General features: G+C 34.1%; 3 protein-coding genes and 1 long non-coding RNA gene across 5 annotated transcripts; 2 read left to right on the top strand and 2 right to left on the bottom strand.

Annotated features, from left to right (window-relative positions):
* Nucleotides 1–2,134: 2,134 nt before the first annotated feature.
* On the top strand, nucleotides 2,135–21,807 carry LOC123656150 (PAN2-PAN3 deadenylation complex catalytic subunit PAN2). Its single transcript, XM_045591858.1, has 22 exons — nucleotides 2,135–2,183; nucleotides 3,012–3,172; nucleotides 4,380–4,549; nucleotides 5,026–5,146; nucleotides 6,353–6,552; nucleotides 7,142–7,358; nucleotides 8,424–8,677; nucleotides 8,970–9,122; nucleotides 9,610–9,706; nucleotides 9,953–10,039; nucleotides 10,130–10,246; nucleotides 10,741–10,822; nucleotides 11,082–11,236; nucleotides 11,609–11,843; nucleotides 11,929–12,092; nucleotides 14,607–14,773; nucleotides 15,671–15,752; nucleotides 16,258–16,349; nucleotides 16,529–16,649; nucleotides 19,973–20,166; nucleotides 20,573–20,701; nucleotides 21,354–21,807. Exons 1-21 carry the CDS (start codon nucleotides 2,135–2,137, stop codon nucleotides 20,667–20,669), a joined length of 3,015 nt encoding a protein of 1,004 aa, XP_045447814.1. The 3' UTR covers nucleotides 20,670–20,701; nucleotides 21,354–21,807.
* A 2,913-nt stretch (nucleotides 21,808–24,720) lies between these two features.
* On the bottom strand, nucleotides 24,721–43,469 carry LOC123656769 (leucine-rich repeat-containing protein 57-like). 2 transcript variants are annotated; one of them, XM_045592429.1, is made up of 4 exons: nucleotides 42,733–43,469; nucleotides 27,734–27,884; nucleotides 25,896–26,468; nucleotides 24,721–24,930 (listed from the first exon to the last, which is right to left on the bottom strand). In XM_045592429.1, exons 1-4 carry the CDS (start codon nucleotides 43,427–43,429, stop codon nucleotides 24,813–24,815), a joined length of 1,539 nt encoding a protein of 512 aa, XP_045448385.1. In that variant the 5' UTR covers nucleotides 43,430–43,469; the 3' UTR covers nucleotides 24,721–24,812. The 2 variants fall into 2 exon arrangements, with proteins under 2 accessions (XP_045448385.1, XP_045448384.1); XM_045592428.1 differs by lacking the exon at nucleotides 42,733–43,469 and adding an exon at nucleotides 29,103–29,811.
* On the top strand, nucleotides 40,019–44,602 carry LOC123656771. Its single transcript, XR_006743593.1, has 3 exons — nucleotides 40,019–40,185; nucleotides 43,930–43,935; nucleotides 44,591–44,602. It is a non-coding gene; the product is annotated as an uncharacterized LOC123656771 (long non-coding RNA).
* A 6,092-nt stretch (nucleotides 44,603–50,694) lies between these two features.
* Nucleotides 50,695–54,579, bottom strand: LOC123656149. Its single transcript, XM_045591857.1, has one exon. It carries the CDS (start codon nucleotides 54,577–54,579, stop codon nucleotides 50,695–50,697), a length of 3,885 nt encoding a protein of 1,294 aa, XP_045447813.1.
* Nucleotides 54,580–62,507: the final 7,928 nt, after the last annotated feature.

The raw sequence follows: 62,507 nt of genomic DNA, 5'->3' as shown, positions 1-62,507 counted from the left end.
TCTCAAAGAAGCTGCTCTCAGTGGCTAGGAGCGACTGCAACAAAAGGCCGAGGCAGAAAAGACCATGCAAGGGCGGCGCGACCCCGAAGAAAATACTCAAAAAGCGAAACCCCGACTGACGGCGATAGCAAAATACGTCCAGACTACCATCTCCCCCAAAAGAAGTAAACGATTGTTCCACCTTCCCCAAAATTGGCGAAACCGAGTGACCTACAAATGAAAGCAATAAGCAGATTTACCAAGGACGAAAGTCCGAGGTACTCTCAAGCACCATCAGTCACTCGGACGAGGACCGCCATTGGGTAAGTAACACCACCCAGACTTCGACCAGCGTCCACACCACTACAGCATGCGGAAAACGCGCTGATCGAGTTCCTGGCCACAACTAAGGCTAACCGCGAGGAAAGCCTGGCCATATGCAAGAAAATCATGCAGACCTACCAGTACAACCATGAAAAGAAGCCGAAGCAAGTCCTCAAGGGCAACATGTCAAAATAAGAACGAACTTATGTGACAACCCAATTGAAAAAAAACTAATTAATTCGGCATTTCATTTACTAAACATTTTTGAATATCATATCAAAAATTGACCGCTCCAGCGGGATTCGAACCCGCGTCTCCGACTGACCGTGTCGGCGCTCTAGCCAATTAAGCTATGGAACGATATACCCGCTAGAGCGAAATTTTTGATATGATGATTTTTATTTTCGGTTTAAGCGAACCGTGGCGCCGTCTATAGTGATATGATATTCAAAAATGTTTAGAATTCCTAATGTGGGGGTAACACAAAAATAAAATCGTAGGTTTTTCATTTACTGTTATTCAAGTAAAACTTTTTTACGCACGCTTTAATTTTGGAATCAGCTGGTAAATGCATGACGAGAGTGTAGTGAAAAGTGTGATCGGGCGGGGCGAACGGAAGTTGAGAGGGTGAGTTAGTGAAGATAGAAAGAGTTACGTTTCGTAAGTTTTACTTCAATCGTGTGGTCTAAGGCACATTCGTTTTTGAAGTAAAACTTCTTTACGCACGTTTGACTTGGGGATTAAGCTGGTGAATGCGTGACGAGAGCGTTATGAAAAGCCTGATAGGGCGAGGCGAATGGAAGTTGAAAGGGAGATATCCATTTATTTTTATATCGATTTATATGAGGTAGGGCACAGCAGGAATTTCCTGCTCAAAATCTGGAGCAGCCCGACTGGGGTAGTACCTCGACCTTAGGGGGCGTTCATAAAATACGTAAGATGTTTAGGGGGGGGGGGGTGTCGAGTCAAATCTCATCTAATCTTACGTTGGAGAGAGGGGGGCCTCGGCAAATATCACGCAATTTTTTTTCTGATTGAAACAAAAAATAATATATACTATTTTGGTCCATTTAATCCAGAGTGTACATTCTTTATCTTAAGCGTAATCGTAATACGATTAAGATCATTCACTAATTCGTTCGAAAGAAAATAATTTCATTCATACTTCGATGTTATAACATCTACTGACTGTCTGATTTGTTGATTGTGTCTGATTACTAGTCTTAACTAGTCGTAAATAAAAGCAAAAAGCATTTTTTTTTACATTATCAATCCAACGCGTTTACGTAAGAAACCCACATTTTGAAAAATCTCACGTATGATTGGGGGATGGGGGAGGGGTTGAATAAAATCTCACGACATCTCACCAGGGGAAGAGGGAGGAACAGAAAATTTAAAAAAAACACCTCACGTAATTTATGGACCTTACAGAAGATAACAGCTAAATAATACTGTTTTCCTGGGGGGATTGCGTCGGCAACGCACTTGCGATGCTTCTGATGTTGCAGGCGTCTATAAGCTACCGTACTCTCTTACCATCAGGTGAGCCGTACGCTTGTTTGCTGACCTAGTGATATAAAAAAAAGATATAAGTTAGATGGACCTAAAAAAGTTTTTCTTTAGTCGAGTGACCTAAAGCACACTCGTTTTTTATCTTTATTATTTATTTTATCTGTACGATGTCCTCGATCTGATGTGTCAAGAAAACAGTGCGAGTTTGTCAAGTTTGGTATTTTCTAAATGTATATTTAATTTTACTGTTTTGTTTAAAAATAATACCACATAAATGATTCTTATTCAAATGTTTTAAAAATATTTACAATTTAAAGCCATGGAGTTCCATTACACCGATCTCGGTGTGCAGGAACATTTAATGGATGGTGAGTGCTTTGTACCAATTATTGGAAAATTAATACGTAAATTTTTACTACTTAGATTTATTTAAATATTACAAAATTACAAAATTAAATAATTCGAAGTAAAAATTAAATATATACCCCAAAAGTGAAGACGTACCTCCTTCGACGTTATTCTTAATCGTTGCTATTATAAATCGTTTGATTCGTGTCAATATTCATAAATAATTTAAAAATCGTATAAATAAACGGAAAACAATAATAAGTGTACTATTTCGAATAATTTCGAGATATGTTTAAGTGATAAAAATGTTCTGATTCGCATTATAATTATTAAAAAGTTATGATTACATTTTTAAATTTAGTGCCTTTTAACTTAAGGAAAATACTAAAGTTTTAATTATTCTACTTTATACTTGCTAAAAACAAACAATTAGTGATATCTACATATGATATTGTTGTAACTAGTGAATATTTGTACATGACATATATTTAGGGAAAGCTTATTTTAAGGGTCACAAGAGAGCAATAGAAGTGAAAACAATTATTTTTGGATATGTGTCTCTGTTTGTATGTTGTGTTGTGTATTAGGGAAAATCTACTCCACAAAATATGGCATCAGATATTACAGTTGTACTCCTGGAATGTAACTTAAATGTTTTATGTAGATATTTTGTGTAGAAGCTAAGTTTAATATCGTCATTACTATGTGTTCACTTAATAATTTACTTAATTGATTACTACTATGTACTGCCAACCTAATTTAATGATGCAACAGGGTACAGGTAGTTTTTAATATAATCGTATAATGTATCTGAAATATAAGGTATAGCTCTTATTGGTAATTTACAGATCAATTTCAAGCAAAATATTCTCAACCATATATCCTAAGGAGTCAAGAGGCTGAATATGAGGTTCGGAGTACAGTGCTTGTTGATGGAGGTGATCGTTTTGGTGTCTCAGCCTCTGTGTTTGATAAGTATGAGGAATTGATATGGATGGGTAACCAAGGGGTAAGTGGGTGAAAATTTTGACTCGCTTCAGCCTGTATTATCCCACTACTGGGCATAGGCCTCTTTCCCCATATAGGAGAAGGATCAGAGCTTAATCCACCATGCCGCTCCAATGCGGGTTGGCAGATATATTCCCTACTATGAGTAACGATCGCTATCAGGTGTACATGATAACAACCGGTACCGACGGTTTAATGTGCTCTCCGAGGCATGGTGGGGAGATCCACAAGGACTGCACAAACACCCAGACCACGGCAAACACCTGTATGGCCAATATAAATGTTTGTCATGTGCGGAGATCAAACCGCAACCGCCAGCGTAACAGGTACGATCCATGGCTGTAACCGTTGCACCAAAGCGGCGCGGCGGAAAATTTTGACTACTGATATATAATTCTTTTTGCAAACAAAATGTAATTTTTTTATTTATAATTAAAGTGATGAATACTATATACATTTTTGAAAAGTTTAACAGAATTTTACAGTTGTGTTGTGAAATCCATATTTATTATTTTTAAATTATTAAATATAAAAGTACCCATTTTTAAATTTTTATACATGAATATTGATTTCCTTTAATTTAAAGACATACTGAAAGAAAAGAATTATAAAAAGAGAGAGAAAGTTTGTCAATGTTTAAAAAATTATAACACAAATTTTTAAGGAATTATTTTATGATTATATATACACTACTAATAATTTTATTGTTCTTGCTAGGTTTAAGGTTTAATGATAAAGCAAAACTTTTTGACATTGATATTCCATTATATTTAATAAAGAAAGCCAGTTGGTTTAACATTCCTCATCTTATATGTAACGGTGTTTTTTTTATACTGAAAAAATATGTTCTTATTTTGCATGCACAAAGCTTAAGAATTAAACTATGCTTTATGTAGTTATAATTATAAAAGATGTAGACAGTGATAAAATGAATACTTTGTAATATTTTAGGGTCACGTAATATCATAAATATGTTCTTATTTTGCATGCACAAAGCTTAAGAATTAAACTATGCTTTATGTAGTTATAATTATAAAAGATGTAGACAGTGATAAAATGAATACTTTGTAATATTTTAGGGTCACGTAATATCATAAATATGTTCTTATTTTGCATGCACAAAGCTTAAGAATTAAACTATGCTTTATGTAGTTATAATTATAAAAGATGTAGACAGTGACAAAATGAATACTTTTGTAATATTTTAGGGTCACGTAACATCATACTATGGACCAAACATGCAAAAATATACATCATTCCAAATTCACCACTCTGAGGAAGTCAGAGATATTCTGACATTGGATAATGGTATTTATTGTCTCACTAAAACATCTCTAAGACATCAAATACGTAGGGGCATACCCAAGCACACACATAAGTAAGTTTAGACACAAACATATATGCATATTAAAAATGCCTGAATATGCCTTTGAAAATTTAAAATACAATTCATATAATTTCAAAAGTCTAGCAGATTATGCCTTCAAAATAGCTTTCTGTTTAGCTATCTTACGGTCACCAACCCGCCGGCCCAGTGTGGTGACTGGGCAACACACATGAGTTCACGCCGTTTTTGGCGCGAAATTGTGGAGGCCTATGTTCAGCAGTGGTCTGTGATAGGCTGAAGTGACGATCTTACATAGCAATGTAAAGAATATACACAGGAAATATAGGTTTATTCTTCTTCTTTAAAAACTATGGCTCTATCAGCTTTTTGCCAATGATTGTAGATTTATTGAACTTCTATGTAAAATAAATTCTATAACTATTTTACAGTAAAAAACTTTTTTTCATTTAAAGACTAGATTTATTTTGAGGAGTATTAAATAAAATAATAACTTTTTCTTTTGACAGATCCTCTAACATGGTAGATATGCAGTGTCTATTTCAAGTAAACTCGCACAAGTTTTTAATAGGTGGACACCAAGACAAACTTTTAGAATTAGACATCAACAAGATGATTGAGACTGTGATAGTAAGCAAATTTTATTTTTTAAACTTATTTTTATTACTGACAAAGTAAATTGTTAAAAGTGTTAATCTATACTAATATTATAGGACTGAAGGGTTTGTTTGGTTGAACTCGTTAATCTTAGTAACTTCCGTTTCAAAGGGAAAACATTCAAATGTTTATTGAGAAATACTATTGTGTATCATATATAACATCAGCTAAGACCAATGGGTGTGGAGCATCAATAAAAATAAGTGTTGCTAAAGTGAGGCTAGCTAGTATAGCATAAATGTATATCTGTTCAAACAGTGTTTCTCCTAGTCTCTTGTGAATAAATCCATAGGTGGAATCTAATATTAAATATAATTATACCAATCTAAATTGAACTATGCATGTAATGTCGCATGACAAAAAATAGGTTACCTACAAAAACTAAACACAATTAAGTCCTAACATTAGAACATGCAACCGAAATAATACAATTGTAAGAACTACTCATACTTACTTTTACTTAAAGTTAAATACTGCAGTGGATTTAAAACCACTTATACAATTAAAGATTTTACAGTACTTAAAGCTTTATATTTATTTATTCAAAATCAAAAATTTCTTATTACAATTATATTAATCTTTAATAGATTACGGATAATGTGAAAATATCATCAATTAAGGATAAAGATTCTGCAGAGAAAATGACAAGAAACTCCACGGTTATTATTAAAAAAAGGGTTATAGTTTTGAAGATATGAAAATATGTGCATTTGAAAATTTCTACCAAAAGATAGGTACAGGGTAATGTGACTTCTGTCGTCGACGAATACGCGATAATTTTTAACTGTTTTACTTATTTGTTACATACTTAAAAAAAAATGTTAAATTATTTGTACAGAAATGTAATAATGTGTATAATAACTTTTGTAAAGAATTAGTGGCCTTATGTTGTTTTAGGTATTAAACTGTTTCATTAACTGTTAAAGGTTTTGCTAAGTTAGTTCGAGCGATTAGTCGGTTATTTTAGAAACCTAAAAGCTTTAATTGGATTTTAATTAATTTATTATTAATCAATTAAACAGATTTTTATGATATATCTGTGCTTTGATAATTTCAACATCATTATAGCGTCACTTTGCTTCTAAAACTCAGTCTTTTAGATGAAACAGAGAATTTTTTCCTTTCAAAGGCGCTTTTCTACCGAAAATCAAGGAAAATCTCTTGTTTTTTTCTCTCCAGAAAGTGCCGGAAGAGGGTTGTGCCGTAATACGAAGTGGGGGAGGATCGTTAGCCGCGTGTGGAAGCGCAAACGGCGTTGTTTCATTAAGAGATATACGGTGTCCTGGAAAAGCGGAACATACTTTCAGAGCACATACTGCTTGTCTGTCTGATTTAGACATGCAAGGCGATCATTTGATCACATGTGGATTTACTCAATCGCAAGTGTTAATCCTTTTTTTTCATATGAACAACACAGATAAATAATTCTCCTTTCAAGTATTATTATTGTAGTGTTACTGTGGTGAGTATAGTAGCCAAAGATCTTGTAAGGAGTTAAGATCTATTAATAAATAAGTAAATAAATATAGATCAACAATGCGCTTGTAATTTTGTGACTCATGGTAACTCTTTCCTAGTAAAATAACTAGTTACAATAATACTTGATAATATAAATTGATTAGATTGGGTTAGTGCGTAGTGGGTAGTTATTGTTTGCTTTTATATTGCAATTATAATTATGTATTATTTATTACAATAATAATAATAATAATAAATAACTTTATTGCACACAGTAACATATAACAAAAACATAAGAATAAAGCTTAAAAGGAAAAAAAATGTTTTATTTACAATTATAACTTTATAGTATAATATTATATTCCTAACTATTACTTTATTGCCCAGCCAAGTCCAATAAGCACCTGAAAGAAAAAGTATTTATTTGTAATTCAACATCATCATATACTATTTTGTGATTGACTAAAAACGTAAACTTTTTGTTTATCATATTATCCTGATAACTTCTAGGGCAACAGTTGCAGTACCAGAGCCATATGTACTGGTATGGGACGTCCGTAGAGTGAAAGGCAAAGCGGCTTGGTCTATACCCACAGTATCACCACCGTTGTTGTTGCATTTTGTACCGGCCGTTTCTGGTAGAGCCGTTGCTTTAGCTGGAGATGGTCATGTCACTTTGTTCCACGTTAATGGAGCCCATGAGTCTGAATATCAATCTGTTTTTCAGGTAAGTCTAGATCTCTGTACCAAAACTAGCAATGTCCCGCATAATCTGCCTTAAAATTTCAGTATATAGAGTAAATGAATGTTACTATCTATCTACAGTGTGTTCAACAAAAGGAGATACCAGATGTAAACAAACCAAATGTCAAGTCGAATGACTTGACATATTCGCATATGCAGGGTTTTGTAACCTTTTTTACTTGCACAAATTTTTAAAATGTTAAATAAATTTATATTTTGATAATTACTGTTTAAAAAGTATTAAATCTTATATAATTATATTATCTAAACGAGCAATTAGTTATTCTTGAATGTATATTTATTTATTCTATGTATTGCTTCAGGACACGGAAGGAAATAAAAATAAATAACTACAAAATCAAAGGGCCGTCCGAATGTTTTCAAACACATCTGTAGTCTCATTTGACCTTGCCTGTCCCTAGCCGAGAGCCGTGCAGCAGATAGCAAATAAACAAGATAGAAAGAGATAGACTATATTTTGTTTGTTTCGTCGTCGCTACGAGTAAATGATGGACATTGTTTACGTCTTGTATCTCCTTTCGTTGAACACACTATATAATACATTTTAATATAAAAGAATAACACACTTCTCTCGGCATTGATAATATCTTCGGAAAAAACAACCTAATGTACCTCTTTGCTGTGGCTTATCCGCTTCTTCATATTGGGATTAAATTAGACGAAAGTATGCTATATTGCCCAATTTGATATAGCGTTCTCTAAATTTAGATTTATGTGTATTTTGTATAACGCGCAAACATTTGGATGTTCGGGTCCAATAAAAAAAAATCGTAACAGCTTATTGATCAAAGAAAGTTATCCCTACTAATAATATTATAAATGTGAATGTAAGTTTGTTTGTTTGTTACGCTTTCACGCGAAAACTACTTAATTGATCATCATGAAACTTTGTACACATATTCTTAGAGTTATTAGAAGTAACATATGATACTTTTTATTTAAAAAAAATCAATGCGGGCGAAGCCGTGGGTAAAAGCTAGTAGGCTATAAAACGTTTAGTTCCATGATATATAATATAATTTTTCAGGTCGACACCCAAAATTCCCAATGCAGCGTCATGGACGTCTCTTCTACTAGTCAAGCTCTCGTGTTTGGTGATCAGTCGGGTCATCTACATTTATTCTCGGCTCAACATAATCACGAACCGCATTTTAACAATTTTTCTAGGTATAGAGTAATATTTGACGTTTATTTAATTTCTAATCAAAGGATAGTAAAGCCTATACGTAAAGTTAGAACAAAGTTGGGTCAACCTTTCCAGACTCTCGAGAAGAAAAAAATCTTCTAGAGGGGAAAGTTCATTGCATGCACTAAAATTTCTAAATGTCATCAGTTTTAGTAAGAATAATTGGGATATTGTTGACTGTTGATTGTTGCGTGGTGACTAAGGGCAAAACACTTGTGGAAGCCTAGGTCCAACAGTGGACTGTGATAGGCTGAAATAATGAATGAAATGATGAATTGGGATATTAAAGTCCTGTCTAGAATTTTATCAACCTTGGTATAATTTATGCCAATTATTCTTGAAAGTATGAATAAATATTTGTCAAAAAATAAAAATTTGTACTTTTAGGGCAACTGAATTTGCAGACCCAGTACCTGAACTGCCAGCTGTCAGTTTTAACGATACAACATTCCAATTCTCATCTGTACCTTTACCTCCCCTTGCGTCCGGTACGAGATGGTTCAACGAGTTACCACCTGAATTCTTTAAGAAAGTTTATAGGTAAGCTGCTGTTTAATTGAAGAACAAACATATCGAATTGGGAACCTCCTCCTTTTTGAAGTTAAAAGAAAATTGTTGATCATTATATTATTTATTTTTTGTATTATCAGTTTAGAGTTGGGATTGACAAGATTCTCCTAAGACCAAATATTTTAGTTAAGGATAAGCTTATTTAGTAGATGTAAAATCTTCGAAGTAAGTGATTAAAAAACTGATAAATTCTGTCATTTTTAGGGTATACCTAGAGGTTGCTCAGAGCAGCATTGATAGCTAGTTATTACAAATCATAACAGTAACTTAGTCACAACCATTATAAACCTTTTCGTTTAGTGTGAAATCAGATTGGACTAGTAGTAATTTAATAATTAGTGTTTGCTATTATTATCTAATGTATCTATTTTCTTTTCATTTTTTAAGAAAAAAAGTTTGGAAAATACACACTTAAGCAGTTTTATGTCTGTAATCAACGACTATTTTACAATTTCAGGAAACCAAAGCCAATTGATCCTGAAGTCTTAAAAACTATGAAGATGCAGGGTCCAATCGGTTACGCTCCAAATCCAAAGACTCATAGACGAAACGAGGTAAAATACTTTATATACTTCTAATATCACAATAGACGGGTTCAGTGTTTGATAAATTATTGCTGTAATATACTGAAATCACTATTATACATATCTAAACTGAGTTTCATACTTAAAGAACTATATGAATTCTTTAAGTATCAAGTTTGTTTAATAACCACTAAAAGACTTATTTTTTAAATTACGTTGTACTTTCTTAGAACACATTGTACTTATTTTTTGATAAACTTTCATACATAATTACAGATGCCCTACGTTGAAGACAATTTAGATGAATTGAAGAAGAACGATGCCAATATTAATGTCCAGCCAATTCCTAGACATTACTTGAAAGTAGGTGTTTTTATAATTAGCAGAAAAATACTTGGCTTGTAATATAAAAATGGAGACAGACATACATATATGTAATTTTTTTATTTTCAGTCTGAAATGCGTTTCAATAAATTAGTGCCAAGTGAAGACGAGGTAGTTATAAATAGGACGGGCTTGCCTGGTCTTGAATCGACAGTTCCGAATTCCTATTGCAACGCAATGTTACAGGTAATCTATTAAGTTGGGAATAATACTAACTTACATTGATAATCGCCTTACATAAATGTCACACACTCATCTATCATTGCGATTTATATTTTACATCGTCAAAATTAAAAATCAAAATCAAAAATAGCTTTATTCAAGTAAGCTCCAAGAGCACTTTCGAATCGTCATTTTACATATTAAAACTTTAGAAATTAATTATTATTTTTGTAAAAGTGAAGCTACCACCGATTCGGAATGTAGATTCTGCAGAGAGGAATCGGCAAGAAACTCCGCAGTTACTCTTTTGAAATTAATATATAAACTGTGTTTTAGAACAAAATTAGAAACATGTTGCATGAAATACAGCATCACTAAGTCAACTATGTAATCCTGCACCGAGTAATAAGCTTTATCTATTAATTTTTTTTTAATAAAAACTTTAAATTTATGTTGAGATAATTCCAAAATCGTATGTGGTATTTTATTATTTTAAATTAGATAAATTTACTGTGCAGGTGCTATACTACATTCCACCATTGAAGGCAACGTTGTTGGCGCACACTTGCGCAAAAGAATTTTGTCTCAGTTGCGAATTGGGTAAGTTTTATTTCTACTATCTGAAAAAAATTCCTAGGAATATATTTTTTAATCCGCCGACCCGCATTGGAGCAGCGTGGTCGATTAAGCTCTGATCCTTCTCCTACATGGGGTAGTAGAAGGATCTGGGGGTCCCAGTTGTGGGATATTACAGGCTGAAGCGTATATTTTTTAATTAGAATTGTGACTTCCGGTTTAATTTCTTAACTAATAAAATGAGTGGAAAGTACCATAAGTTCCGACTGTTCGTGTTCCGCAGGCTTCCTGTTCCGCACGCTGGACCGCTCGGGCGGCTCGGCGTGCGCCGCCAGCAACTTCCTGCGCGCCTTCCGCACCGTGCCCGAGGCCGCGGCGCTCGGCCTCATCCTGCCCGAGCGCGCCGAGCGCCCGCCCGACCTCGCCGCGCTCATACAGGTGCTGGAGGCTGGTGGCTGGTGGCTGGTGGCTGGTGGCTGGTGGCTGGTGGCTGGCTGGTGCTCCGGCTCTAGTGTCACTCCGGCTCAATACTATACATGATTTGCGGCAACTTTCGCATTATTTATGCAGATTCGTTTTGGTTCAGGGATAAACATGTCGACCTCGGTAATATAGGTACCGGGTTTGTACAATTTCGCTAGGGTTCCGTGGTATATAAGGTCGACCTTAACCGCTCGTAGAGGTATGAAGCGAGACTATTAATCACGTTTGCGATAGAGTTGTTGCTGGTTGAGCTTATTATATATTTAATTATATATTTAATTTGGTAATCTTTTTTTTTAATTTTACAAATCTAAATGTTCATTTCAGAGTTGGAACCGGTTCATCCTTCATCAAATACACTATGAAATACTCGATACACGTAAAAAAGAAAAAGAAATGGCCTTCCTAGCACAAAATACAAGTACTCCCAAACCTAGAATCAATAACACAAGACAAATGAATGGACAATACGAGTATCCATATAATAATGAGCTCGAGTTCCTGGGCCCCTCGGAGTATGAAGATGAGTTGGATGAGGAACAATGGCGGAATAACCACGACGAGGGTAGGTGCGATTTTATTAAGTCTGTTATTTATTTATTTATTTAATTTATTCTATTTAAGTCAGGCTTATGTCTTGTATTGCATTACATTTTACCTTATATTTTTAGGCACGCCGGAAACAAACCACTTACATAATGAAAGTACTGAAACAAATAGCCGGCAAGCTGATAACGAGGAATCTGAGATATCGCAACTATTCGCTATCGGACGACAGCAAGTTAACAAGTGTATGAAGTGTAACAAAGAGGTTTGTAATTAAGTATATTTTACTCAAATGGTTTACTTTTTCAATGTTTCGTTTGAGCTCGTCTGTACATGTGCCTGCGTGCTGTTAAAACGGATATAGTAATTTAGTTTTAAAAAAAAAAAATTATTGTTATTTATTAAAAGTTTATTATACTTATTCACATTAACTATATTTATTCACTTGAACTAGAATAGGATTTAGAAATGGAATATTATTAAATCCTTAGGCAGCCGATGCCTTCGGGAAATGGGATTAGACTGACTACTAAAGGTTCTAAAAATGATCATATGACAATATTGCTGACGCGGTAGCGTCACAGGACTCAGCAATTCCACTTGCAGAACCCGGGTATAACAGTGCGTACGTCAGTACAGTATGTACGAGTAAGCATATGTGGGTGAGTGTGGGTGCTTGCATGAGCGCGCGTGCTCGTGCTCATGCGCGTGTGCGTGGGTGTGTGTATGTGTGCTTGTTCGTGTAAGTGTGTATGTGTGTTTCGTGGTGTGTGTGGTTCGTGGAGCTGGTCGTGTTAGTGAGCGCGTGTGTGTGCGTGTGAGTACAAGTGTGTCGCGGCCGCAGGAGGAGCGCGAGTCGGCGACGCTGGCGTGCGCGCTGCAGTACGCGGAGGGCGCGCGCGGGTTCGTGGAGCTGGTGCGTGTTAGTGAGTGCGTGTGTGTGCGTGTGAGTACAAGTGTGTCGCGGCCGCAGGAGGAGCGCGAGTCGGCGGCGCTGGCGTGCGCGCTGCAGTACGCGGAGGGCGCGCGCGGGTTCGTGGAGCTGGTGCGTGTTAGTGAGTGCGTGTGTGTGCGTGTGAGTACAAGTGTGTCGCGGCCGCAGGAGGAGCGCGAGTCGGCGGCGCTGGCGTGCGCGCTGCAGTACGCGGAGGGCGCGCGCGGGTTCGTGGAGCTGGTGCGTGTTAGTGAGTGCGTGTGTGTGCGTGTGAGTACAAGTGTGTCGCGGCCGCAGGAGGAGCGCGAGTCGGCGGCGCTGGCGTGCGCGCTGCAGTACGCGGAGGGCGCGCGCGGGTTCGTGGAGCTGGTGCGTGTTAGTGAGTGCGTGTGTGTGCGTGTGAGTACAAGTGTGTCGCGGCCGCAGGAGGAGCGCGAGTCGGCGGCGCTGGCGTGCGCGCTGCAGTACGCGGAGGGCGCGCGCGGGTTCGTGGAGCTGGTGCGTGTTAGTGAGTGCGTGTGTGTGCGTGTGAGTACAAGTGTGTCGCGGCCGCAGGAGGAGCGCGAGTCGGCGGCGCTGGCGTGCGCGCTGCAGTACGCGGAGGGCGCGCGCGGGTTCGTGGAGCTGGTGCGTGTTAGTGAGTGCGTGTGTGTGCGTGTGAGTACAAGTGTGTCGCGGCCGCAGGAGGAGCGCGAGTCGGCGGCGCTGGCGTGCGCGCTGCAGTACGCGGAGGGCGCGCGCGGGTTCGTGGAGCTGGTGCGTGTTAGTGAGTGCGTGTGTGTGCGTGTGAGTACAAGTGTGTCGCGGCCGCAGGAGGAGCGCGAGTCGGCGGCGCTGGCGTGCGCGCTGCAGTACGCGGAGGGCGCGCGCGGGTTCGTGGAGCTGGTGCGTGTTAGTGAGTGCGTGTGTGTGCGTGTGAGTACAAGTGTGTCGCGGCCGCAGGAGGAGCGCGAGTCGGCGGCGCTGGCGTGCGCGCTGCAGTACGCGGAGGGCGCGCGCGGGTTCGTGGAGCTGGTGCGTGTTAGTGAGTGCGTGTGTGTGCGTGTGAGTACAAGTGTGTCGCGGCCGCAGGAGGAGCGCGAGTCGGCGGCGCTGGCGTGCGCGCTGCAGTACGCGGAGGGCGCGCGCGGGTTCGTGGAGCTGGTGCGTGTTAGTGAGTGCGTGTGTGTGCGTGTGAGTACAAGTGTGTCGCGGCCGCAGGAGGAGCGCGAGTCGGCGGCGCTGGCGTGCGCGCTGCAGTACGCGGAGGGCGCGCGCGGGTTCGTGGAGCTGGTGCGTGTTAGTGAGTGCGTGTGTGTGCGTGTGAGTACAAGTGTGTCGCGGCCGCAGGAGGAGCGCGAGTCGGCGGCGCTGGCGTGCGCGCTGCAGTACGCGGAGGGCGCGCGCGGGTTCGTGGAGCTGGTGCGTGTTAGTGAGTGCGTGTGTGTGCGTGTGAGTACAAGTGTGTCGCGGCCGCAGGAGGAGCGCGAGTCGGCGGCGCTGGCGTGCGCGCTGCAGTACGCGGAGGGCGCGCGCGGGTTCGTGGAGCTGGTGCGTGTTAGTGAGTGCGTGTGTGTGCGTGTGAGTACAAGTGTGTCGCGGCCGCAGGAGGAGCGCGAGTCGGCGGCGCTGGCGTGCGCGCTGCAGTACGCGGAGGGCGCGCGCGGGTTCGTGGAGCTGGTGCGTGTTAGTGAGTGCGTGTGTGTGCGTGTGAGTACAAGTGTGTCGCGGCCGCAGGAGGAGCGCGAGTCGGCGGCGCTGGCGTGCGCGCTGCAGTACGCGGAGGGCGCGCGCGGGTTCGTGGAGCTGGTGCGTGTTAGTGAGTGCGTGTGTGTGCGTGTGAGTACAAGTGTGTCGCGGCCGCAGGAGGAGCGCGAGTCGGCGGCGCTGGCGTGCGCGCTGCAGTACGCGGAGGGCGCGCGCGGGTTCGTGGAGCTGGTGCGCGCGTCGCTGGCCGCGCGCCGCGCCACGCCCGCCTGGTGCGAGCGCTGCGCGCGCTTCACGCCCACCACGCAGCGCGGCCGGATCCTCAGGTGCCTTGCGTGCCGCTTGTGCAACTATGGCTTATTTTTAAAAAAAAATTTCAACGATAGGAAATGTATTCTCGCGAACCAGTGCGAAGCGTGCTTGGCTCTAGAGTTTCATCGAAAGGGCCACTCGACCGTTCTTCCTACTTTGGCACGCACGAGGTCGGGCCTTTCGCCAGCTCTCTTCCGCATCCCGATAAAACATTGCACGCAGGAAGCATCGAGCGGTCCGACCTCGGCCGTCGGATCGTACTCATCATCGTATCGCAGAAAGCTGGGTTCGACTCAAACGGCCCGCGTTTAAATTATCCCTTCACTTCTGCGCGCTTTCTCGGCTATTTTCTTTTCTCACCATATTTTGGGGCCCGCTCAGAATCGAATGTTGGAAGCCTTGCCCCTCGCTTGTTAAATGGAGAGTAAGGAACACCCTATTGCGCTTTCGCTACCAATAATCAGTTTTCAACTACACCCGGCAATAGCGGGATGAAGGTTACCGACATACCACACCCAACTTATGCAAGTAATTAGTGTAGCTAGTGCAATTAGTTTAATTAGTGCAACCAGGGCGATCTGAAGTAATCAGGTGGCGCGCACTAATTAGAGTCACGCAGTGCAAGAAGGACGCCTGCGGGTTAGTAGAGCTACGCCAGCGATGAAGGCTTACTAACTTACTAAGTCACGATTATAACTTCCCTGATACCTGCAATGCTCATAGGTGGCGATTTATATTGAACGTCTTGCCCACTTTTTAATTGGATTTATACATTATACACAAACTTACAAAACAACAGTAACTACTAAAAAACTATGTATAAAGTTGGTAATTTCTCTCCATTTAAAAAAAATAGTCAAGCAATTATAGTTCTTAAAATCTCTAATATCTCAACTTTTATCCTTTTTCAGGTTGCCTCCAATCTTGGCCATCAATTGTGGTGGTGTGACAGCTCAGGAGAAGGCTTACTGGGCGAAGGGTGTCCAAAAAGAAGTGGTAAAAATATGCTGTCACATTTACAAGATTTATTTATCTAAATCAGTTTGACAAGGCATGTGAAAACGTCAAAATGATGTAAAAAAATTGGTGACTTAAATTATTACGATATGAAATATAATATTACAATTTAAGAGAGATTTGAAATCGATTTAAAAGTATATTTAAGTAAATATTAAATCTAACAGATTATGTTTAGAATTCCTAATGTGGGTAACACAAAAATAAAAATCTTAGATATTAACAGATTGTAATTTTGCATGATTTGATTCTAAGCAGAGAGTATCGAGTTAAAAAGAGAAAAAACATCCCTTTTGTAACGATTTTTTTTCTTTTAATTTTTTTAAATCAGTAATTTTTTATTCGATTCGATGAGTTAGACACTTTACCGTAAGAATGCACTTCGTGGAAAATGGCGAAACTTAATACTACGCTTTGGTCGATGACTGTGAAATTGACTATTGAACGAAATATATTAATCTGTTATATTATATTATTTTAGTTGGAAGTTTCAAAAAGACCTGGAACGAGTAAGCCTTGTCGTTACGGTTCACATTGTGCGAGACCTGGTTGTCGGTTTAAACACCCGGAAAGGTAAGATAAGATAGGGAAAAAAAATCTCATATAGAGAACACTGCTGGCCATAGGCTTCGTTCTCCTATATGGACAAAGAGGTCTATGCCCAGCAGTGGGGTGTTGCAGGCTGAGTCGTGATCTAAAATAAAGAAACATTTATAAAACTCTAATAAATAACAAATATATTTCGTTCATAGACCAACATCAACGCAACAATGTAACTCTCTGAAGAATTCATCGCAGGAAAGCAATTGTGTTTTGCCACATCAGTTACATATTCGACTGCAATCTGATGGAGAGGTTATTATTAATGAAAAGGTTAGTTTATGGCGATAATAAACGTAAAGAAATCTTTAAAACCTTGGGAGAAACATGGGAGAACTAGGGTTAATTGTTGAAAATGCTGCTATTTAAAAAAAAAACTGCCAAGGGCGAGTCTAACTCGCGTACTGAGGGTTTTGTATAAACCAAATTATTAAATATATTTTTATAACATGATGTAATTAAAAAGTTATGCTTTTCGTAATTTTTCCTTTATCTTGTCTACAACGGCCCGGCCCCATGTCCACGGCTCGTCGTAATGCATTATTCGACAAGCAATGGCGACAAAATCATTTCGAAATTAAAGTGTAAATAAAACAATTGATTTCAGCCAGTGATGGTAATCCAATACCCGTCTATATAAATCTTTATTAAAATTTTAATATAGTATTTGATCAACAAAAAATTCGCTCAATATTCACGATTTTTCCAATCATCATTAACCTTTTGACCGCCGTAGTCACCTATACTTGACAAAGGCTCGCGAGTCCTGTGCGCCAGCGACGTCTATAGGTGACAAAAAACCCGGACCACAAAAATATTAAATAAAATTATAAAAAAAATATTTCTAGTATTTTAATTCAACATTTATGAAAATAGAATATCCCCGCAACATTTTAGTATAAAAAACAAGTCTTTTAGAGCTACACGTACTGACAAACATTGAAATAAAAACATGCATTCTTATTCCACATAAATGATTTGTCCAGAACGCCGAAGTCGTCTATAGTTGACCGCTAGGGATGTGACGCAAGAGGTATAAATAAATAATAAATAAATAAATATTTACAACATACACCCACGATCATCTGTTTCTAAAGTAAGCAACTTAATGCTTGTGTTATAGGTAACAACTGACTGGTATAGCTATATATTTTTTTTGATAAGCATACATATAAATAATACATATATAAATAAATATATATTATACCCAGACTCGGGGTGGGAATCAAACCCACAACCTCCGGAGCAGAAGGCCTGCTGACCTGTAGTCACTACAAACTGCGCCAACGGGCTAGTCAAAATGGTATAGATGATTTATATATTCTTTATTGCACTTTAAAAAAATCATTATTACAAGTCATTTTTGCAATTAGCTATTCAAAATTCAACTCAAACGTGTTATATTTTCTATAAATAATTTGATATTTGAATAAAACAAAAGGAAAAAAACATAAAACTATCATCAGCTAACACATAAATAGCAAATGAATAAAAAATCAAATCAACTAAAATCAATAAAATCGCCATAATAAATCTGATATCTCAAATCTGGCGCATCTCTAGCGCGTAGTCATTAATCCGTTCTCTACACGCCGTTGTCAAGTATAGACGACACGCTGATGACGTCATAAGCGAATAGCGAGAAAACTAGTGAAGTGCAAGACGAGCGATACCTTAGAACATCGTCGCATTTTGGAAGGCGTCGATGATTTTAATAATATACAATTAACAATTAAAAAAATATATTTTTTTCATTTTTTTTATCTGAGGCTAAGAGCGAAATTATGATTTTCTTTCTCATTATCAAAATCATCTGGCAGCATCAATATCATCTCTAACCCTCATAAAAGCTTTTTTTCTGAGACCCATGTCGTGTCGTGTGTCGTGAAATATTTGATTTGAAATATTGCTACTTACTCAGTACTGTTTTAGTACTATTTGCTACCTAAGCAAAAAAATATTTAACACATGTAAATATTTCTTTCAAACTAAGGCTGGCATCGGCCGCACCAATTATATTAATTTGCTTCATCGGATCAACTACTGAGTTGAGGAACAATGGAACACGGAGCACTATGGAACAGTGTCGATAAAAATTTGAATTCTAAACTAATTCGTGTGGTAACGCTTCGACCAATTACAGCGCGTCCTGGGTCAAACTAGGACGTAGTGAAATATGGCGGCGTGACAACGATGGAACTGTGAATAGAAAAATATTCCATTTTTAACCGACTTCTAAAAAAGGAGGAGGTTCTCAATTCGACTGTATTTTTTTTATGTATTTTACATCAGAACTTTTGATCGTGTGGACCGATTTCGACAATTTTTTTTTAATCGAAAGGTGGTGTGTGTCATTTGGTCCCATTTAAATTTATTTGAGATCTACTGAAAAACTACTTTTCGAGTTATATCTAATAATGCGTTTTTACTTGACGCTTTTTCGTCGACCTACGTTGTATTATACCGCATAACTTTCTACTGGATGTACCGATTTTGATAATTCTTTTTTTGTTGGAAAGAAGATATCCCTAGTTTGGTAACAACCAGGAAACCAGGATCTGATGATGGGATTCCAGCGAAATCGAGGGACTCTTGAAAATCCGTAATAACTTTTTACTGGGTGTACCGATTTTGATAATTTTTATTTTTTTATTGTGTTTGCAGGCAAACGAAAAAAACTAACTTCAATTACATCGACGAGTAATACAACGTAGATCAACGAAAAAATAGTCAAGTAACTACGCGTTATCAAAGATTACTCAAAAAGTAGATATCAGATCTCAATGAAATTTATATGTGACCACATGATAAACATCGGCTTTCGATTAAATTAAAAATCATCAAAATCGGTGCACCCAGTAAAAGTTAAGCAGATTTTCGAGATCTCATTATCAAATCCTGGTTTCCTTAGCATGGTACTACACCGGGGTTATCTCCTTTCCAACAAAAAAAGAATTATCAAAATCGTTTCATAAACGACAAAGTTATCCCCGAACATAAATAAAAAAATATAAAATATATATCGAATCGGTCGAATTGAGTAACCTCATCCTTTTTTGAAGTCGGTTAAAAAATTACAAATTTGAATTCGGTTAATTTTTTTCTAAATTACTTTTCATGTATATATCGATTCGATTCGAAATCGATATATAGCCTGCGGCTTCCTTGCGTGCGACACAGCACGTCTCTAAAGAGAGTTTCATAACCGTAGGTCAGCTGCGCCGTAGTCGTCCAGTCGTGACAATGACGTCATGGCGATAGAAAAGAGTGTTGTGCTTTATTACGATTATTTTTGTAATGTTTGTCTTTTATTTATGTTGTTGTAAGTATATATAACGAGTGCAAGATAACACAAGAAAAATATTAAAAAATAAACCTTCCTAGATTATATAAGTAGTCATTTATTGCATAAAAACCAGCAAAAACAAGTCACTGTGTGGTACTCGATAACGACTCTTGGCAGCACTATTTTTTTCGTAGGTATTTTTGTTTATTTTAGGCCTTGGCGTACAGGGCACGGGAATGGTTTTGAGGCGTGGCGGTCAAAAGGTTAAACAGATTCAAGTATATTCTAATAAAAAAACATACTTTTTTAGACTGATTCACCAACAGACATACGACCAGATATTAATAAGCATAAGAAGAAACCGGTAACCACAAGATCGGAACAGGAATACAACTTAACGGCTGTAGTTGTCTGTGTCGAGGACAATCCGAAAAATTTAGTTTCATACGTTCGAGTACCGGATAAAAAGGACGAAATTAGATGGTTCTTATTCAACGATATGACGTAAGACTTTTTTCGTTGTGTAGTTGAAATATTGCCTATAGCTTAGTGAAATATAAATTATAAACACTAATGTGAATAATAATACTACCTCAACCACTGAGGCGTTCTGGTCCTCAACCTGCCAACGGAGGAACACTATTTTTAAATTTTAGTTTATTTTATAGAGAAACTAGCTGACCCCGCAAACGTTTCTTTGCCATATATGTTATTAACCCGCTTAACCCCCCCCCCCCTATAACTTAGGGGTATGAAAAATAGATGTTGGCCGATTCTCAAACCTACCCGATATGCCCACAAAATTTTATTAAAATCGGTCGAGCCGTTTCGGAGGAGTTCAATGTTTAAACACCATGACACGAGAATTTTATATATTAGATATATTGAATAAAAGAATGATGCTTTACAGCATAATCCAAGTGAACCAAGATGAAGTAGTCCAATTTAGTAGCTGGTGGAAATCACCGTGCGTCGTTTTCTACTCTAGCGCGGGGCTCGACTCATAGCCGATGCTTGAGTATGGGCCGAACAACGAGCGGTGAGTGGGTTCGATAATCAGGCAAAACGGACGCAGTCTCACTGTCTTTAGTATATGTACCTATTATATACCTATTATATATCTCACCAACCCGCCTGCCCAGCGTGGTGACTATGGGCAAAACACATGAGTTCACGTTATTTTTGGCGTAAACTTGTGGAGGCCTATGTCCAGCAGTGGACTGTATAGGCTGTAATGATGAATGATGATATACCTCTATACTATATGACCAATGTTGGAAGAAATTATTGGAATCGTAAACTATTTATGGCTGAAATTTGAAAGTTAGTCCTTCAGTTCTTATTTCATTATTTCGATATTAATTGAATATAGTATAATTCGTTCGACATGATTTACTGATAATTAACTTCAGACAACTTGACTTCTATACAACGTTATATATTAGTGTACGAGAGAGAGCCTTACAGTTATATAAAATAGTAAATTTTGTTCCAAATTAATGTGCAGAAAAAAAATCTTAAAAAATTTCGTAAGTTAAAAAATTATATTATGATTACTAAATTTCTTTGTGCAACAAACTTGGCCATTATATAAATCGAAATTACCTGGAATTTAAGATGGTAATTTAATATTTTAATTTTGAGAAAAAATCTGTGATTTATATAATAATGTGTAAATATTTTATTTACAGATGCTATGGCCCATACGAAATTTACGGTACAAACTACGAAGTACCAGCCGAAGAGACCTTCACGATACGATGAGCATATTATAATAAAGTCTGACGGAAACTAATAGTACGAAATGTTAAGAATATTCTGGAAGTAGGTTAGTAGATTAAAAAATAATTCCTAGCAAAATGGAGTATCGCTTTTGAGAAAGATTAATATATAATTGTTACGTATATTTTGGTAAAGGACGGCGCTACCATGATTACACAATTTTGTGTAAACGCTATATTATTATATTTTTATTTTTTATGTAAAGATGACGATTTTATTTTATTTTTAAATCTTGAAGCTAAAATGTTTGTGGACTTAATCATTTCATTTTCTTTTATCTGCTGAGGCAGTTTATATACCAAATATCAGATATTAAACAATTTTTGTTTTGCTTTTTTTAATAAACTATATTTTTCTTCTTTATAGAGTTCTTATTAAAATTACTTCAAACGTTATTTACTCTGTGCAAATTATTTAACAAATCAGCTTAAAATATTATAAAAGGCACAGAAAGGCAAATCATTAATTTTACAATGACAGTCTAGCATGACAATATGAATAAATGAATCATGGAAATTTCTAGATGTATATATTAAAAAAAAAAAAAAAAGCTAGTTCAATCTGGTTTAAAACAGACTTATGATATAGAAAGACTAAACATATGCATAATAACTGTGATACCAAAAGTTTATATATAAAATTTTGGTTACGAAGATGTTTAAAGACAATCAAATTTATACTTGGCTTAATATAGTCTATAGTACACTAATAACGCACTAGTTTGTTTCGCACTGCAGTCCTTACAATCTATAGATTTGCTATCAGAAAATGTTTTAAAGAAATCTTAATAAAACTATATATTATATAAATGTATTTGAAGTACTATCAATTTTTAAAACATAGTCGATTCTCGATAAGAAAATAGTGATTCATCCCTGGCACTCGGCTTAGCCACGCTCCTTGCCTTTAAAATCGATTAAATCGTAAATTTTATCGCCTCTTTGAATAGCTAACTTTAACTAGTCAATTTGAACACAGAGTTCTAATTCACTGCGATTTCATTGGTCAAGGAGTATGGCTAAGCTTAGTTAGTATGAGCTTCTTAACGCGACTCACTTTTCTTAACGTGAATTTTGATCGAAATATTGACTCAATCATATGTTATTGTTATATATCTACTGATAAATTAATAGAACTGATTTTAACTAAATCAGGAAAGTTGTTATAGAAAACAACGAAAGTGAATTAATAGTGACAGATTGTCTTAAAACGAAATAGTTGGTCGACTTACTCATTGGCGTGCGTAAATACAAATTTGATTACACAGTTGACCGATTAAATTATCAACCGATAAAACTTGTAGTCTACTTGGCTATAAATATTCCATTTTGCTAGATTATAACAATGTTTCCGAGGTTCAAATAGTCAAGAGATTTTTGTCGCACTTCAGAACATTTATTTTTAAAGCAACTTGTCGCTTCGGTATATATTTTTATACGGTCGAAACGCCTTTTATATGAAGCAATAAACATTTTATATTAACAATATGTTTTATACCGATAAACCGAGTGACATTTGCAAAAATAAATATTTTTTTATTATACGACTTGATCTTTCCTTGATTGTTTGTTTCGGAGCATTGAAGGGACACTATCCGGATAAGGCCTTCATGCTCATCATACAATTTTTTAACCGACTTCCAAAAAAGGAGGAGGTTCTCAATTCGAATGTATTTTTTTTATGTATGTTACTTCAGAACTTTTGACTGAGTGGAGCGATTTCGACAAATTTTCTTTTAATCGAAAGGTGGTGTGTGTCATTTGGTCCCATTTAAATTTATTTGAGATCTAACAATAACTTTTCGAGTTATAACTAATAATGCGTTTTTACTTGACGCTTTTCTCGTCGATCTACGTTGTATTATACCGCATAACTTTCTACTGGATGTACCGATTTTGATAATTCTTTTTTGTTGGAAAGGAGATATCCCTAGTTTGGTACCAGGATCTGATGAAATTCATTAAAATTTTGTTACAGTTGTAATAAAAAAAAAAAAAAACAATCTTACTTTATTATTAAATTTGCATTTAAACATTATGTTTTTTAAATCAAATTAATTAAAGTTATGATGGGTGAAAAAAGTCTTATCCGGAATTGTCACTTATTAAAAATAATCGGTAAGTGAGAGTTCCATTAATATAAGGCACAAAGGATAGTAATATTTTTAAAAATAAATTATTTAACGTAGGCGAGCTAGAAAGGCATAATTTTTTCTTTGTTAAAAATAATTGTTATATAATTGCCACGCGATTTAAAATGAGTACTTAAAATTTTTCTGTCTCTCCTCGAAGATTTTTTTTACAATTAATAATTTTACATTTTTTAATATGGCCAAATTTAATATATTATTGTATTATATTTAACTCGATGACATATCTAAATAATTTTTATATATATTTTACGTAAATTATTTCACTGAAAAATTAGGACAGAACATATTCTAATACAATATTATTTTTGTATGAGGATTACTATACGTGATCAGTTGTTATTGCATTGAATAAAAAATGTATCTTCAAATCTTGAAAAATATATAAATTCAATGAAAGCATATTTAAAATCAATTGGCCAAAAATATTTTTTATAGTAAATTATTCAATCTCAAATTTATGTTAGTATAATACCAATGTGGGTTAATTTGGGCCCGTTTTCTTCGGTTGTGATACTTCTAATCTTTACGTTTCGTTCACAAATACCGCTTGTGCGCTATCAGTAATGTTTTTTTCTCTCTTAACTACTTAAATTATTTTCAACATTTCCATGGTGGCTGGTTATTTTTTTATAAGACAAATAAAATCTTAAATCTGATTTATAAGTGTTTTATTTAAAATTAAAACTTAAATGTGTGGTTTATATTTTTCATTTCCTATCTATAAAACAATCGTTTACCATTTGCAATTTTTTTCTAGATTGTTAAGTATTCAAGTAAGAAAAAAAGCAACAATACTCATAAACAAATACGTATAAATATAAATTTTTTAAATTCAGTTGTATTCTAGACTTGTATCTTTAAAAGTTTTGGTGTTTACTCCTTAAGAATCGATTTTCATAAAAGGCCCCCGGTATGAAAAAAATATGATGAGAAAAACTACTGAACGAATGACCTCGTTACGTTTCTCATAACGCCATCTATCGGAACTCAGTAGGGTTCGGTATCGGACGACGTTTTCTAATAACGTGAACGCTATACATCTCCGATAAATGGCTTTATTTGATTCGTTTATTTATCATTTGATATGGTATTAATATTTTTCTTAGACTAGTAAGCCTGATCTGAAGGAGTAAAGTCCAGTCGTGCGGCGGAGCTGACACACACACTTTTTTTAACACTTGCCGACTAATAATTCTATGATAATATTTTGATAATGTTAGACAAACTTCCAATGAACAATATTCTTCCCCGGCTTCCATGCTTCGGCACAAGATTTGGAACAAAAAGCGGCATTTAGTATAATGTCTTCACTTGCCGCAATTAATATTAATTTTCTGAAATAATACATTGAAATATGAGAAAAAATACTTGATCCCTTATTTGGATAACTAAAAAAGTAAGAAAAACCAAACTATTGAAGATGGAAGAGACGATTCTGCAAGTTTTCAATGGCAAGTATAAATTCTGGTACGATTCTCGAAATCAATGTCTTTCTTGTTAAATTAAGTTTATATTTGAGCATGCTGCTCATATTCACGAGGCTTTTTGGCAACTTCAACCCAAAGTCATTCAAACTTTACAGACCACCGGAACTGGGGCACTAATTTTACGCAAATTGAACAAGTGTAATAGTTATTTCTAAAAAAATGGAAATAATGCACTTACCATTTTAATGAAAGAAGGCATTTAAAAGTAAGTTCTTAGTAAATAGTTATTGCTTAATGAACAATTACTAAACTGAGACAAATAAAAAATTACAACTGGCTTTATCGAAAAACACACAGAATTGACTCTTTCCACTGCTTAATAAATTTTATTTTGAAAATTAAAAATGTCATTATAAATCATTGCTCAAAACCTGGACATACATAATACCACATCTAAATTCTACTTCTATCTATTAGTGCTACATTCCTGTAGTTAGTAAGGTAGGCAGACATCCTGGGGAGGGTCAGAGGTGCGATCGGCAACACGCTTCTGATGCTTCTGGTGTTGCAGGGCTCTATAGGTAACAGTAACCGCTTACCATCAGGTGGTCGTAAGTTTGTTAGCCTTGGTTGCCGACTATAATAACATCTAACGAATAATACATCTAACGAGATAAAATTATTGATTTTTTGTCACAGTTTATCTTATGCCAGCTCCAGGGAACCAAGTCTCCAAAATTATGTCCAACATATGCCAAAACTTTATTAATAAACTATATAGTCGATGAGTAAGGAGGGGTTGAAAAATTTCCATCCGAATACGACCTTCATCAGTAAAATTACACTAACTATGGATACAAATGGATACTCACTCAATACAGAATTCATAATAAACGAAATCAAATATAGGCTTCTTACATCGCACGTTTTCACATCTCGATAAAGGTCCGTTACATAAATCATTCTTTATGAATCTGGGTAAGTAATAAAAATACTCCTCAATCATATCTTTAGGTACGCAGCTACCCTTTCTTTTCGTTGTTAATAAAATATCATCAAATTCCTTCGAACTTTCCTTATTTGATTTTGGTAAATCTTTTTTGTTATTATTTTCATCGTTATGTTCATTACTGTTGATATTACAATGATTTAAACTTTCCTGTAGACTTTTAACATTATTGTTATTTTCATTGTATCCTGTATCATAAAAATCACAATAAATACTTCTGGGAGTAGGTGTCAATTTCTTTGCAGCATCACTAATTATTTCGTAAAACTTTCTTTTACATAGTTCAAACAAACTTGGCACAACTGACGTAACTATAATATGATTATATATGGCAGGAAAATCATAATTTAAAGTACACTCTGTAGAATTTTGATTTAGTCGTAATATACGTCTTGTTGAATTACAGGTTTCTTGGCATCTTGGATAACTTAGACACCTGAAATAAACACCAACATAATATATTTCTTATTTTGTTGTTAACAACTACAGTTTTTTTTTTTTTGTTTTGTCTGAAGGTTAACTGTTTGAGAATGCCACTAAACATTAGGTTTACCTTTGTTAAAACTGTTTTTAACACTAGGTCTTAACTTACTCCAAAACTCTTAAGGTGTTTGAACAAACTAAATAAAAAAAGATTTGAATGAATGTCCGAAATAACGGCATAATTTCTTTCATAGTCTGGAAGAACCAAATTTTGAAGTCCAACTCGTAGTTGTTTGTTTACTTCTAGAAACTAAATCTACACTAAGGTTTACCTAACTTATCAACTTGTTGCTGAGATTGGCGCAGGCATTTCGTATAGGTATATCTACATAATGCTGTGTGGTTACGGAACTAAAGAATATAGCCACCCCCTCTCTTCCCGTGGGTGTCGTAAACGGCGACTAAGAGATAACACAGTTCCACTACCATCTTGGAACTTAAAAAGCCGACCTATGGCTGGATAACCTTCTAACTGCTGGCTTTGAAATATACAGGACGAAAACGGGCAGCAGCGTCTGGTGGGACAAAGCCAGCCCTGCGGTCACCAACCCGCCTACCCAGCGTGGTGACTATGGGCAACACACATGAGTTCGCGCCACTTGGTGTGAACTTGTTTAGGCCTATGTCCAGCAGTGGACTGCGACAAGCTGAAGTGATAATGATGATATCTACATAAAAAGTGTTGACCCTTTTCTTAAAATATTGTCATATGATATAAAATCATTGCCTTATGTGGTCATGGGCGAATTTTTCAAAGAGCCAAAAAGACCATAGCCCGTTCGGCATTCTGTGAGGAGCAGCACAAGCCGAGCACGAGGTGTAGCAAAAGCCGAGCATATGCACGCCTACTAAGGATATAAAAAAATTATGAATATATGAATGGGCGGCATAAAAAAAGGTCAGCCAAAAATGTAATGGTTATTGTTAGTGACTATGTGGACAACACATATGAGTTCACGCCATTTTTGGCGCGAAATTGTGGAGACCTATGTCCAGTAGTGGACTGCGATAGGCTGAAGTGATAAGTGATTGTTAGTATCATTAAGTGATTTAAAGGTCATCCGAAAAATTCGGGGTAGCAAACTTTACGTATGGTCCCGAGGCGCTGAATCTTAAAATATACACTACATCATCCACTGAATGTGGTAATTGACATTACGACCGAATGGTAGGTAAAAGAATATTTTGAACATAGATTCATTTTAGAAATTCGCTTACCCTATATTAAGACTTCTGGTCTGCTGTCCTCTAAACATGTGATACCATAGCGAATACGGTATTGTCTTCAAGTTAGGATTTCTCCAAAATCTGAACTCACAGTGGTGATAGTTATAAACAGGTCGTTGAGGCAACCATTGTAAATTATTGTCTGAAAAGTAAATATTTTCTTGAACTCAATTGAAATTAACAGAAGTAAGTTTACCGGTATTTAAATAAATATTTATTTCAAGACCGATAAACTTTATTGTATTTAGGTATCCGCCAACCCGCATTGGGGCATAGTGGTGGATTAAGCTCTGATTCTTCTCCTACATAGGGAAAGAGGCCTATGCCCAGCAGGCCGAAGCGAAACTTTGTTATATTAAATAATATGATTAAGTACCCAAATAAAATGTTTTTTCTACGATCAACGTAATGGAAACATTTCCTCATATTTAAGACCTTGTTATAAAACTCTGGACAGAAGAATGTATATTTAAATTTAATAAAATTGCAGTTTTGTCAGAGATTCCCGTAACTCGTGGTTGTGCTAATAGGTCAAACGGATCAATGAGGAAGCGTTCGACTTGATTTATTACAGCTAGTTTGTTATCGGAAAACATAACTACAACTGTTTCCTTCGGTTTACGAGCGACACTAAATCAAAGTATTGGGGTCACGAAATTTTGGCTAATTATAAGAAATGTGGTAAGGATTCCTAGATTTACACAGAGTAAAATTTTATGATATTTTATATTTCACGACTTTCAGGTGATTTATTGTTCATCATTTTATAATGTAATGAATATAAATACGATTTTCAAAAGTATTTCAGCTTAATAAATAGTCAAATACAGGCATTTTTAATTGTTATGTTATTATAAAAATATTGCAAAAGTTGGTTATTTAAAAAAAATGTTTAAATGTACTTTCGCAAAAAGAAAAAATATATCGTAATATTGATTTAACAGACAATATTTTTTTAAAGATTTTGCATTCAGTCTCTTAAGATCCCACTGCTGGGCATAGACCTCTTACTCGATTTAGGAGAAGGCCAATCCTTCTCCTATCTTCACTATCAGGTGGTATCTGAGACCGACAGCTTAACGTGCTCTCCGAGGCACGGTGGGTGACCCACAAGAACAGACATCCAAACCAGAAAAAAATATTTGTACAAATACCTGCAAACCGTCGGTCTTTTAGGCGACTACTCGCACCACTACTTGTTAAATTTTAAAGATTTATTTTTCAAAATTAAAAATATAAAACTGTACCTTTCATGGCTTTACCTTATTTACCTTTTAAAAAATCTCTATTCGTTGTGTTAGTGAAAAAACCCGTCGCACTGGTAAATACGAAACACAAACCATATCAACAACATGATTACCACAAACCGAAAGATAACGAAGCATCCGCAACTCGGCTATCCTTAACGGCAGTTCACGGACCTCATTTTCGTCCAATATCAAAAATTTTAAGTTCCTCACTTCGCCGATCTCGTCCGGGATATATTGCAATCGATTGCCACTAAGATCCAAACACTTGAGGCGAGTTAACTTCGATATCTCTCTCGGCAACTCTGTAATGTCGTTCCCGCTCAGATATAAGCTTTCTAGGTTGTTCAGTTTACCAATATCGCTCGGTATACGAGATATTAAATTTTCCTTTAAATAAATGTCCGTTATCTCGTCCTCTTCGCCATGCAGACGCTGGAGGGGAAATTCAGTAAATCCCCTGTAATTCCAGTGTAGGACATTGTTTGTTATTTTTCCGTAGTCCATCTCTTTTGTTTTGTAACCAAACACGTAATAATCAGTCTGTCAGTCAGTCAGTCCAGCCTATTGCAGTCCACATAAATAGGCCTCCCCAAGTTTGCGCCAGACGTAATACTATGCTATAACATTATTAAAGTCTAACTGAAAGTCAATTTAATTATCGTTTGACTATTTATTATACATTCTTCATATTTTTCTTATCACTGTTTTAAAAAATAATTTAAATGATACTAAATATTAAGAGGTTTTTTTTATTGCTCAGTTAGACAAAAGTTATCGTTAACAAATCAGACGGGTTCTTCTTATTCCCGTTTGTGCGAGACTACTACATCACCCGAGGTTAAAGAATTATTTTTAAACACAGCAAGGCCGCTTATTTTAATAACCTGAACATCACTATCAATTTTATTTAAAACACTCATTATAATAAATTTCTATCTTTCAATCCATGGTTGGGATATACTCGATAATTCATATTTGATACTGAAAGATTTACGCATTGTTAGTAATTATGTCTGAATTCTGAAATAGCTTCAAGCTCACAACTATTTCAGATATCTGACTTTGAAAAAAAGATTAAGAATTAAGTGGCAATAATATTTAAAATAAATTGGAATAAACTTGATAAATAGTTTTTTTTTTTGTTATTAAAACTAGTTAATTGCAATAATATTAGTCAATTTAAAAAATTATTACAGATGTACAATTTTATTTTATTAAAGTTGTCGTCTAGATGTTCCTGTGACAAATACCTAAGCAGGTTTTAATTTCTGAAGTAGGGGTTACAACAGTTATGAAGTCAATTTTAAGCAAATCTCACTCACTAATTTAAAAAATGTGAGTATCTATTCTTTATGTAAATTAAATTCTTTATTGTACTTTTTTATTTCCTACTACTTTATATAGCACTTGCATTTGTTTTGACTCAGGGTACAGTGTAAGGTTGTGAAACTTTTTTTTATTTAGCCCCCAAGACACTCGCTTATTAAAAATGTATTGTATGTACTTATCTGCGTTGCACGTCCGCGTGTAGTTTGCAGAATTTTATATATTTACTCCAATGTAACAAACTTCGGGTGAATTGGCCTGTAGATTACGAGTAAATTGTCTGTGACTGAAGGACAGACAGACACATGAGTATTCCTTTGAATGGTTCTTTTTATCATTTTAACACTCAATCTTGAGAATTTAGAAATTTGTTTTTTAAAATTAAATTCTATAAAATATCTATGTTAGACCCAAGTACAAATCGCAAATTATAATCATGCAATTTTTTTATTTTGCAATTTATATTTTTTTTAGAAGCCTCACACTTTTTATTATATTTATTATACTTAAGATCTTTCAAAAATATTCAAATAGATATCAGAACATATTTTTCTTTCAAAATACTCCGGCAGTTTCATCTACAATCTTCAATTCTCGATTCGGAATAGTAATTAGGGCACAAAACTGAAATTGTGTTGTAATCGCTACAGCAGTGTGTATCGGGGCTACAAGTAATGTTCAACTATTTTCATTGTTTACGCCATGACTTGTCCTCAACCCGACACAATCGCGATACTTGGATTCGAGCCAAACACTTGTACTCAATATCGAACACTTTTCTTTTTATTGGATCTCGGATTTTGGTTTTTTTTTTTACGTAAGTCGCCAAATTTTATTTTACATGTTTAGTGTTTTTGTTTGCATTTCTAAATAGAGGAGTATACCTACTCCACGTGTTACTACAATATGTCAATTTAAGAAATCAATAATTCATATGAATAAAAACATTCCTTAAGCTGGCAATGGCTTTCGTTAGATTAGCATTTAGGCCCTTTAGTTAAAAGCCTCTGCCTCTTTTTGTAATAGTGTAGCTTATATTAGTCGTACTTGCTACTAAATTACCGATTGACTTATTTCTTCCTTGCTTGTTTCACCAGTTGGTTAACGCTATTTGCCGGATTACAGTATCTGACAGTAAAAAGTTTTTAATTTTCTTATTACCATCGAATTGTAATATATTTATGCGATACCTCTATTCGCATATATTACGTAATGTTAAAGTTGTAGTTTATTAATTGAGGAGAAACAGGACCTTCTGGCCTATTCTACCTCCCATTGTCAAAGTCTATCTATATCGTCATCCGTCAATTTATCCATAACTGCCCTTAGCTTTTAGTAGGTGCCTGGGTGACCGAGCTTAGCTCGATATTTTATTAAATCGCGTTTTTTTTCGATTTTATTATACCAACATAATAATAAAAAATAGGAAATGGTTATTTAAATAAAAAATTATGATGCCATTAGAAAAAAAAGGTAAAACACGGGGATTTGAACTGTCTTCTCGGTCGATTCCCAACCGAGCTATTAGAACTTTATTAATAATTGCAAAATTTACATTCCTATTCTAACAATATTGTAGCCATTTTTTTATTGCCTAAAAACAGGAATAAAACGATATTGTGGGTGTCATAAGAGGCGACTAAGGGATAACACAGTTCCGCTACCACCTTGGAACTTAAAAAGCCGATTGGCGGCGGGATAACCATCCAACTGCTGGCTTTGAAATACACAGGCTGAAGACGGGCAGTAGCGTCTTCGGTGCGACAAAGCCAGCCCTGCGGTCACCAACCCGCCTGCCCAGCGTGGTGACTATGGGCAAAGCACACGAGTACACGTTATTTTTGGCGTAAACTTGTGGATGCCTATGTCCACCAGTGGACTGTATAGGCTGTAATGATGAAAACGATATTTTCTAAAAAATGAATCCTAGCTATATCGATTTATCGCCCCCGAAATCCTCTGCATACTAAATTTCATGAAAATAATTGGAGCCGTTTCTGATATTCAGATATATATATATATATAAGAATTGCTTGTTTAATAGTATTAGATATCTACTCACGTTGGTTTATTTACAAAAGGTTTCAATTGTGGACAAAATATTGTTTCCTAATAACTAGAACTCAACCAAATTAACTTATCGTTGCATTATACCTGTAAGAGTATAGGTATATACAAGACTAGTAGGGCCCCGCGGTTTCACCCGTGTTAATTAGAGGAAAAATACTTATAGCCTTCTTCGGTAAATGGGCTATCCAACTCTAAATGAATGAAAATAAGATTTTACTTTTATTATTATGTCTATATAACTATATATATGTATTTGTATATATTTCAAATAAAACACTATTGTTTGAATGCAACTTTATTGAAGGTAAATTCAAATACGTTGTCAGTTCACTATTATAGTGAAGTTTATCATAGAAGAAGTGCGTAAGAACGATTTATTTTATAATAAGTAGAAATACATATAAATTCTATGTTACAGTCAGACTTTAGATTTTTGCTTAAAGTAATACAAAAAAAAAATCGAAAACAAAATAAATGATATCCAAAATTATACATAGATACAAAAAGTTACAAGATATATCACTTTTTAAAAAGATTGACCTTTTTCGTAAAATTGACGAAATTATAAAATACTTTTTATGAGAGTTTCTTATAAAATCCAAAGAAAATTATTAAAATTGAATTAAAGAATTTTTATGTTTAGTCAAGTAGAATGAAGAATCCTACGTAAAATTGAATAATTGTTTTTAAACACTGATTTTATATTAAGATAAGGTTTAATTTATACATAAATTATATAATCTTATATATAAATATTTTATATCATAAACTCTTTTGAAAAATAAATAATAATTTAAGATTACCTTTTATCGACTAAAAGTGAACGGAACTTACAAAATTTGAATAGCATTTTTATACATTGGACAAGATAATTTAAATTTCAATATACTTAGGTACTTATTTAAGGTATTTACGAAACAGTTTGAATAAGTTAATTTTTTTGTTTCCTCTTTCCATGTAATTGAACAATTTTACCACCGATTTACTTATAACATACAAGTCCATTAAAAGCTTTTTGATATGACATTTAAAGAAGTACTACTTTAAGACACTTAAGTATTAAAAGTGTTCTGAAAATGTAATTCTTAACGCTTGTATGACTAGATACAAATTTAATTTGATTATAAATGTTAAATTGTACTTAATTTTTTAGAATTTATACAAAAAATAAAAAATTATATTAGATAAAAAAGTAAATACAAAAACGATTTACTCCTCTCATCAGTCAGATCGAATTTCTGGTCCATTCATTTCTCACTCCTTACCTTACCAGCTTAAGAAAAAGCGGGACAAGGATCCATGAGAAATGTTATCAATTTATAATAAATATTGGCGTAGTCAAAAGGCTCGGATAGTCAGTCAACTAAGAAAAAGTTGCATTTGTTATAGACAAAAGCCAGATTTAATAAATTTAAATTCAAGATAAGACTGAAATTTTCATCTCTTTGTTCGAATACGCCGAAAACCAATAAAGTACCTATTTTACTATTAGGTACATTAAAATTTATCACACTTTTTCTTTATCAACACTCCGATTATTATCACTTAATTTTTTTTGAGACATTTTAACTATATACGATACGATATAGGGAGAGATACGAGTAGCACTCCAACTTCAACAGAATTTGTTATTAATTAATAAGTAAGGAATAATTTAAACGGGAAAAGGGGATTTTAGTGACAGTCGCCGTCCTCAGAATATTCATTCATAAAAAACGTAAATGTGTCATCATTATCAAAAAAACACATTATTGAAAATAATACAATTAAAATTTTACAAATTACTTACATAAAAAAAGCATCAAGAAACGAGTAGGTCCTAATTCTATAAGACATAAAATAATGACGCTACATTATATGTGGATATGTCAATTGTACCAATTTAATATTTACAGCGCCATGAAAATGCTATTGCTATTACTTACAATACTTGCCATGTCTCCATTTTTGACTTTGATTTGAACAAATTAAAATGTAATTTTTTAAAAGGATTTTAATACTAAATATCGGCGACCTAAAATCGTGTCGGATATTGTAAAGTTCTCCTCGCTTTAATGAATATATTTTTACATCTCTCCATGTATTGATAGTAATACACGATGATGTATTTACTGCTTTCGTTAGGCACGTTTTGAATTATATTAATAAATGCATTTACAATATTTACTATCTACGTGTAAAGGTCATTTTACTAAGTGCATTCAAAATATATAGTGAATATAAAACTATAATAATTTGTAGTTTTTACGTCAAATTTTCAATTTTAGATTTCTTTTATTGTCAAGAAAATATCTAAGTAGTTATATTTCAAATTATGTTTCATTAAGTTTTTCGTTACATATTACTAATCAATTTAAAATGTAAGACCACAAGTCGATATTTAGATAATTTACAAGTATGATAAAACTGTTTAAATTTTACTTGCTTTAAATATTTAAGTTCTGACAGCTTCATTAGTCATATTAGTCGTCATTAATATTAGGCAACACATACGTAAAATCAACGATTCGTATACGAAACATTAATATAAATGTATTATACACAAGTAAATCAAAAACTAACAATGTTGTTACGAAGTATAACGGTAAGGAGGACCACACAGCGTAGAAATTAATCATCAAAATACTTAAAAGAAACGCTAGTTCAAGAAAATATTTGATACGAAAGTAGCAGTTACAAATTGAATGAATTGTGTTAAGAATAAATACAACACAGGCAATGAAAACAAATGAACTCTATACCGAAAAAAAAAATTAGATTTTACGATTTGTGTTTATGAAAAGTAATCCATGCGGATGTGAAATTCAAAGTAAAAGAAATGCTATGCGGCTTGATCTGCGAACAGTGAAAAAACTGCTGGTAACAAATCAAAATGTAACTTTAATTACTATGACAATATGAAATATGAAGATATTGAAGTTGTACTACAGATTTTTTACAGAGCTTAAATAATACTTAGTACTTTTTAACGTTCATTTTCTTTTAAAATCGGTGATTATTTTTTGCAAAATGGTAACTTTGATACGCAGTCACGGTCCTCCTTATCTCTATCCTTATTTTGGTATCCTATATTTTCTCTTAATCAAGCAAATCAAACTTGATTTTGTCATAGATTCCACACTCATAGCTGCAAAACATACAAAAACGTAAAGTAAACTTAATAAATAATATTTAAAATCTGCGTATAATCCTGACCCGATGCCTCTTTCCATCGCTTTCGTCATCGCTGTCGAACGAGGATTGCTTACCGCCCAGCATCAAAGCTTGGATTTCAGGATTAAGGGGCAAAGCTGGATACGACGAGCGACGCACCATTGGGGCTGGTCGAGCTCCTAAAATAACAAAATTTTAGGTAATTATATTTATATATATATATATATATATATATATATATATATATATTACGTTAATGCAGAGAACGTCAAAAATTATACATATTTTTTATCGTTGAACATCTTAAATATGGTTTAAACCAAACATTATATATGTTTATTTCTTGTATATGTATGTTAATTATAACATAATATTCAATTTTTATTTTTTCTACTACACTGTCGACGAAATTTATACCTCACTATACTATATAATTGTTAAAAATGTATGTATAAACTTGACTAAGAGTCCGTGATATCTATAGTTTTAAATCAATATTATTTACATAAAACATATAACTATATAACTACATAAAATAAATAAATTTATTTTGGCAGTATTTACTCTACGGTATAGTTCAACCGTGTATGTGTATTGGATTATAATAATTGTTTTACAAATGCTTTCATAAACCATTCGGAAAGTTCATGTTTAACAGATCAAGTGAGATATTATACAATGTTTCAATGTTAGATTCTGTACAACGTTAATTACAAAATATAATTAATGTACCTACTCTAGAAGCCTGTAAATGTATCCACTATTTAGCATATGCTCTTTAAGGCTTTAACGCGTGAGTTTAATTACATGCACATCATAGAATTCTTTTTCACCGACCAAACAAGAAAGATCCACTTGACTCGTCTACTGGACTACTTGAAAAGATTAATAATTAGGTTAAGGAATAAGAAAACAAAATCTAGATACACTGATTATTAAAATAACGAATTCTTAAAATTACTTTCCGTTAGTGTTAAATACCTCATACAAAATAAAAAAGTGTGTGTGTGTACTTATGTACGCACGTAAGAAGTCATACTTCATTGGCTAGTTAACATCACGTTCCTAACTTCTTCGTTGACTAGCAGCTAACTTCAATATGTCGGCTTTTTTCGTGACGGTGTGCGCGCGCATCGTAAAAATTAACTCACATAATTTTTCCCCAACGTGTCAAAAGAAATACAACTTTAAAAATGGTAAAACTAGATACACCTAGCACAAAAAAATAGTGACTATAGTTTTTCTATACTAGTTTATCTGATGATTGACGAAATTTAAGTAACTTTAAAAATGTTCATCAGATTTCGATATGCGCACGTATTGCGCAAGCGTCATCACAATCCATTATTTAACTTGTTAGCGCTTGTTCTAAACATGATTATACTTAAAAAATAACTTGAGCGAAAACTATTTCGGAACGGATTTAAATTTCATATATAAATTATTTTAACATGTAACATTTTCCAGATAACGATCACTGCAAAACGTTCGAAACGTCAGGATGTTAAAATAATTTATATGCGCGATTTAAATTCGTTTAAAAATATTTTTATTCAATGTACGGCGTTTGCAAAATTCTGAAACAGTAGCAGAAAGTCAAAAAGCTATCGGACTTTTTGATTGAATCAATACATCACGTAAAAATGCTGTCGTTTTTCGTGTACTTAATTGATGATTCTTTTTAACTATATTTATGTTTAAAATAATGTTTGTTTTATCTTTTAGATTAATTTTATGGTGCAGTGTACCAGGTCAAATAAATTTGATAAATAATTTCAATTTTTTTTATTTATAAATATCGTTATTTGTTTCAGTCAAAACTGAAGTTTTTATTTGACAAACAACGCCATACTATTATTAGCCTTTGTCGAAAATGAAAACAAATCTTTTGTAAATTGCGTAAAGACAGGGATTATTTGACAAACTTGCCTAACAAAGCTGCATAGTATCAAATGTAAAGTTTGACAAAATTGTCAACGTTGAAAGGCTAATTTTAACTTAAATAATAGATTATAGGAGGTGCGGAGCTAAGTTGATATTGATATTGATATGGATAAAAAGTTGCATATTATGTGATATTCTAGATCTCCATACTAAATTTATCAAAATCGATCGAGGAGTTTTCGAGTAGAAGAGTAAGAAAAATACATCATACTCGTAATCCCCAGAAACTTTACATTTTAAATATTTAGGATTCATTTGCAATAAAAATAATTCAAATAAACTTTAAAAAACGAACAATAATTGTTGTCTTATTATAATAATAATTTGAATACTATAGCTTTTTCGACTGACAACGAAACTGAATAGAAAGATAAATATATAAAAAATTATATATCTATATGTAATCTAAAGAACTTTTTGATACAGGACCTACACATTAAAATATTTAAATAATTATATACTGTAAAATTCCTCACAATAGGGATTAACGCATGTAAAGCTGCAGAGTATAACTTACACATAATCTAGTACGCTATTTATCGAGCATGTCAAGAAACCTTTTCGCTGCGTGTTTCCGACTACATGCTCGGAAACGATTTAACTTGATTAATCGATCGGTATATAATATATATGTCACGTGTTACAGAGGCACGAATGTAAAATATGTTGAGTTATATCCTAACTATAATATAGATATATAATATAGACAGCTTGAGTGTTGTACTACTATGTACTAAATATTTATATTTTTTTATTTATACAAAATATTATACATATTTACAATTCACAACTTAAGAACTAAATATTTACAGATAGTTTTGGTACTATGTACTTGTATGTGTGTAATAGTCAATAGATTTACTACTTGAGAAACGATTAGTCTAAGCTCCAGCTTAAGGAACATACATCCCATATGCTAAATGAAAATAATTGTGTTTGCTCGCAAATATCAAATCCACTACTATGAGTAACGATCGCTATCAAGTGTACATGACATCGTTACACATAGTAGGAAATATATCTGTCAACCTGCATTGGAGCAGCGTGGTGGATTAAGCTTTGATCCTTCTTCTACATGGGGAAAGAAGCCTATGCCCAGCTGTGGGATATTACAGGCTGAAGCTCGCAAACAAAATAAAACCGACTCCAATTACATCGGCAAATACAACAACGTAAGTAGACGAAAAATAGTCAAGTAAATACGCGTTATCAAAGATTACTCAAAAAGTAGTCATCAGATCTCGGTGAAATTTAAATGGGACTACAAAACAAGCATCAAATTTTGTTAAAATAAGAATCATAAAAAATATTTATAAAGAATAAACTGCTACCCTAGTCGACAATACAGCTCACTACGTTATAGTAGATGTGGCCATGTTGAGCGATATTCACCGAAGTAGATTTACTGGATTCTGATACAAGGCGTTACGATAAAGTACGCACCGTCTCACAAATGCGCGTCATCAAAGATTACTCAAAAGTGCTCATTATATCTCGATCATATTAAAATGGGACCACATTCCGTAGAGTGACGAAAAAATAGTCAAATAAATACGCGTTATTAAATATTAGTCAAAAAGTAGTAATCATAATCTCGATAAAAATTAAATAAGACTTTGTGACAAGCATTAGCTTTAGATTAAGAATCATCAAAATCGGTATACCCAGTGAAAAGTTCTGCGGAAAAATACAACGCATTATTATAAATATAAGTTATATTTAAATATAACTCAAAAAGTACTTGTTAGATCTCAATTAAATTTAAATGGAACCACATGACGGCAACACTTTTCGATTAAAAAAAAACATCCAAATCGGTCTACCCACTCAAAAGTTCTGAGGAAAATCTCTAACATATATAAAAATTAAAAAAACTACAATCGAATTGAGAACCTCCTCCTTTTTGGAAGTCGGTTAATTAGATAATATCTGACATATATCTGATGGGTTGCTGATGTGTGTCTTACATATGTACTCGATTATTAAAGACGAAGGTATATAATCCTTAGCCAGGATCTCGTACTGGATATCATCATAACAACCTATACAGTCCACTGCTGGACACAGGCCTCCACAAGTTTACGCCAAAAATAACGTGAACTCATGTGTTTTGCCCATAGTCACCACGCTGGGCAGGCGGGTTGGTGACCGCAGTACTGGCTTTGTCGCACCGAAGACGCTGCTGCTCGTCTTCGGCCTGTGTATTTCAAAGCCAGCAGTTTGATGGTTATCCCGCCACCGGTCGGCTTTCCAAGTTCCAAGGTGGTAGTGAAACTGTGATGTCCCTTAGTCGCCTCTTACGACACCCACGGGAAGAGAGGGGGTGGCTAAATTCTTTAGTACCGTAGCCACACAGTACAGTACCGTAGCCACACAGTACCACTCGTACTGGATATAAGGCCTGTGATATGAAAAAAAAATGAGGAACATAATCTTGTGAAATATCTGACGCTTTCTCTTAGTGACACTGGCATTTAGTGACGTTGAAAGTGATGTTTTAAAGCGCTTTTAGCTGCTTATGTAAGATATTGTTGGTTAAATAGAAAAGTGACATTAATCAAAAATAGCAAATTTTTCAATACACGCATTTAAAGTTTTTACTTTTATTAAAATTAATTTTTCCTTATATTTTTTATATTTACATGTAAGTGTTATTTATCATTTTGAAGGTATTTACATAAAGATTAAGATATCGTTGTTGTGTAAAATCACATAAATAATTTAAAAAAAAAGTTTACTAGTAATATTTTAGTTTTACAAACGTCATATTAAACAGTCGTGTGACTAATATTACGTCACTTCCGTTATATATTTTTCTTACGGTTTTAGTTTTCAGTTCGCTCGCCCAGCCAAAGTCAAGTCTGCCGTAAGGAACTTCGTTCCAAAAATAAAAATATAAAAAAAAATGGCAAAGTGACGTTTTTCTACAATCAATATCGCGATGACCGCAGAGTACCGAAACGACACTGGTGTCATCTAGTGAGCTTGACGTGTTATTTTATAAAGGGTCTTTTATCCAAATAAACATAATGTTGTTAACAGTTTTTCTTACACTCAGTATTTCCAGTAAAAACCTTACTTTTAGAAAATTTTGAGATACGTAATTTTTCCATTCAACCGACGATATATTAGTATACCAGCACTTAATCTTAACTAAATTATCGATACGAATTTTAGTAATCATTTTATGTTTTTGACTTTTATTATTTTAATTATTTATAATTTGATACATTTAATGTTACGTTTTAATTTTTTAGTGTATTGGTAATCAGTTAACAGTCATACTTTTTATCCTAACCTACGGGCAAGCTTTACAAGGCATACGTCGGGGCTATGTTGTAAAGAAAAAATTTATGGTTCAAATATAAAATAATATGTAAAATCTTTTCCAGTTTTGCACATGTTTATTTTGTATCAGTTTTTTTATACGCCGGAATCGGAATGAAATATGACGAATTTATTAATAAAATTCGAACTTTTGAAATACTCCAATTATTTTATGCTATTCTATCTTTTATTGTTGCTACAAACTGTTACTTTGTAGCATTTACATATACTAAAATAACGTACATAGGAACTCTTTATTATATGTACTCATTTTAAATATCTTACTGGTACCCCTAAAGCATACGCATTTTTTCAATAAACAAAGTTGGAACAAGATAAAATAATAAAATAATCAACGCTGTGATAAGGCAATAGAGCGCCATTTTCCGATACTTCAGTCGTTGAGCCGCCGTTGGTTTTCAAGTTGTGATAATAGTGTAGATGACCGCCAACCTACATATGTATGTATCATGTTGAATATAGCTTTAACGCTAAAGATACTGTAAATAAAAATGAATAACCGAAAACAACATTTCGCTATTGTTATAATGACAAACACTAGTTACGGAACCCCGATCCCACGAATATGCTGACGTACCAAACTGATGGAATCTTCCCAGACGACCACCTGACGACTACATGACGACACACCTACCTACGAGTTTCCTACATTAGCCGAGTTCCCCGTATTAGCCTTTCAATGAGCCACTGTTTTCATTTCTAATTTTATTAATTGTAGTATTATTTTAATCACTCTTTAGTATCACTTTGACTAAAGCGGTCGTTAGTTATAATATTCAGTTATAAGATAATTATTGTATTCATATAATAAATAAATAGTTAGTAATTGTTCGGTTTCTTTTCAACCTCCTGATTGCTGCAATACGTAATTCGTTGGTAAAGAAGTCACTGATAGGCATGTCTACGAATCTAAATTTAGAGTTTTCTTTTAACTTGGTAAATAGGACATTTAAGTTTAATTTACTTCTCATATCTAAGTGATTTAACACAAAAAATACAAAAATAATAAGTTTTATGAGTTTTAACTTATAACGATTTCTCATTAAGAATAAATAAAAGATATACTAATCTTAAAATTACAAAGTTTTGATAAAACATTTTGTACATATATTAAACAACATTTTCTAAATTTTTGGCTTAACAGATTTTGATGCAACTTTCATATTATTATTCTACTTAGTATAGAACATCGCGTTATGACTGCGGTAAATAACAAAGTTATTACAATTAATATTACTGAAGCTCAGCGTGCAGGAGTCGGCTTGTATTATAATCATTTCTTATTATAAAACTTTTTACAGTGCTATGCGTCTGAAAATTATAGACATAAAATATAATGCAAAAATTTTCTGTGGTAAGAAAAATACACAAAAGGTGCGATTAGGAAAAGAAATACAATTAAAACGCAAACCACGACAGTTATTATTTTCCAAAGTGAAAAGGTAATTTTGCTTTATTTATAGTGTGAATTTTCATTACCTGAATATTTTCAGCCATCAGACAGACCTTGCAAGGAGAAAGAAAGAAAGAAAAAAAAGGACAGATAATTAAAACACCGAATACAAACATTTACATTCATTAAACATTCATATATATTTTTAAATTGTATGAATTAAATCAGCTTGAGTTTGTTAGAACATTTAATTTTGTTCTAGCATTTGATTCTTTTACATTTAATTAAAATTATGAAAATAAAATGATACATAATATTAATTTGTAACAAAATAATTGCTGATAGCATATCGTAGACAACTAACAAATATAATAAGAAGTTTGCTCTAAAAACTCAAGCCTGCATATCAAAATTATTTACAATCGTAAATTAAAAAAAAAACTTGATATATAAATAGATTTAGCGTGATACATAACATTTAAACTTAATAACATTTTTATACATACCAAAAAGCTTGGCGATTGATTGTCTCTTAGCCGATTTAGGTTCGGCAATTTCGCCGATGGACGCCGGTGCTGAATTGTCGGTTTTATTTGGCTTTTCGCTGAGGTAGGAGTTTATTGATTCCCCTCTTGTGTACGGTCTTACTTCTCTTTGATTCTTTTTTTCACCACCCGAACTCATCACCGATTCAGCTATTTGGAACAACTGTAGACCAAATTTGCTTGATTCCCTACGCAGCATTTTCTTGTTCGCGAACTCTGCCAGAGACTGTCTTCTCTCCCCGTTAGGGTTTAATTTGAGTCTTGCTCTTTCTTCTTCTTTCACCTTGAGGACGTCTAGTAATGCGTTTATGACCAATATAACTAAAAATACAGTGATGCCAATCACTGTAATTGAACTGTTTTCAGTTTCCATATCTTCTTTACGTTTTAATTTTTCTTGTGTTTTATTACAATATGGTTTTTCTGTGAATACTTGCAAAGCGCTACAGGCATCTTTCAGGAATAAAGGAATCACTCTCGTCTTCATCTCATATTTAATACGTGAAATGTTTGGCTTAACATCTTGTTTTTCAACAGCCGCAACAGGGCTCGTCGGTTTATCCTCATTCGACTTATTTGTGATGAACCACATGTGAACACTGTACAGGCAATAAAAAATCACGGAGAGGATAAAAAGTAATATCTTTCGCTCGTTCATGTTTACATCGCAAAACCAGTAATTTGTTTTGACACGGGATCGCGCGTGCGTAATGTTTTACGCGTAAACTTCGTCCGTTTTTGAAGCTCGAAACTTACATTGATTTGATCTTATTTATTCTTTCCTTTTCTTTATGATGATTATTTATGAGTATTTACAATGCACTAAGCACACGTCACGTCAGGTCTTGTTTTATGTAAGGTGGCCACTACCGTTTGCGCATGTGCGGTTTTTCAGTCAGGTCAGGCGTAGGGGTCGGCTTGCTTGTAGTGAATATGTCCGTACGTAAAAGCACACGAACAATGTATCGATATGGAACTTACTATTTTATACTTATTTTCTTTCTATAGTAAATGCATTTATTTAATTAACGCTATCTGATTTCCTCGTCGGTTGTTAGTTTGTTATCAATTTCATTTGGAAGCTCCTTTATCAGTGTTCGCATCCTATTGTCAGAGATAAGGGTTTATTTTAATTAAATTTTATCTTTATATGTATAGATTTTAGTGAAAGTAAATTCAGTAAAAGTTAAATGTTTGGATATGTTTGACGATACTTCATAGATAATATAATAAAATATAGAAAAGTATACATACGGGATCTTCATCTCCTTATGTATTTCTTTTAACCTTTATTTTATTTAACTTCTTATGGTTACCAAGACAAACTTATATAAGGTTTGAGAGTAAGTAGTTTTAGACAAGATATGCAAATAAATAAACTTATAGAAAAGGTATAGTGAGGCTTAAGATGATCATGGCTAATTCAAAATTTATCCTAATACAATTTGATTTATTCATGAACGGAATCATCAAAATCTTATCAGACAAATCTAAGTTTATTATTTAAATTTAATTTAGTTTTTCGGCTTCGCCTTCGTTGACTGACTAAACAAAATTTCTAAATTATATTTTCAAATAAATAATAACACATATTGAAAATAGTATGACATACCTGTTTTACTCACTATTATATCATAAAACGTTGAATATACATAATGTATTCATGTCCTAATTAATTAATACCACAGAGTTGACAGACTTTGAGACACTTGTTTATTTTGTATCTACCCTCATTTATTTGTTTAAACTAATTAAGAGCGAGTAGACTTGTTTCAAGTTAAACAACGTTTAGATGTTGCTATGTAAAAAATTGCGCTAGTAAAATTACAATGTACTTTATAATTAATTGTTTGACGCCAGTGTTAATGAAAGCAAAATTTATTGTTAGATAATTTCAATAACGTCGGTTCTCCGTTCTTGAATATTCTTTTTATTGCCCATTCATTTATGAATTACTGTATTATAGCACGATGTATGTAAAATTGTTAATATTTTTTCAAAATTCTGTGTTTAAATAAAGGGACTATTATTAAAAATCTGATGTCAGATAGGCTCGCACAATGAGTTCAAGCTTTGTTGGGATTTCATCTTTGGTCAAGACAAGTTTCTGCATAGATCGTAAAGATTTTCTTCTTTACAGGATACATTTAATGTAAAATTTTCGTTTCAAATTACGAGTATTATAAAAGCGTGCACCTTATAGTTTACCCCTACCAACTGCTAATAAAACATTATGCTTGTACTACACCTCTATGATACAGCGATGATTATCTACTTAAATTACGGGTATTCCTATTAAAATTACGTTTTCCTTAAAGTACTATATTGTATGTTTATTATTAGTAGTATATTATGTTATATGTACCACCAAATGTCACTAAATCTCATAAAGGAAATAAAGAGGGTAGAACCAAAATAAAAAAGTATAGCAGCATACGAAATTAACGTAACTCCTCTGATTTATGTTGACCTATGGCTGTATTGTGTCGTTGTTACGAAATTTTAATACGTAATTTACACATAAAACTTCAGTAGATTAATGTACACACAGATATTTTACGAGTCATTATATTACTTATTTATAGTTAATACACGATAACAGATTTACCATTTTAAGATTTAAACACTTCCTGGTTATGTTTATGCAGCAGTGTAAAGGTAAAGTTTTAATGTGATTTATTTAACCCGTTTTAAATAATGGTAAGGTTAACCGTTCCTTATTACGGTGTAATTTTAAACGACGCTAAAAAAGATTATCGATTCGTCTAGATGTTTGTGTCTCAAATGTTACCTGACATTGTCTAATTGTTAACCGACTACCGATTTTTAATACCACTAATTGAATAAGTGGGGTGTTATCTGTAATGAAAATGTAATTGTAAGGGTATAAAGTGGAAATAATAATGTTATTTTAGGTTTTTATAATGAAAAAAATGTTTATGTTCATAGTAGTTTGGTATTGATAAATTAGTTGCAGTTTAATTACTTTTTCCTTTTCTATGTGATAAATCAAATTTAAAGTTTGTGTCGTGTCAGTAACTACAGTTGTGTTGTGTTTAGTTAATGTTGCGGGTTCAATCCGCGCTCATCAAATATTTGTAAGTCAACAGTTAAATACATACAACAAACAAGTAATAACGACAAGAACACGACAAATATCTGTATCATGTATTCGCGCTCGATTCCCGCTTATGACACAGCTGGTATTGAACCTGCGAGCACTAGCGCTTCGGCCAGTTACTGCAACCACTGCGCCAAAACGTTTTTTTTTTATAAATATAAAATGTAACAAAACGCCTCTTTTATTCAAACAATGTTTACAAAAAAACGGTTTCATCTTTTACACTTACAAGAAAGCCATTTGTATTCGGAATTATAAAATCTGCAACGATTAAGCTTTGGAAATATTTTAGAAGCAGGCACCTGTTTCCAATTAATTTAATTGAATTATTGTAATGCAGGTCACATTGTGGTTATGAATATGATCACGTGTTCCGTTTCTTCAATGCAATTGGAAGCAGAGGGAACCATTTCTAATAGTTTAATTGAATCTTGCTTCTATGTCACAAAAATCATTACATTACCTATTCTACATTACCTATTATTATTAAATGTAGATAATGACTAGTCTAGTAATGTCGTCATGATTATCACCATCATCATCCTTACTGGATGATCGTCACCTTCTGATCGTACATACTAAGGTACAATAATATAGTGTTTGAAATTACTGCAGCTCGTGGACCTTCCACGAGCTGCAGTAATTTCTAAAATATTACATTTTTTTCATTAATACTACTTATTCTGATTTCTTATATCCTATTTACTTAAAAACTAAGAGAAATGTGATCCTAAAAATTGTAACCTAGAGATATATGAAGATATTCATAGAACTAAATCTGTAAAAAAGCATTTGCTTTTTAGGGCCAGACTACCATTCGTTTAAAAACTCAAAATATGTCAAATTTTGCATAATTTTGAATTGCATAAAATCAGATTGTTATTGTTTATTATTAAATATTTTAAATAAAGAATGAGAATTGCAGTTTGTAAATAACTGCAATTCTCATTATTTATTTGCCACATTAAAAAGATCAACGATTAAAGTGTTAATTTTCTATGTATCTATATAATATTTTTATTTTTTTATTTAAATATTAGCTATACAGTACGAACTACATATTTCGACAATATCAAGTAAAATGGAGAAGAAACCATTGATCGGTAAAGACGAGGCCATATCTCAAGCTTAACTCCTTAATTTCAATTAATTTAATTATTAATTGCTTAATTGTCTAATAATCTCTAATGTCGCAATGCGACAAAGCAAATGGCTATGAACTTACTAAAATGTCAAGCCATTAAGATGCTTAAATAGTAAACAAAACATTCAAGACGTTTTAGCACGCCTTTTTGTTGTAAGCTATGAAATAACAAGTAGATAAGTATATAAAGTGTATATAATATAACGATTGCCACTAACGTTACCTTATATTTCCTTCCTTTTTTTCTTCTTAATGTGAATTTTACTAATACTCAATTTTTTACACCTACGAACGTCTGCTCTTGTACGTCCTAAGGTTGGCTGGTAGAGAATGCTTTTAGCCTTAACCCCGCCTCTTATACAATTCTTTAATGTATTGTGCAATAAAGTATTATTAAATAAATAAATAAAATGGTAAAAGTATTTTTTATTAAATGAATTCCTAAGCGCCTACGGTGCAAGAAATGCAATATCACCAGCTTGCAAGTTTGCGATTAAAAATATGTTTCGATATTGCATTCCCGTAAAGGCGAAGTTGTGATCCAAAAAGTTTTCCATTACCCGCCTCGCCGCATTTGGTTGAGCAATTTGCAAGGCGTGTAATATTTCGATTTTACTTAAATCTGAATCAATTTGGTAGCGAATTGGTAATACAAGTTTTCACTCATTTTTCAACCAAAATTTTAAAATTCAAAAGTTTTATTCAGTTTGAAATTTTAACAAGTTTTTTTTTTTCATATCAAATTAAATAGAACAAAACTGATATCATCTCTAAAAAAAAAAACAAAAGTTTTGGCATTAATCCACTACGCTGCGGCTGCTCCTTTGCGGAGTAGCGGATAATTTCACTCCCAATTCAGATGTGATTGATGTCAACGAGATCAAATTCAACTTGATATCGACTCACAAGGAATAATACGCAAATCAAAAAAATATTTGTGTTAACAATAATAATATCTGCTACGAGCGGAAATCGATCCTGAAACTCACTGTTTTAATTAAAATTTCGTTACTAAGACACTAACTATAACACGAAAAAAAAAAGAAAAAATTATAACTAAAAATATAAATAATAATAAATCGACACCTGATATGAAGAACACTGTAACTAATGAAATAATGTTTTCTAAAATACTGAGGGGGAAAAAGGTATCTTTCAATCTGGGAACCATATTTATACGACCACTAGATTAATTTTTATATGAAAAAAATTTCATTGTAATTTAAGATAATTCAGATTTCTGCTAAAAAAACATTATAATATTGGTTACAAAAATAATAATATATACCCGTAATGAAGTAAATTAACAGAAGAATCATTTACTTCATTACGGATGCGGCTTTACTCAACATCACTTGGCAACTTTTTAAATGCAAAAAAAAATGTAAAACACTTACCTGAAACAACAAAATGAGATACAATGTTCTTCGTATCAGGTATCGAAATGTCCTTTTATTATACAGGTACGTAAAATTTTGACTCCATGGTGGTTCGGTACCAAAGAACCCGCCAAGTCCCCTGCGCTTGCCTAATGAACTCGAATGCCGCTGTTACGAGATAGACGTTTTTATTGATTACATTTGTATTTCATACCTTATTACAAAGACCACAGCGTTCTTATTACATTGTCAACGAATGAACAAAATGGGACATCAATTTATGACTTTAAAGGATTTATCTTGGTATAATCATCGATAAAATATCGGTGACGGAAGCTTTTTGTTCTTTTAAACTTTGTTTTGATAAATTTTACGCGACAGTTTTGAAGTTTATCAATTTGGTTAATTAGACCAGAGTCGACAATTTTTAAGGCCAAAGAATATTAGATCAGGGTGAAACCCATTACGAAAGTACGAAAATATAACGAAAATAAAAGTAAAAATAATTTACGGGCGATTTGAGGATGGGAACTAAGGGAGGGAGGGATTTTAAGGTTGAAAACGGTTTATCACGATTTATAGCAGAACTACGAGTCCTCTCCGACCGTTACATGTGCCAAGTGTTGGGGTGAGAATTGACGTCGGCGTCATCAATGCGAGGTTGGCGCCGAGTACTCTCACTGTCCAGCTTGGATTAGAGCCATGCTTAGCAGTCAGGAAAAATGGAATATAGTTTTCTCCTTCTGCAGTTCCGTAATGCTGCGGAAGTAAGCGGCTGTATGTGAGTGAGGACAAGATTCTAACTCGCTCCCGATTCGTTAAGGAAGACGCGATCGACGAGGCAAGGTCTACCTGGCAAATCTGCCACTGTAACGTAGGAACAGCGGATAGGGGAACTATCATCCTCATTGTGCGAGCCCGAATAGGGAGGCCACCTTAGTGTTCAAAGCATCAAGCAAAGTCAGCATTATACAATATTTTGGATACAATTACATGTTATAATTTCGATAAAAATACCTAATTTTTAATCATGGACAAATCTTGTATATTAAGCACGATACACAAATATACATATAAAACTAAATAATAGTAATAAATTAATGTATATAATAATTCTTCTAAATTGATTAATTTTAAATTTTATATAGTTAAAAAACAATTGACTTTCAATACGTATTTTCATCGAATCAGACTCTTGATTATGCGATCACTTCATCGTTTGGAACGGAAATCGTCTTCAATAGCCAATCGTAAGTCTTTGAAATGCGAATTTTTCCCCACTCAGAACCTGAACGCGGCTTTAGGTTGACTGTCCACCTACTAACCTGATTTTTGCTATTTTTCAATATATATTTTTTATTTTGACTATAATTTTATTCATCAATTTTGTTGGCGATATTAAAAAATAGGACGTGAATGGGTTAAATATTTATACACTTCAAGACTATTTTATTGAGCTTATTTAACGACACGTACTTATTAACGACTTCAAATCAAACCCCTTTGTTTCATAAGAAATGTGAACAGTTTGTACAGTATAATATAGTACAGAATAAATAAAACCATTGAAGCGTATTGTTTTTATTATTTTAATCTATAAAAAGTAATGCTGCATATAAAATTCATTCAACTATAATGCGAAGTTAAAAAGAGAGTAGGACACAAATTATCCATAATACAAATGTGCGAGAGGGACAGACAGATACAGATAAGCCGGATTTCGCTAAGTGTCTCATGGATGATCAACCCAAATCTATGGAAAAGGGATTTTTCCTTCCAATTTGAACTCAAACACCTCCTTAATTAGAGAACCGAGATCGCTATTACGTCTCTCAATTTCATTCTTATTGAATTCGTTTTGAAACTTATACCGGTTGATAAATTTCAATCGCAATCAGTTGGTATTATCTGTGCAATCTCTTATGTAAAAAGAAAATTAATAGAATACCAACACTTTCAAAACTCTCAAAACCCTTTGGTTTGGTTATAAGATTAACGATCTTCCTTTGTTTTGAGAATAGGAGACAAAATGTATAAAGGTATAATAATATGCAGACGTAATATGTATAATGTTATATTTTGTTGATAAGGCCGCCCTTTGTACCTAATGAATATATTGTCAATATTTTCTTTCTTTCTTTGATATGTATTATTTCTGTTTTTGGTGTACAATAAAGTGTATTATTATTATTTTCGGTATTTTTTTTTCTCAGCCTTTGGCTGGTTTTTCTGCATTTACGGGTCAAAACCAAGTAAATGCAGCGTGTGGTGTGTTAAAATTATGTGTTGTGTGGGATTTCGTGTTCGTCAATTTGCAAGAACTTTCTTACGATTCGGCATGTATTTAAAATGGCGGCTTTTTGTAAGGTGATATAAAGAGTTTCGTTTAATTCTAGTAGTTTAAGACTATGTAACAGATGGTTTGGGATAACACCTGTCGTGGAAAGAACTATTGGGATTATGTATACTTTATTTTGGTTCCAAATTCTAGCTACTTCCTCCTTTAGTTCAGTATATTTGTTGATTTTTTCAGAAATTGTTTTTTGTAGGTTATGAGTGTTGGGAACAGCAATATCTATCAGATAGGTTTTTTTATTTAATTTATCTTGGAGCGTTATATCCGGTCTATTGTAGTGGATGGTTCTGTCTGTAAGTATTGCGCGATCAAAATAGAGCTTATGTGTGTCGTTTTCTAAGACTGTTTGTGGCTTATATTTGTAATAAGGTGTGTTTGTGTTCTGTATGAGTTTGTGTTTTAGTGCTAACTTTTGGTGAATTATGTTGACTACTTGGTTATGTCTATGTGTGTAATCTGTTTGTGTAAGTGTTGTACATGCCCCGGTAATGTGTTGGATGGTCTCTGGTTGAACGTGGCATTTGCGACATTTATCGTTTGGTATTGAGGAGTCTTTGATTATGAATTTTCTGTAGTTTTTAGTGTTGACTATTTGATCCTGTATCGCTATTATAAATCCTTCGGTCTCTGGAATTAGGTTTCCTATTTTAAGCCATTTGTTTGAGGCTGCCGTGTTTATGTGGGATTGTTCTAGATCGTGAGGATGGCGGCCGTGTAATACTTTTCGTTTCCAGCTATCTAGTTTTTGTGTTTGAAGATCGTTACTTTCGGTATTTAGAGAGCTTATGTCTTCGTGTAAGTTTAGTGGAGTATAGTTAAAATCATTTTGAACTATGGCTTTATGTATTTCGCTAGTCTGTGATTTTAAGAGAAAAAAAGCTTTTAAATTGCCGACTTGTTTTTGACAGAGATGATTCAAATCAATAAGGCCCCTTCCTCCATATTCTCTTTTGATAGTAAGTCTTTCTATTGCAGATTTTGGATGTAGATTATTGTGTTTAGTGAGTGTGGTGCGCTCTATTTGTTCTATGTCTGTTTTTGTCCATTTTATTATACCAAATGAGTATGTAAGAATTGGGATAGCGTATGTATTTATAGACTTAATGAGATGTTTGCCTGTTAGTTTAGTTTTACAAAGAGCATTAACTCGTTTTTTAAATTCTATTGTTAAAGTGTTTTTGATTTCTGTGTGATCTAATCCTTTAAGTTGTTTATATCCTAAGTATTTATACAAATCGGTGGGTTCCATGGCTGTAATTATATTGGTATCATTAACTACATAATGGCCTGGCCGTATCTTGCCTCGTTTAATGTGAAGTGTTCTACATTTATCCAAACCAAATTCCATATTAATATCTTTGCTAAATTGTGCTGTAGTATCTATTAATTTTTGCATTTCCATTTCTGTTTTTCCATATAGCTTAATATCATCCATATATATGAGATGAGAGACTATTGTATCTTGTTTATCGTATTTGAGGCAATATCCGGCCCGACAACCACGCAGCAAATATGACAGGGGGTTTAAGGCTAGGCAAAACCACAGAGGACTCAAGGAATCGCCTTGATAGATCCCCTTTCTAATGATTATTTCTCTAGTTGTGATGTTAGTTCGATTCGCGGTCAGGTAAAGTGTGGTTTTCCATCTGGACATAATATCACGTAAAAAGTTTATTATTTTTGGGTTTATTTTGTATATTTGTAATATTTTAATTAGCCAAGAATGTGGGATACTGTCAAAAGCTTTTTTATAATCTATATATGTGCAATGTAGGTTTCTATTTTTTGAAGTCGCATGTTTGTGAATAGTAGAATCAATTATTAGCTGTTCCTTACATCCCATGTGACCTCGCCTGCATCCTTTTTGTTCTTCCGCTATTATATTATATTGTTCAACATGTTTATTGATTTTTGTTGTTATTGCTGATGTTAAGATTTTGTATATAGTTGGTAGGCATGTAATAGGTCGGTATTGTGAAGGTTGTGGAGAAATCTGTGATTTAGGCAGCATATAGGTTATTCCAGTGGCAATGAAATCTGGAATTTTTTGTTTACCAATAATGATATCTGTAAAATTTTTAGCAATGATCTTATGTAAAGAAAATAATTTTTTGAACCAAAAGTTATGAATTTTATCTACTCCTAGTGATTTCCAGTTATGTAATCTAGCTGTAATGTTATTTATTTCTGTCTCAGTTATTTCTGTGAATTCCATTTCTTCAATTGAATTCCATTTATTTTCTTCGTCGGTTATCCAATCGGCTTTATCATTGTGATGTACTTGTTGTTCCCAGATGCCTGACCAAAAAGTTTCCAGTTGTATTTGTGTGGGCATAATAGGACTGTTTACTGTATCTGTGTCTATTTTTGGTTTGTATAAGTTTCTGTAGAAAGTTTTTTCATTTGTGCTAAACATTGTGTTATCGTTTTTCCTTTGCTGTGCCTTTTTGTATCTTTTAAGTCTATGAACTTTTAGTGCTAACTTTTGTTTTAGAGTGTCTAAGAACTCTTCCGGTTTTGTATTCCTATTTTCGTGTTTAGTGTGTGTGTTTCTTGTTTCAAATATTCTTTTGACATGCTTAATGATTTTACGGGATCTATTGTTATTTATGTACTGTGTGACTCGCCCACAGTCTGCTCTGAGTTTTTCTATGTCCTTTTCTAATCTTATTTGCCATGGTGGTTTATTACAGTCTTTGGGCCTTGTGCTTCTAATATTTTCTGTGACCTTATAGTTAAGTTCTTCGGAGATAACTAAGGCTACGCAATACACTATTGTATGTATGTCGGTTAGTTTTGTGTCGTCGGAAATAAATTGGAACAGAATATCTTGATTAAACATATTGACTAGCTGAAATAGGTGAGAACTGTATCTAAGTTTAGGTAATTTTGGTCGGACTCGTGGATCCATTCCTGAATATTGTGTTAGTGCTGTCCTGAATTTGTCACAGATTTCTTCTATTTGAGTGTTCGTTCCTAGGTTATGGTCGAATACCGTATCAATGTCGTTATCCATCATTATAGTAACAAATTCAGTCTGTGTTGACATGTGTGATGTCTGAGTGTTATTAGAAAATGTGCATGTTGACTGAGTATTATATGTGAATATGTTTGATGGCGAAGTGTGCCTTGTGTTGGGTTTTGGGTGAGTAGAGGAACATTGAATATCATTGTTTGTTGATACATTACTATTAATATAGATTTGATTTTCATTTTCTGTTTCTAGTTGTGACTTTATTTCTTCTTTAATTATATTTAAAGTTTCCTGATTTAAAAGGTTGTTTTTTACTATTGCTCTTCTTTGATCTGCGATTCTCTGTTCTGTGACGTTTAATTCCGGATATTTTCGTAAAAAAAGTTCGTGCAATTGTTTTCTATAGGTGGTTAGGTCGGTCTCTAATCTAGTGATGTAGTAGTAGGTGCGCATGATAAATAGGTTTACTTCTTTACTCCATTTCATGCGCACTCTCGGTTTACCGGCTTTGGTGGACGTGGGTAAAAAGGCACTTGCCTCCCGCGCAACATCCAAGGTCGGTGTGGGTGAATCTCTGTTTGAAAGGGGTGAGGAGGGAATTGATGGTGTATATGAGATGGTACTTGGACTATAGGGTTCTGTTGAAGTTGTCCTGTCAGTCAGTCTGTCAGCATCGGCTGTAGTATTTTCGGTTGACCCGGTGGGAGCCCGCCTGTTCAGCTCCTCACCGCTGGCGGTTCGCATGCTGAAACACCCAGCGCCAGCTCCAGGTGTGCCCCGGCGATTGCCCCCGGGAAGCGGCCCTTTACGTTTTTTCATTGATCGTGTCTCCATATTGAACGGGTTGTCGGGACCGTTGGTTGGAAAGGTGTGTCTAGGTGTTGGTGTCTTTGTAAGGTATTTGTGCCTGCTACTTCAACGAGGTAGGGTATGGTCAAGATGTTAATGACAATTTGTTCAAGCCTTCCTTAAGCCCCCCCACCACGGCAAGGTGGTCCCTTGGGGGGGTTATTATTATTATTATTATTATTATTATTATTATTTTGTTTAAAAGGTATGTCTCATATTTATTAATTACTTATATTAACTTCTTAAATGAAAAGCTATCTGACATAAACATATTTCATCTCAGAAGACATCTTTATATTAGTTACAAACATAATGAACAGAGCACAGCATGAAATTTTAATTTATAATTATCAGAAAAAAAACTACTCGTCTGTTGGTCTACTTTTATGAATATTCTGTTTACTTCTAGACTAATCATTCACAGTTTTCTTGGTTGTAATTGCAAAAGCTTCACGTCTTCGTATAGTGTAAAGTTATAAACGTTATAATTTAGTGTTAAAGGTTTTTTTAAAAAAAATGAGTTATTATGTCTCGAGCGTGAGTCTATTTTTTTAATACTTTTTGTCTATATCAGTATTTTTATCAAGTTAGTAGTAAAGTAAAACTAATGTTTGTGATGCAACTTTTAACCTATTTCCGCGTAATCTAATTTATACTACCCGATATCATGTGAAGCGAAGGGCCTGTTGAAATTAAAAAAAAAACTACGTATAGAAAAATTAAGCAATAACGACTACGATTATGTAAAACAACACACACAACTACCTAAAAAATCGCTAAGTATGCTACACATAAGTAACCACCACTGGCCTTAATCCGTCCATTGTAGACGATTTACACAGTGTCAGAAAGACACTGTGTTGCCTAGGACACTCTTCAGGAAAACGCAGAGTTGCCTAAGCTCTGCGCCACCCTCTCGACCTTACTGGCTAGGCCCATAGGAACGACGAGTCGATACGTGCGGAGCCAGTTCGGCTGCAGGAGTCTTTCGCATTTTAGAGCTATGCCATGAATGCTTGACGGAGATCCCATTCCGGGTTTTAAATGAAGTTTTCTTTTTCCAGGATCCTGATGATTTTGAACCAGGTATATCCCACGGTCGCCTTTTACGACCCCCACGGGAAGAAAAGGCCCGACTAGAAAAAAGGTCAGGCTCAACCAGATCATGTATCTGGACCGGATCAGGATAGAATGAGGCATGCCAGATCCGGCAAGCTCTATCAGGACCTAGTCTGGTTCAGACAAGGATAGACTGATGTAAAATATAATTAAGTATGGTAAGGCATACTGGAGCAGGACCCGGTCCGGTCCAGATCAGGATAGCCTGATGTAAAATATAATCAAGCATGGTATACTGGACCCGATCAGGAAATCTCATCTCATTCTGATCAGGTCCATACCAATCATCTGCGTTACATGCCTTATCTATAGTCCTGATCAGGCATGAGCATTATATTGAGGGCAACACTGAGTGTACATGTCATAATAACTTCTCCCAATTATTTTATTTATTTTTGATAAATTTTGTATATTTAAAATAACTAGCTTAGTTTAAATAAGTAGTAATTTACTCGAAGTGCCAAATTTGTAATAAGTATTCATAAAAGGAATACCCAAAAGATAAATTGTGTTCGTCGGCTGTCATCGTACAGGTAACGAACTCGAGATTTAAATTGTATCTTTGTCATTGTAATTTCTTTCCTTGATCTTTTCATAGATTGTTGAGTATAATACATTGTCCACACAACCTGTACATACGTTAGAGATTGTTACATTTATCTAAATTCTTAAACATAAAAAATAAAAATGATGACTCGTGGATCCAAGGCGCGCCAGGCGGAGGAACAACTCCAGCTGGCGCTCCAGGAGCTAAAGACATACAGGGTACAGTGTGAGCAATTACTAAGGGAGAGAGACGAAAATGAGAAGGAGTTGGAGAAGATTTTCAAAAAAAATACAGAATTAAAAAAACAAATGTCACAAATGTATACTGAATATACTAATGTAAAAAATGAAAATGAAAATCTTCTCAAAATAGTCAATGGGTTTGACCAGTGCAGAGATGAGTATGAGGAAACCCTCAAATTCAACAGTGAATTGAAACATCAGCTGCATGAGGCAAATAAACAAGTTATTCAGCTTAAAAATATAAACCATAGTCTAACAGCCTCTCAAACCCAGTGTCTATACAATGAATTGGTTGAAAACGCACCAAACTTAGTGTCTTCTGTCTCAAACTTGAAAAATAATATTAGTGTAATAGATTTAACCAGTGATGACTCGAACACTACCATCCCTATGCCAAGTAAAAATAAATTAAAAAAATATATCAAAATTAATAAACTCATCAAAAAATGTCACAAATTCTTAAAAACAAAAAATATTTATAAAAAGTATAATAATATTTGTAAAGAGAAAATAGAAATTAAAACAAAAATGATATCATACTGTCAAGAAATTAATATATTAAAAAAAGACTATGAGGCGGATGTTAGCTCACTGCAGTCTGAGATTGGAAATTTAAAGCATAGTTTAGAAATATTAACATCTAAATACAGTACTGCTCAGAAAGAAATTGCTGAACACATATCTGCCATGGATGACCTGGTGAAACTTGGCAACAATAACCTCGAGCGTTTTGACTCTTTTATTAATTATCATAATTGCGAATGCCACATTTCAGCCTCCGGTCCAACAGGGCAGATAGATACTAGCTTAACTAGTGAATCCCTTACTCGGCCTGCGGGGACTCACACCGACCCCAAATATTATAATGTACAACTACCTGTACATTCCATATCTATTCCTGAGGAAAAAAATAAAATAAAAATTTACAGTGATGAGTTAGGAAAAGGTATGGGAGTATTATTGAGTGATTTTTGTGTGGGCCAGCGAGTAATCAATCATTGCATGCCCGGAGCCACTTATAATCAAATAGTAAATAGCATTTTGAGTGAGGCTCACTGTCCCAACACAACTATTATTTTATTAATTGGGAGAAGGGGTAATGTAAACAAACACCTAATGGAAAACATTTTAAATAGATTGAATCAGTTAAATATAAATAAAATTTTATTGTTTACACTACCTTATTTAGCTAAATTGCCACAGGAAAATAGGTTAAGATATGACATTAATAATCTAATGCACACAATAACTACTTGTAAGTATTTAAATGTAAATATTAAAAAAAGTAACAAAATTGATGTTATTGACATAAATAATTTATGGAACAATAATAATTATATGTTGACATATAGTAGGCTGAGCCTACCATTTTTCTTTAAACGACAGATAGCATCTGTGCTATCATATTATATACAAACAGACATAGCCAATAATCTGGTTACTTTGATATCTGCTCATATTGAGCAAAACTGTAATATGACATTTTCTGACGTGGAATCCGTTCCAAATAATAATTTAAATTAATTATTAAGACAACAGAGGAAACCTCTAGCATATTAATAATCCATGACATTAAATCAGATAAATGTCATAATAATTTGGTAAGGAAAGCCCACAGTTGTAAAAATTTATATACTGTAAACCTGGTGCACCAAAATATACAGGGCATGCTAGGTAAAGATCTTGAACTGGAGTTATTTATGAATGGTGAAAATATCAATATTTTATGTTTAACAGAACACTGGCTCTCTATTTCCCAGTCCATATTTAACTTCAGCGGTCACCAGGTAGCTAGTATGTTCAACAGAGAAAAAGCTATACGCGGTGGCTCTTTAATAATTGTAAGTAAACTTTTTAAATATAAAGAACGTAAAGACATTGTGAGCCTCTCTGTTGAGCAAACTATTGAATTAGCCTGCGTAGAGCTTGAGCACTTCATTGTTGTATGCGTATACAGACCTCCTAGTGGGTTATATGAGTACTTTGAGAAAGTATTGGAAGAAGTTTTGTTAAAATCAAATAATTCTAATAAGGCTATTGTTGTATGTGGGGATTTTAATATTGATTTATTAGATAATTCTAATATAAGTCTGAGATTTAAGTCTATGCTTCTATCATATAACCTACATAACTTATTTACTGAACCCACTAGAATCACTGCTACTAGTGCTACATGTATTGACAACATATTTACAAACTGTAAACCTTATTCTAAAGCTATTATTAATAAGTTAAGCTCAGACCATTGTGGCCAGTTAGCTTCCTTTTCTTATTCTTTAAATGTCAACAAAAATATTTTAAAAAAGACCTTTGTACCTATAAGTGCTACACGTGTGGAGAAGTTTAGAGGTAGTATTGTGGCAAAACTTCCTTATTTATCATACATTAATGACCCTAACTACTTATATAACTCTTTATTTAAATTAGTAAAAACTGAATTTTCTACAATATTCACTTCAAAAACAGTCAATTCAGGGGGTCTCTTGACATTTGGTGAATGGGCAACTACTGGCATATACAAGAGCAGGCAAAGGCTTTATGAATTGTACAGTGAAAAAGCCTATAATCATAGTGTATCGTTTGCTTCTTTTGTAAGTGCCTACTCAAAAATGTTTAGAAGAGTATGTTCCATGGCAAAATCCTTGTATATTAAAGACAAAATAAGAAATGCGCATAATAAAATTAAAATGACATGGAACATAATTGCTTGTGAAAGTGGAAGAGTCACAGATCGCAGCTTCGATTTTAAGTTAAATGTCAATGATAAATTTGTTACCTCAGACCGAGAAGTTGCATCTGAGTTTGAAAAATTTTTCACTGACATTCCGCTTTCTACAACGCAATCACTTAATTCGTCTCCAGGCATTGCCGAATTTTTGCTAAAGAAAAACGTTAAAGAATGTAATGTAATATTTACATTTAAACCTGTAAACCCCAAAGATATAATAATAGCCTTCAGAAGCCTGGACGTCAAGAAAACAGCTGATCTATGGGGTTTATCTGTAAAAGTCGTTAGTTCGATAATTGATGTTGTCGCACCTCATCTAGCTACTATATTTAATGGCTGTATAGAACATGGTGTGTTTCCTGATCTAATGAAACACAGTAAAGTAATTCCTATTTTTAAATCAGGCAGTACCCTAGATCCTAATAATTTCAGACCAATTTCAGTACTCCCAACATTTAGTAAAATTTTTGAAAAAATCATCCTCGGGCAAATGTTATCGCATTTTAATGCACACAATCTACTACACAAGAAACAGTTTGGTTTTACAAAAGGTCGCTCCACAACAGATGCTAGTGTTGAGCTAATTAAAAATATTTTTGAGGCATGGGAGAGGTCGCAGGATGCTCTTGGGATATTCTGTGACTTATCCAAGGCCTTTGATTGTGTGCACCATGAGACGTTGATCAGGAAACTGCATCATTATGGGATTAGAGATAAGGCACTCGACCTCCTGAATTCCTATTTGAATAATAGAATACAGAGGGTTGATATAAATGGTAAGAGATCTCCTGGGGCTCCTCTGGATATGGGGGTTCCACAGGGCTCTATCCTTGGCCCATTTCTCTTCCTTATTTACATAAATGATTTGCCATTTTTTGTACAGGACAAGCATGAGATAGTATTGTTCGCTGATGACACTTCACTTATTTTTAAGGTGAAACGTAATTTACTTATATACGACGATGTAAACGATGCTCTCTCAAAGGTTGTCTACTGGTTTGATTCAAATAATTTATTATTAAATAAAAAAAAAACAAAATTAATAAAATTCACGACACCTAATGTTAAACTTGTTGATAATGGTGTAGAATTGGGAGGAGAGATGTTAAAACCGGTGGAGTCCACTAAATTCCTAGGCATCACTATAGATTCGAAATTGCGGTGGGATCTTCATATTGAGGGGATAGCGAATAGGCTCAGCTCTGCAGCGTTCGCGGTTAAAAAAATTAGACTTATTACTGACGTAGATACAGCTCGCGTAGTATATTTTAGTTATTTCCATAGCATTATGTCATATGGAATCTTATTATGGGGAAATGCAGCTACTGTCAATACTATTTTTGTCCTGCAGAAAAGAGCTATTCGTGCAATTTATAGTTTAGGCCCTAGAGTATCATTAAGAGATAAGTTTAAAGAAATAAAAATATTGACTGTTGCTTCTCAATATGTGTACGAAAATGTTATGTATGTTCATAAAAATATACACGAATTTCCCAGGAATTGCGACATGCATAGCATTAATACTAGGAACAAACATAAACTTGCAGTGCCTGTAACTCGCTTACGCCGAGTCAGTAATTCCTTTTATGGACAATGTATACGCTTATACAACAGGCTCCCAGAAAACGTTCAAAAAGCTTCTATTGCTAAATTTAAAAAAATTGTGAAAAAACGATTGTGTAGTAAAGGATATTATTCGATTAATGATTTTCTAGAAGACAGTACGCCTTGGGAATGATGTGATCGCTTCCAGGCTATTTCAACTTATAAAATTATTGTTCAATTCGATTTGCTTTGGGAAAAAAAAAAAAAAACATTACTGTAAAAAAAAAAAAAAAATATGATATTAGTCCCGCTGAGTTTCTTCCGCCAGTTCTTCTCAGGTCAGAGGCTTCTTCTTTCCGAACTGGTAGTAGACTCATGACGTTCAGTAAGAAATTGTAATAATTTTATGCTGAATAAAATATTTTGAATTTGAATTTGAATTTGAATTTGAATTTGAATTTGAATTTGAATTTGAACATGCCTGGTCCGGTCCTTCTAAAGAAGACGAAAAAATTTCTACTCGGGGTTGTTGCTATTCTACTCGGCCGACACCACACGGTAGACACATAAGTACATCTATTATAACACCCAATGCCACGGATTGATATTATAAATCTTATACTATTAAACGAGCAATTCTTGTATATATATATATATATATATAGAATCTGGATCTCGGAAACGGCTCCAATGATTTTCATGAAATTTAGTATATAGGAGGTTTCTGGGGAGATAAATCTATCTAAACATTTTTGAATATCATATCAAAAATTGACCGCTCCAGCGGGATTCGAACCCGCGTCTCCGACTGACCGTGTCGGCGCTCTAGACAATTAAGCTATGGAACGATGTACCCGCTAGAGCGAAATCTTTGATATGATGATTTTTTATTTTCGGTTTTAAGCGAACCGTGGCGCCGTCTATAGTGAGTTCTTTACAGAGACCCGTAACTATTCAAAGTTTCATATTACAATGAAAATCTTTGACAGGAGACGACACCATGCTATTTTTAATAAGTACGATTTTATTTTTGTGTTACCCTCACATTAGGAATTCTAAATATTTCTGAATATCATATCAAAAATTGTTCGCTTAAAACCGAAAATAAAAAATCATCATATCAAAGATTTCGCTCTAGCGGGTACATCGTTCCATAGCTTAATTGGCTAGAGCGCCGACACGGTCAGTCGGAGACGTGGGTTCGAATCCCGCTGGAGCGGTCAATTTTTGATATGATATTCAAAAATGTTTAGAATTCCTAATGTGAGGGTAACACAAAAATAAAATCGTACTTATTAAATCTATCTAGCTAGGATTATTTTCAGAAAATGTCGTTTTATCCCTGTTTTTAGGGACTGAAAAAAATATCGTTAGAATACGAAGGTAAATTTCGCATCTGTTAATTTAGTTGCCATAACTCGGTGGGAAATCAGCCGGTCGGGATCAACCGAGAAGATAATGGTTCAAATCCCCATGTCCCTGATCAATTATTTTTTCTTTTTCTAATTGCACTCGTTATTTTTTATTTAAATAGGCTGTTCTTATTTTTTTATTATTATGTCGGTAAAATCGAAAAATTTAATTCATATTTTATCATTATTATTTTTTAATTATTTTTTATTTTTGATTTTTTATATTTATTTATATTTTATATTATTGTCGGTAAAAAAAAATATTATTCATATTTCATAAATACCTATGCAATTCATATTTAAATATGATTTTCAGAAAA

This window comes from Melitaea cinxia, chromosome 9 (genome assembly GCF_905220565.1).
Source record: "Melitaea cinxia chromosome 9, ilMelCinx1.1, whole genome shotgun sequence".
In the NCBI taxonomy this organism is placed as follows: Eukaryota; Metazoa; Arthropoda; class Insecta; order Lepidoptera; family Nymphalidae; genus Melitaea; species Melitaea cinxia.
The sequence above is the reverse complement of the archived record's forward strand: the minus strand, read 5'-3'. Positions and strand labels throughout refer to the sequence as shown.

Excerpts from the sequence above, each read along its gene's own strand:
- LOC123656150 (XM_045591858.1), top strand. The coding sequence starts at position 2,135 with ATGGAGTTCCATTACACCGATCTCGGTGTGCAGGAACATTTAATGGAT. Across the intron at positions 14,774-15,670 it reads CAGCGCGGCCGGATCCTCAG|GTTGCCTCCAATCTTGGCCA; the intron begins GTGCCTTGCGTG and ends ATCCTTTTTCAG. Across the intron at positions 20,167-20,572 it reads TTCTTATTCAACGATATGAC|CATAATCCAAGTGAACCAAG; the intron begins GTAAGACTTTTT and ends GATGCTTTACAG.
- LOC123656769 (XM_045592429.1), bottom strand. The coding sequence starts at position 43,429 with ATGAACGAGCGAAAGATATTACTTTTTATCCTCTCCGTGATTTTTTAT. Across the intron at positions 27,885-42,732 it reads ATCAATCGCCAAGCTTTTTG|ACAATAATTTACAATGGTTG; the intron begins GTATGTATAAAA and ends TTTACTTTTCAG. Across the intron at positions 26,469-27,733 it reads ACCAGAAGTCTTAATATAGG|GTGTCTAAGTTATCCAAGAT; the intron begins GTAAGCGAATTT and ends TGTTTATTTCAG.
- LOC123656149 (XM_045591857.1), bottom strand. The coding sequence starts at position 54,579 with ATGGAGACACGATCAATGAAAAAACGTAAAGGGCCGCTTCCCGGGGGC.